At 41.5% G+C, this 72,089-nt stretch overlaps 1 long non-coding RNA gene across 1 annotated transcript; it reads right to left on the bottom strand.

Annotated features, from left to right (window-relative positions):
• Positions 1–17,918: 17,918 nt before the first annotated feature.
• Positions 17,919–62,686, bottom strand: LOC307061422. The gene is made up of 2 exons (XR_013811185.1): positions 62,208–62,686; positions 17,919–18,153 (listed from the first exon to the last, which is right to left on the bottom strand). It is a non-coding gene; the product is annotated as an uncharacterized lncRNA (long non-coding RNA).
• Positions 62,687–72,089: the final 9,403 nt, after the last annotated feature.

Below are 72,089 nucleotides of genomic sequence, written 5' to 3'. Positions count from 1 at the left end.
TCTTTTTTTTTTTTTTCTTTTTTGTGGTACGGGGGTCTCTCGCTGCTGTGGCCTCTCCAGTTGGGGAGCACAGCTCTGGACGCACAGGCTCAGCGGCCATGGCTCACGGGCCCAGCCGCTCCGCGGCATGTGGGATCTTCCCGGACCGGGGCACGAACCCGTGTCCCCCGCATCGGCAGGCGGACTCTCAACCACTGCGCCACCAGGGAAGCCCTATTACTCTTTTTTAGACTTCCTTTTTATTTATTTTCATGCTTATATCAGTCATAAAACAGAAAACACATCACTAATTTAAACAGGGAAAATTTAATATACAGAATTGTACACTGATATGTATTAGTTATCTATTGCTATGTGACAAATTATCCCAAAATTTAGCATCCTGAAACAATAGACATTTATTATGGTCTTAGTTGGTTCAGGCTGCTATAACAAAATATCACAGGCTGAGCAGCTCATAAACAGCAGAAATTTATTGCTCACAATTCTGGAGACTGGAAGTCCTAGATCAGGGTGCCAGCATGGATGGGTGAGGGCCCAATCCTCTGGGTCACAGATCCTCTTTGTGTCCTCAGAGAATGGGAAGGGCTAGGGATCTCTTTGGAGCCTCTTTTATAAGAGCACTAATCCCATTCATGAAGGCTTTGCCCTCATAACCTAATTTCCTAATACCATCACCTTGGACATTTGGATTTTAAGATATGAATCTGGGGGGGATACAACCATGCAGACCATAGTAATTATCTCACAGTTTCTGTGGGTCAGGAATCTGGGAGTGGCTCAGATGGGTGGTTCTGGTTCAGAATCTTTCATGAGGTTTGTTATTTTGGGTAAACTCATTTGAGGAAAAACAAACCCACAGAGTCTACAGAGGAGACAATGGTCAATGGTTGCTGCCTAGTTCCAGCTTCTCAAGCCCAAGTTCCACATAACTGACCTCCCTGCCATAATCAGCCCTGGAAGAAGTGAAGTTAATCCAGTCCTCACCCTCACCACTGTGTCCTCAGGGAGCAGCCCCATCCAAGTGCTATGCCTTCCCCAGGACCCTCACTATTCTAATGAGCAAATGTTTGGCCACAAAGGAAAGTAAGAATTCTGTGAAAGGGACGATATCAGCTGAAATAAATAGTATTTTTTCACTCCTGAAGTCACTACCATAAAGCAAGATAAGAACTGAAGAGCAATGTGGAGGATTCACTGCATGGGCGGTCAATTATCATGGCCTTCTAGCAAGACCCCTATTGATTTACTGTTTAGGTGGAAAAAAATATTAATTATTTAAATAGAAGGTCAAAATCAACAATATAGTTTTGCACTGCCTGTGAAGAATGCTAGGACTCTCAATGGATGTCTAAAGAAAACAGGAAAAATTCTCATATAGGATTTTCAGGCAAAAAGGATCTAATTTTTAAAGCCACAACCAATTTGCATCACATTCAGGTAGGACTCAAGACAAGGCCACATTGGTGAAATCACAAGCTAAACCCACTGAAGAGGGTGAATTATACTTGCAAAGTTATTTCTGTTGACAAAAGTAGTCTTTCTGAAAGATAAAAAATGCTCTCAAGGAAAGACTTCATGAAAGAAGAAAAAGCCATGCCAGAGAGAGTCATTCACAAGTTTCACTCTTTCGTCTGGCACCAATGTTACAGATGATTTAGAATAAAAATTTTTTGATATTATATGAAAGTTCACCCCTAATATGGAAGACAAAAAAACTATTTGTGAAGATTGGTTCAGTCACCATTTTGTGCCAGTCGTTGAACATTACTTTAGCAAAAACAAGCACCGTTAATCCTCAGTGGCGTTCTGGCCATCAAGCATCCTTGAAGATATGGATTCTAGATCAGAATGGTGTTTATATGCATCTATCCATTCATTCACTCATTCTTTCAGTGACAAAAAATTTGTTGAGAACCCCCTATATGCTACAAAAGGATTGGAGGATACATCAGTGAACAAGACATTGCCTCTGATCCCAATGCATGTGCAACAATCTATTGGAGGAAATAGACAAACAACAAGCTAATTACAATGCAGTATGATTATACTGGGCTAGGAAAGTGATCATCAATCCTATTAAGCCCAACATCCCTTTCTATAATATTTTGTAATGCTCCCTTTACTATACTGAAATAAAATTTGCAGATAGTATAACCAATCTGCACACATATTTTTTAAAACATTAATATATGCCTGAAATACAATTAATATAAAGAAGAAATAAGAGGGAAATACTTTATAATAAAATTAGATGTATTTAAATATGCAGATGTTTAGGCAAGACCACACTAGAAGATATTATGAATAAGGTGGGTGCCTGCATATTTCTACCCATGCTTAATGCTATGGACTGAATTGTGTTCACCCTAAAATTCATATGTTGAAACTCTAACAGCAAAGTGACTGCACAGTATTGCAGTAAGGAAGCAATTAAGATTAAAGGAGGTCGGTAGAGATTGGTTCAAGATGGCGGAATAGAAGGATGTGCTCTCACTCCCTCTTGCGAGAGCACCAGAATCACAAGTAACTGCTGAACAGTCAGCAACGGGAAGACACTGGAACTCACCAGAAAAGATACCCCACATCCAAAGACAAAGGAGAAGTCACAATGAAGATGGTAGGAGGGGCGCAATCACAATAAAATCAAATCCCATAACTGCTGGGTGGGTGACTCACAAACTGGAGAACACTTATACCACAGAAGTCCACCCACTGGAGTGAAGGTTCTGAGCCCCATGTCAGGCTTCCCAACCTGGGGGTCCAGCAACGGTAGGAGGAATTCCTAGAGAATCAGACTTTGAAGGCTAACGGCATTTGATGGCAGGACTTCAACAAGACTGGGGGGAAACAGAGACTCCACTCTTGGGGGGCACACACAAAGTAGTGTGCGCATCAGGAGCCAGGGGAAGGAGCAGTGACCCCATAGGAGACTGAACCAGACCTACCTGCTAGTGTTGGAGGGTCTCCTGCAGAGGCAGGGGGTGGCTGTGGCTCACCATGAGGACAAGGACACTGGCAGCAGAAGTTCTGGGAAGTACTCCTTGGTGTGAACCCTCCCAGAGTTTGCCATTAGCCCCACCAAAGAGCCCAGGTAGGCTCCAGTGTTGGGTTGCCTCAGGCCAAACAACCAACAGGGAGGGAACCCAGCCCCAGCCATTAGCAGACAAGCGGATTAAAGTTTTACTGAGCTCTGCCCACCACAGTAACAGCCAGCTCTACCCACCACCAGTCCCTCCCATCAGGAAACTTGCACAAGCCTCTTAGATAGCCTCATCCACCACAGGAAAGACAGCATAAGCAAGAAGAACTACAATCCTGCAGCCTGTAGAACAAAAACCACATTCACAGCAAGATAGACAAGTTGAAAAGGCAGAGGGCTATGTACCAGATGAAGGAACAAGATAAAACCCTAGAAAAACAACTAAATGAAGTGGAGATAGGCAACCTTCCAGAAAAAGAATTCAGAATAATGATAGTGAAGATGATCCAGGACCTCAGAAAAAGAATGGAGGCAAAGATCGAGAAGATGCAAGGAATGTTTAACAAAGATCTAGAAGAATTAAAGAAAAAACAAACAGAGATGAACAATACAATAACTGACATGAAAAATACACTAGAAGGAATCAATAGCAGAATAACTTAGGCAGAAGAACGGATAAGTGACCTGGAAGACAGAATGGTGGAATTCACAGCTAGGGAACAGAATAAAGAAAAAAGAATGAAAAGAAATGAAGACTGCCTAAGAGACCTCTGGGACAGCACTAAACTCAACAACATTCACGTTATAGGGGTCCCAGAAGGGGACCCAGAAGGGGAAGAGAGAGAGAAAGGACCTGAGAAAATATTTGAAGAGATTAGAGTTGAAAACTTCCCTAACATGGGAAAGGAAATAGCCACCCAAGTCCAGGAAGTGCACAGAGTCCCAGGCAGGATAAACCCAAGGAGAAACACACCGAGACACAGAGTAATCAAATTCTCAAAACTTAAAGGCAAAGAAAAATTATTAAAAGAAGCAAGGGAAAATGACAAATAACATACAAGGAAACTCCCATGAGGTTAACAGCTGATTTCTAAGCGGAAACTCTACAAGCCAGAAGGGAATGGCATGACATATTTAAAGTGACGAAAGTGAAGAACGTAAAACCAAGATTACTCTACCCAGCAAGGATCTCATTCAGATTCGACGGAGAAATCAAAAGCTTTACAGACAAGCAAAAGCTAAGAGAATTCAGCACCACCAAACCAGCTCTACAACAAATACTAAAGGAACTTCTCTAAGTGGGAAACACAAAAGAAAAGGACCTACAAAAACAAACCCAAATCAATTAAGAAAATGGTAATAGGAACATACATACCCATAATTACCTTAAACGTGAATGGATTAAATACTCCAACCAAAAGACACAGGCTTGCTGAATGGATACAAAAATAAGGCCCATATATATGCTGTCTACAAGAGACCCACTACAAACCTAGGGACACATACAGACTGAAAGTGAGGGGATGGAAAAAGATATTCCATGCAAATGGAAATCAAAAGAAAGTTGGAGTAGCAATACTCATATTAGATAAAATAGACTTTAAGATAAAGATTGTTACAAGAGACAAGAAAGGATACTACATAATGATCAATGAATCAATCCAAGAAGAAGATATTACAATTATACATATATATGCACCCAACATAGGAGCACCTCAATACATAAGGCAACTGATAACAGCTCTAAAAGAGGAAATCGACAGTAACACAATAATAGTGGGGAACTATAACACCTTACTTACACCAATGGACAGATCATCCAAACAGAAAATTAATAAGGAAACAAAGATTTAAATGACACAATAGACAAGACAGATTTAATTGATATTTATAGGACACTCCATCCAAAAACACCAGATTACAGTTTCTTCTCCAGTGCACATGGAACATTCTCCAGGATAGATCACATCTCGGGTCACAAATCAAGCCTCAGTAAATTTAAGAAAATTGAAATCATATCAATCATCTTTTCCGACCACAACGCTATGAGATTAGAAATGAATTACAGGGAAAAAAATGTAAAACACACAAAAACATGGAGGCTAAACAATACGTTATTAATAACCAAGAGATCACTGAAGAAATCAAAGAGGAAATCAAAAAATACCTAGAGAAAAATTACAATGAAAACACGATGATCCAAAACTTATGGGATGCAGCAAAGGCAGTTCTAAGAGGGAACGTTATAGCTATACAAGCCTTCCTCAAGAAACAAGAAAAATCTCAAATAAACAAGGTAAGGTTCCTTTAGGTGTAAGGTGTATCTAACCTTACACCTAAAGGAACTAGAGAAAGAAGAACAAACAAAACCCAAAGTTAGCAGAAAGAAAGAAATCATAAAGATCAGAAGAGAAAAAAATGAAATCGAAACAAAGAAAACAATAGCAAAGATCAATAAAACTAAAAGCTGGTTCTTTGAGAAGATAAACAAAATTGATAAACCATTAGCCAGACTCATCAAGAAAAAGAGGGAGAGGACTCAAATCAATAAAATTAGAAAGGAAAAAGGAGAAGTTACAACAGACACCGCAGAAATACAAAGCATCCTAAGAGACTACTACAAGCAACTCTACCCCAATAAAATGGACAACCTGGAAGAAATGGAGAAATTCTTAGAAAGGTATAACCTTCCAAGACTGAACCAGGAAGAAACAGAAAATGTGAACAGACCAATCACAAGTAATGAAATTGAAACTGTGATTAAAAATCTTCCAACAGACAAAAGTCCAGGACCGGAAGACTTCACAGGTGAATTCTATCAAACATTTAGAGAAGAGTTAACACCCATCCTTCTCAAACTCTTCCAAAAATTTGCGGAGGAAGGAACACTCCCAAACTCATTCTATGAGGCCACCATCACCCTGATACCACAACCAGACAAAGATAATACAAAAAAAGAAAATTACAGGCCAATATCACTGATGAATTTAGATGCAAAAATCCTCAACAAAATACTAGCAAACAGAATCCATCAACACATTAAAACGATCGATCATACACCATGATCAGTGGGATTTGTCCCAGGGATGCAAGGATTCTTCAATATATGCAAATCAATGAATGTGATACACCATATTAACAAACTGAAGAATAAAAAACATATGATCATCTCAATAGATGCAGAAAAAGCTTTTCACAAAATTCAACACCCATTTATGATAAAAACTCTCCAGAAAGTGGGCATAGAGAGAACCTACCTCAACATAATGAAGGCCATATATGATAAACCCACAGCAAACATCATTCTCAATGGTAAAAAACCGAAAACATTTCCTCTAAGATCAGGAACAAGACAAGGATGTCCACTCTCACCACTATTATACAACATAGTTTTGGAAGTCCTAGCCACGGCAATCAGAGAAGAAAAAGAAATAAAAGGAATACAAATTGGAAAAGAAGAAGTAAAACTGTCACTGTTTGTAAATGACATGACACTATGCATAAAGACTCCTAAAGATGCCACCAGAAAACTACTAGAGCTAATCAATGAATGTGGTAAAGTTGCAGGATACAAAATTAATGCACAGAAATCTCTTGCATTCCTATACACTAATGATAAATAATCTGAAAGAGAAATTAAGGAAACATTCTCATTTACCACTGTAAGAAAAAGAATAAAATACATAGGAAAAAACCTACCTAGGGAGACAAAAGACCTGTATGCAGAAAACTATAAGACACTGATGAACGAAATACCAACAGATGGAGAGATATACCATGTTCTTCGATTGGAAGAATCAATATTGTGAAAATGACTATACTACCCAAAGCAATCTACAGATTCAATGCAATCCCTATCAAATTACCAATGGCATTTTTTATGGAACTACAACAAAAAATTTTAATATTTGTATGGAGACACAAAAGACCCCGAATAGCCAAAGCAGTCTTGAGGGAAAGAAACGGAACTGGAGGAATCAGACTCCCTGACATCAGACTATACTACAAAGCTACAGTGATCAAGACAATATGGTACTGGCACAAAAACAGAAACATAGATCAATGGAACAAGATAGAAAGCCCAGAGATAAACCCACGCACCTATGGTCAACTAATCTATGACAAAGGAGGCAAGAATATACAATGGGGAAAAGACAGTCTCTTCAATAAGTGGTGCTGGGAGAACTGGACAGCTACATGTAAAAGAATGAAATTAGAACACTCCCTAACACCATACACAAAAATAAACTCAAAATGGATTAGAGACCTAAATGCAAGACCGGACACTATAAAACTCTTAGAGGAAAACATACGAAGAACACTCTTTGACATAAATCACAGCAAGATCTTTTTTGATCCACCTCCTATAAAAATGGAAATAAAAACAAAAATAAACAAATGGGACCTAATGAAACTTAAAAGCTTTTGCACAGCAAAGGAAACCATAAACAAGACGAAAAGACAACCCTCAGAATGGGAGCAAATATTTGCTAATGAATCAACAGGCAAAGGATTAATCTCCAAAATATATAAACAGTCATGCAGCTCAATATTAAAACAACAAACAATCTAATCAAAAAATGAGCAGAAGACCTAAATAGACATTTCTCCAAAAAAGACATACAGATGGCCAAGAAGCACATGAAAAGCTGCTCAACATCACTAATTATTAGAGAAATGCAAATCAAAACTACAATGAGGTATCACCTCACACCGGTCAGAATGGGCATCATCAGAAAATCTACAAACAATAAAAGAGGGTGTGGAGAAAAGGGAACCCTCTTGCACTGTTGGTGGGAATGTAAATTGATACAGCCAGTATGGAGAACACTATGGAGCTTCCTTAACAAACTAAAATTAGAATTATCATATGACCCAGCAACCCCACTACTGGGCATATACCCAAGAAAAACATAGTTCAAAAAGACACATGCACCCCAGTGTTCATTGCTGCGCTATTTACAATAGCCAGGTCATGGAATCAACCTAAATGCCCATCGGCAGACAAATGGATAAAGAAGATGTGGGACATATATACAATGCAATATTACTCAGCCATAAAAAGGAAGGAAATTGGGTCACTTGTAGAGACATGGATGTATCTAGAGACTGTCATCCAGAGTGATGTAAGTCAGAAAGACAAAAACAAATATCGTATATTAACGCATATATGTGAAACCTAGAAAAATGGTACAGATTAACCATTTGCAGGGCAGAAATAGAGACACAGATGCAGAGGACAAACGTATGGACACCAAGGGGGGAAAGCGGCGGGACGGTGAGGTGGTGGTGTGATAAATTGGGAGATTGGGATGGACATGTATACACTGATGTGTATAAACTGGATGACTAATAAGAACCTGGTATATAAAAAAATTTAAAAATTTTTAAAAACAGATGAATGCAAAAAAAAAAAAAACAAAAAAGAAGGCAGCCATCTGCCAGCCAGGAAGTCCTCACCAGAAACCAAATCTTGGACTTTTCAGCCTCCAGAGCTGTGGGAAATAAATAAACCCAGTCTATGGTATTTCGTTATGGTATTCTGAACTAATACACTTAGAATCACCGCGAAGGAGACAGCTACATGTGCAGACTGATCCGGTATGCTGTACTGGCCTCAAAAACCACAAACATCATTGCACTCAGTAATATGATTTTCTGAAATGGTTTCCTTTTCCCTGAGGAAAGTTCCAAACAAAAAACAGCATTATCGTCACTAGATTTACTTAGCAATTGCATTCTTAGAAAATACACAGTTTTATTTCAGTGATGCAAAAACTACATTGAGTTTATATGTAAAATGAGTTTTATTCTAGACAAGGTATGATAAACATTTTTAACTATGCAAATGTTCGGCAGGACATTCAAAAGCCCTACAAATGCAGGACAATTCTTCATTGTGTGAGATTGTCCCTTATGCCAACATACCAATCTCCCTCACAAAAAATTCCAGTAACACGTCATTGTGAAACAACAACAGAAAATCTCCATTAATTTCAGTCTGTACCCCAGGAGGCAATACTGTCCCCACTGAGAACCACCATTCCAGGGTTTAGAAAGAGGGGAATCCAACACAGCCATAGGGCTGTAGGAAAGACTAATGCAGAAAGCCACACCAGTTAATTGAGCCAGTAGAAATTGAAGGTGACTGCACAGGGCCAGTGGTGAGAAGGGTTGAAGATGAAAGAGGGCATAGCATATTCAGGACGCTGCAGACATAACAGTATGGCTGGGACATTAAGTCACATTAATATTTACTCTGTCAAACAGACTCACAGGGACTTCCCTGGTGGTGCAGGGGTTGGGACTCCGCGCTCCCAATGTAGGGGGCCTGGGTTCGATCCTTGGTCAAGGAAGTAGATCCCACATGCATGCCGCAACTAGAGTTCACACGCCACAACTAAGGAGCCCGTGTGCCACAACTAAGGAGCCCTCAAGCCACAACTAAGAAGCCCTCAAGCCACAACTAAAGGAGCCCACCCGCCACAACTAAAACCCGGCACAATCAAACAAATATAAATAAACAAATATTTAAAAAAAAAAGACTCACAGACATACAGAACAGACTTGTGGTTGCCAACAGGGAGGGGGAGTGTGGAAAGGATGGATTGGGAGTTTGGGGTTAGCAGATGCAGACTATTATATATAGAATGGATAGACAACAAGGTCCTACTGTATAGCATGGGGAACTATAAACCATAATGGAAAAGAATATAAAAAAGAATATATATATATATATATATATATATATATATATATATATATATATAAAACAGTCATTTTGGTGTAGAGCAGAAATTAACACAACATTCTAAATCAACTATACTTCAATAAAAAATATTTACTCTGCTGCTAAAAACATGAAGAAAAAGAATTAAGCCTAAAAAATCCTGTTGAAATGGTACTTAAAGAATAGGTTTCTGCCTGCCTTCCAAAAGTTTTTAGACACTACTATTAAGCAAGTACTGTACAATTCTCAACTTAAAATTTTCATCAGAGGACATCAACAAGAAACTGAGCTTTCAGGTTTAGAAACTGAGCTGCTCATTAAAGAGCAAAGAGTGGCAAATCAAAGGTAATATTAGCATCTTTCTTCCTATCTCAGTTGACATTAGATTAAACACCTCTCTCACCTCTGGGGTAAGGGTTCTCGGCCCTCCTCATCAAAGCTGCTTTCTGAGCATCAGACTGTAACAAGAGGTCACAAGCTGGCAACTTTGCTGCATCTGACCCACCGGCAGGTTTGTATTCCCCACAATGTTACCTACTATGTGGATTTTTAAAGTTTTAATTAGTTACCAGCGCACAAAAATCTGGATTTTCAGCTTCTCTGGGGTTAACAGAAGAACTGGCAATAGCAGGTCTGCATGGCCCCATGTCAACAGTAGCTAGAGCTGAGGAAGGGCTGGCCAGGGCATGTGTGCTCTAGTTTTCTATTCCCTCATTCCTTCTGATATCCAACACCTAGGTCTGCTTTCAGTTATCATTTGTCATTGGACTAGGTAGTGTTTTCCTTATGCCTGGCGTAGTGGGTTGAATGACAACTCCCAGAAAGAAATTTCCACGTCCTAATTCCCAGAACCTGTGAATTATCCTCTTTGGAAAAAGGGCCTTTACAGATGTCATTTAAGTTAAGGATCTCAAGATAAAGAGACATACTGGATTAAACAGGTGGGCCCTAAATCCAATGATAAGTGTCTTTTTAAGAGAGAGACACACAGGGGAGACAAGACAGAAGAGGAGAAAACAGACACACAGAGGAGAAGGCAATGTGAAGACAGAGGCAGAGATTGGAAAGATGTGGCCACAAACCCATGAAGCCAAGGAACACTGAGAGCCACCAAAAGCTGGAAGAGGCACGGAAGGATTCTCCTCTAGAGCCTTCAGAGGGACTGAAGCCCTGCTGACATCTTGATTTCAGACTTGTGGCCTCCAGATCTGTGACAGAGTGCATTTCTGTTGTTTTAAGCCACTCAATTTGTGGTATTTTGTTATGGCAGCCCTAAGATGTTTCAGAGGTAATGGAAAATTCAGAGCTAATGGCAAAGAATGTGGCTTGAAAACACATAATTAAAGTAAAAAATACAGCTAAAATCTCCAAAAGAATGACTTAGTAAGACAAAAGAAAAAAAAAGGAAGAGATGAGACCCAAGTGCTAACATAAGGAACACCCATTATTAAGAACAGTTAGGAAGAGAATGAGGATACAGCCAAGGATTTGGGAAGCAAAAGAACATGGTCATTTTTGTTGAGTGCTGACCCAGTACAAAATGAGGAGGAAAACATGGTGTAAATGAGTTCAAGTGTGTTAAAAGTGTTCAAGATACACAAACCACTCATTTCAGAAATATCTACCCAAAGAAAAAAATGCTAGAAATGTCTGGAAATGGAAATAGTTTCACTGGATGAGCAGTGTGTTTGCTTTCGCTTCTTGTTTCGGTTTTCGGTTTTCTTTTTCTTTTTTAAAATATAAGGAAGATATGATTGAAGGGAAAAGGGAAATTTTACTCTCTATTCTACATTTTATTCTCAGAGTTTGAGACAAATATTGGAAAATTTAGGACTAATCATTGAATTGTGATTATTAAAACAATGGATTTTATTAAATCTTTCAAATCATTGTGATATAGTTGATGCAATTGCTAATAGTAGTTAGCAGCAAAGTAAATATTACAAACTAAAATTGACTGTAAGTATCATTATTTACCAATCCAGCATTAGATATTATTTATCTATTACATTACAAAAGATATTCAGAGGAAGTTAATGAGCTGCATAATTATTTACTTATTATTTATAATTAGTGGGATACTCACACAGTATAAAGAAATATGATGTCCTATGTTCCTCAAGACAGAAAATACTATGGGAGGATTTGGAAAGGAACTGTCACCTCTACCTAGTACTGCAATTATACAAGTACATGAATTTCTGAATCATAATTTAGTAATTACACAGATTAAATTTAACTTAGATAGCAATACATAATGTATATTTGATATCAATAATAATAGCTAATATCTATTAAGTGTTCACTGCGTGTTAGGCCTTACACAAATTAATTCATTTAATTCCTCATGATAATCCTGATAGGTGGGTACAATTATCATTCCTATTTTACAGATGAGGAAATTAAAGCACAAAGAGATAGAGTATACTACCTAAATCACACAGCTAGAGACAGTGTTATGGTCTGCATTAAACCTATGCTCTGGCTCCAGAGTCTGCACCGGCAACCAAAAAAGATCTAAAATGCAAATCTTAAATGAAAATATAATAATTTTCATTTATTCAAATAGAACAGCTATGTATTGATCCAGGCACTGGAATTTTAATATTAGCTTGTATAATTAACTGACTAGGTCATCAGAATTAACATATGCATCAAATTTAGGATACACTAAATAAAATCACAGTTGCTTTCATGTGTTTATGATTCATTATTCTTTTTTCAAAATGTTGACAACTCACCTGACTTTTATCTGAAAAGCCAAGAAGAGTTTCAAAGGAATAGAACCTCCTTTATAACATGGTTTATTAAGACATGTTTACGTAGACTACATCTCTTAATGTCTGGCAATGACATACTGTCAGAAGTTACTATACATCCACTGCTGACAACAGACATATTAGTGTATAAGTCCATCCAAATACACACAAACACACACGAATACAGATCTATGCTCTTGCGCAGTTAGTATAATACATAAATGTATTTCTCATGGAAAAAAAATACAGTGTGCATGGAAATGCTTCTGCTGTATTTGATGGGATTTATTTTTTTAATACTTATTTATTTACCTTTGGCTGCATTGGGTCTTCACTGCTGGGCGCCGGCTTTCTCTAGTTGCGGTGATCAAGGGCTACACTTCGTTGTGGTGCGCAGGCTTCTTATTGTGGTGGCTTCGTGGGCTCTAGGACGCAGGCTCAGTAGTTGTGGCACACGGGCTTAGTTGCTCTGCGGCATGTGCGATCTTCCCAGATGAGGGCTCTAACCCGTGTTCCCTGCATTGGCAGGCGGATTCGCAACCACTGCACCACCAAGGAAGTCCCTGATGGGATTTAAATTCTGCCAAGTGACAGGCGTTCACAGTTCAAGAGACTCATGGTTTCAGCTAAGGGCAGAATTTGGCTCCATGTATTTTAAATAGCATCCTGAGGGAGTATTGTCCTTGTAAATGTACAGTGTGAGAGCAACTCTAAGTTCATAATTGGATCTGGCATGTAGTGATCCATTACCATCCTCTGAAAGCAGGCATCTGCTACTTAATTTTTAAGGGCCATGACAAAACTGATTACAAAATCGTGAACATTAATACAATAGCTTTTATCAAACATTCAAATAATTGCAATCACTAAAATTAAGGTGACAGTTAATAGCAATTAGCAGTGAAATAAATACTCAAACAGAAAACGTGAAGGAAACATCACAGTTTGTCAGAACAATTAGTTGCCAGGTCCTGTGGGTTCTGCCCTCGTTACCTCTGTCACACTCTTGCTCCCTCTCCATTCCCTCTGTCACCTCTCCACTCAGGGTCCAGGGCCTCTGGAAGAGTGCCTCATAACTTCTGCAACAATACACAGCCTACATCTTTCCTTCTTGCAATCCATTTATAGCACAATCCCCAGAAAACTTCCAGAACCACACTGCTCCAATTATATCAGTCTCCTACACAAAACTCTTACAGGACCCCATTGCTGGCAGAATGAATGCCACGTTCTCCTGTCTATCATTCATGCACTCTGTGGACTGGCCCTAATAGAAATCCCAACCTCGTTTTCCACATTTGCTCTTCCCTGATCGTTTCAGCAAAACAACTTTCCTCTTCTCCACATACGCTCTAAGCTTTCCATCTCTAGAGCTTTGCGTATAACACCTCACTACTTAGAATCTTTTCCTCTTCATCTCTAACGTTCCCCCTCAGTATAAACCCAACTCAGATTTAACCTCCTCCTTGCAGACTTCCTTGATCTCACTATATACTACTAACCTCTGCCTCTGAACACTCAGTTTTACATCTCCCTTCTCTGTGAAAGTTTGCTATTGTCTATCTTGTATTCTAGTTATAGTGGGCCCTCCCTATCAGCGGGTTCGGCATCCAGGGATTCAACCAGTTGCAGATGCACAGTTGGTTGAATCCGGGGACACAGAACATGCTGATATGGAGGGCCCACTGAACAAGAAAAACTGGGCAAATCTGAGTAAGATCAGTGGGTTGTATCAATGTCAGTACCCTGGCTGTGATATTATACTGTAGTTTTGCAAGAAGTTACACTGGGGGAAACTTGGGGAAAAGGTACAAAGGATCTCCCTCTACTATATATTTCAACTATACGTTCAATATGAATCAACAATTATCTCAAAATAAAACATTCAATTAAAAAACCAACACCCAGGGTAGATCCCAGAGAGTAAGGATGGGATTAGCGTTTTCAGTTTCTCCACATAGCAAAGGCTTGAACCTGCTCTCGCCATATCGCACCTCTGATGTAGTGGAACCTCAGAGAGAGATCATTCTGTGAGTTGCCTGAAAGGAATGGGCACCAGGAGATGTGGCCTTGGACACCTGGGCATGAATCACTTGTGACGCAGAGATTCACTCGGTCTGCCTGGTTTGAGGAGCTGTCTACTTCAGATTAAAAGCTGATGTGAGGGTAAACAGTATACAGGAATTCCCTACACCATCTTTGCAGCAGTAGTGGGTTGAACAGTATCCCCCCAAGAAATCATGTCCACCAAGAACCTCAGAATATGACCTTATTTGGAAAACAAGTCCCTCACCTTGTTCAGATTCTGTTCAAGTGGTAGAATGAAAGACTTTGTAAATGAGAAGAAAGGAACAATCCTGTACCATTTGAAAGGAGTACTGTGTGAATTGCACATTTTGCAATACTTTCTCTCTCTTTCCCTCCTTCCTTCTCTCCCTATCTCTGTCAGAAATTTTGTGATTGCCATAAATTAATAATAAATTTATTTAATCTTTAAAATATGCAGAAGGAAAAGAATACACTTCCAGAATTAGCCTTACCCTGGCCATAACCCAGGTTCTCTATTTTTCATTTGCAAATCATTTCTATTTAAAGAATGTTCCCAATAAAGAAATATGTCACTTACTCCCTTGTGCTGATCCTGATCTCCTTAAAAGCAGGGAGGGCATCACTCCTAATGACTAGATCCAAACTCTTAATCAAAAAGGTCTGTGAACCTCTGAAACTGTGTGAAGTTTTGAATGAATGTGCACTTTTCCTGTAAGAAGTTCTGTAACTTTCATCATGTTCTCAAAGATTTCAAACCAAGACACTCAAGCAGTTTGGAAGCACATACTACAAGCTTAATTTATGTTTGCTGAACAAACTACTTAATTTATTTATATATTCTGTCAATGTCCTCCAGCCAAAGAACCACTGGAAACACAGGTGTAGTTGAACAAGTTGGGTTTATTCCTTGGTGCAGAGAGGAAGAATATACACCATGAGGAATCATAAGTCGTCTCAGGAAGACAGTAGTAGAAAGAACCAGTTACAGGATTTGGAATTTGATTCAGTGACTTGGGGGAGAGTCTATGATTAAGTCTCTCCAACAGTCTTATCTATGGGAAAGAGAACAGCATAAGGATAAAGCGGTAATTAGTAAAGAAGTAGCAGTCACTCATTCTGGCTATGACAGGGGTGTTTCATGGACATGTTGAGGGTGCCGGAGTAACCTTGTTCATGTCTGTGCTGAGACAAAAGTATGAAGTCGCGTTGCTCTGTCTCGTTTTTTCATGGTCTCAGAGGAATCTGGTCTGAGGTTGTGTTCTGTGAGGTAATGTATGTCTCATAGGAGAATAATACAGCCCAGCTGTGAGTGCCAGACCAGCTTCTGAATGTCAGGGGCTGTTCTGTTTTCCTTTCTCAATTCCTAATAATGTAAAGACTTCTACAATGTCAAGTAACTCAGTAAGGTGCTGCTAAAGCTTAAGAATTTACTGGGCTAACACTACTGCTGGAATCTAAAATAGAGAATTATATCTATGATAAAATATACATCAGATTTTATATACACATAATGAATTTACATCCACACAATTAGGCAGTTTAATCAGTATTTCTTCTTATACATTTCACAAATAGTTTCCTTTGGAAGGTCCATCAAGAAGTGGTTTTATTAACCACTATGTAAAGTTTTACTATGTAAAGCTAGACCTTTTATGGGTGTGAAATTAAAAAAAAAAAATGTAAGGCCAAAATAGGCATCTAATTACACATATCTTTTAAAAGCCCTTTTTTCAAATTAATAAACAAGAGTATATTGGAAAGTCCATGAATTTATGTGTTTATATTTTCATTTTGTGATAATCTAAAGAAAAACAATGGTATTAAAAGTTTGGATGACTGTCTCATCACTAAGTACTACCAGGTGATATCTGTCCTCTTGTGTATCTCTAAAAGTAGAATCTTTTTTGTTCCAAGTGAAACCAGATGACACCACAGGGCACTGTGATACTGAACCAGTACTAGCTGAACCAGAAGAAAATGGTTGGGAGAATTGAGTTCATCACATAGCATATAGGCACACAATGATACAGGTACAAGAAACTCCAAAGAACCTGCATCTAGCTCAGGGAATAGCAGATTGTAGGCACTTCACAAAATCTGAAGAGGAGGGAGGAAGGAAGGAGACATTTACTAGAATGTGAACAGAGATGGTGTTGGGTGATAGGACTAATTAGAGACTGCTGTTTTAATTACTTTATCTTTCTTTTTAACAGAACTTAAATTTCCTTTAATAATCATATAAAATAAAATTATATAGTGAAAAATCTCCATATTATTGTTCAATATAATGCTACTGATGTGTTATTTTTATAAGACTTGAGGCGCCTGATACTTTATAAAATGCTGTGAGACTTCTAGTTTCCAGTCTGACATGGAAAGAGCTTGGAAATTGTAATTCCCATCCTCACATCTAAAAAAAATAAGAACTGAACAAAGCGAAAATCAACAACTCTGCTTAGATCCACCAGAGAACTGAGACCATAGGGCAAACCACTGCCCTGAAAACTGGAGAAACTGAAGAATACAGAGAATCACAGCTTACTGGAGCAGAAGCTGCTGCTAGAGCCTGGAAGGACCATTTAAAGGACAATTCACTAACTTCTGGATACTGAGTTTGGTCTAACTTAAGAGATTAAAAACTCCAGGGTGCCCAGCTTCAGGGGAAACCTCACATTTTTGGAGTTTTACCTTCAGGAGCCCCTCCACATTCTCAGGGTGAAGATCAGAGAAAAACCCCCCTTGTGCTTGTGGCAGCGGAAGGGAAAAATTAACCATTTTGAAATAAGCCCAGAGCATTTCTGTTTCCTCAGCAACTGCCTGTCCCCAAAGAAAACGAACATATGTCAATTCCTTTCCTAAATGCCAGCAATGAAAAATTAGAATTTGAAATCAAAAACACATCATTTACATTAGCACTCAAAACAAGAAATATATTAGTATAAACCTCACAAAATATGTACAAGATCTACATGAGGAAAAATACAAACTCTGATGAATGAAATCCAAGAATATCTAAATAAACGGAGAGATAGTTCATGTTCATGGATAGGAGGACAAAATGTTGTTAAGATCTCAGTCCTTCCCGTTTTGACCTATAGATTCAATGCAATCCCAATCAAAATCCTAGCTAGTTATCTTGTGCATACTCACAAACTGATTCTAAAGTTTATATGGAAAGACAAAAGACTCAAAATAACCAACAAAACAGTGAAGAAGAAGAACAAAGTTGGAGGACTGACACTACCTAACTTTAAAGACTTACTATAAAGCTGCAGTAATTAACACAATATGGTATTGGTGAAAAACAGACAAATTGATCAATAAAACAGAAAAGGAAGCACAAAAATAGACCCACATAAATACAGACAGCTGATCTTTGACAAAGAAGCAAAAGCAATTCAATGGATAAATGATAGTTGTATTAGTTTGCTAGGACTGCCATTACAACATATCACAGACTGGATAGCTTAAACAACAGAAATTTATTTTTCACAGTTCTGGAGGCTAGAAGTCCAAGATCATGGCGTCAGCAGGTCTGGTTTCTTTTGAGGCTTCTCTCCTTGGCTTGCAGATGGCAACTTTCTCACTGTGTCTTCATATTGGTCTGTATATGTGTCTGGTGTTTGTAGTCCCTTTTTATAAGGATAAAGGATATCAGTCATATTGGATAAGAGCCCACTCTAACAACTCATTTTAACTTAATTACTTCTTTGAAAGCCCTATCTCTAAATACAGTCACATTCTAAAGCACTGAGCTAAGGCATCAACATATGAATTTGGGGGGCTGGGGGGACACAATTCAGCCCATAACAATAGTCTTTTTGATAAATAATGCTGTAACAACTGGACATCTACATGCAAAAAGAAAAAAAATTAACCTAGACAGACCCGACACCTTTCGCAAAAATTAATTCAAAATGGATTATAGACCTAAATATAAAACATAAAACTATAAACCTCCTAAAAGACGACATCAGAAAAAATTTAGGTGACCTTAGATTTGGCAGTGAGTTTACAGATACAACACCGAAAGCAGAACCCGTGAAAGAAACAACTGATAAGCTGAACTTAATTAAAGTGTATGACTTCTGTTCTGTGAAAGACACTGTTAAGAGAATGAAAAGACAAGCCAAAGACCGAGAGAAAGTCTCTGTAAAACACATATCTGATAAAGTACTTATTTCTGAATATATAAAGAACTCTTAAACTCAACAATAAGAAAACACACAACCCAATTTAAGAGAAGGCAAAAGATCTGGACTGGGCTTCCATGGTGGTGCACTGGTTCAGAATCCGCCTGCCAATGCAGGGGGCAGGGGTTCGAGCCCTGGTCCAGGAAGATCCCACATGCTGCGGAACAACTAAGCCCGTGCACCACAACTACTGAGCCTGTGCTCCAGAGTCTGCGAGCCACAACTACTGAGCCCGCGCGCCACAACTACTGAAGCCCACACGCCTAGAGCCCATGCTCCGCAACAAGAGAAGCCACCTCAATGAGAAGCCCGCACACCACAATGAAGAGTAGCCCCTGCTCGCCGCAACTAGAGAAAGCCCACGTGCAGCAACAAAGACCCAACGCAGCCAAAAATAAAATATAAATAGGGTGGGAGGGAGGGAGACGCAAGAGGGAAGAGATATGGGGACATATGTATATGTATAATTGATTCACTTTGTTATAAAGCAGAAACTAACACACCATCGTAAAGCAATTATACTCCAATAAAGATGTTAATAAATAGTCTTAAAAAAATTTAAAGATAATAATAAAAATAAATAAATAAAGCTTTCAGCCTGCACACAAAAAATGAAAATAAAATATAAATAAATTTCTTTAAAAAAATTTTTCTTTAAAAAAAAAATTAGGGTTCAATCTGAAACAGAACCACAGCCCCTGCACCTTCTACCTCCTAAAGAATTATCCAGTCCAAACCCTACGGGTTTCTCAACCTCCAAAATTAACATTTTGCACCGGATAATTCTATGTGTGTGTGTTGGGGTTGGGGGGGCGCAAGGGCCACAGGGTGCTGACCTGCACGGAGTAGGATGTTTAGCCATGTACCTGAACTCTGTCAACTAGATGCCAGTAGCAACCCTCATGCCTGCCTCCCTACCCCTCCCACCTCCTCACTTCTGTCACGATAAGACATCTCCAAAGATCACCAAGTTTCCCATGGGGGTCAAAATTGCCCTCAGTTAGGAATTCACTGGCATCCAGCAGTTAGAACTCCACGCTACCACTGCAGCGGGGCACAGACTTGATCCCTGGTCGGGGAACTAAACTAAGATCCCGCAAGCTGTGCGTGACCAAAAAAAAAAATTACCCTCAATTGAGAACAACTTGTATGAAGGGATTTGATACAGGGATTGTGGAAGCTGTGGCACCGTAAGGTTGGGGTCTCCGACTCTGATGAAGGAGCTTGAAGTCCCCAGGGTAGTCAGGAAGGGAAGATGGACATAGAGTAGGGATGAACAAGAAGGGACTGGAACTCACCAGCCTGAGCTGGATTCCCACAAAGAGGGAATGACACCCAGGTTTCTTCTTGCTGCCTCTGGTGTTGGTGACAGGGGTATCCTACAGAAGCTGGGGCTCTTGGTTGCAGAACTAAACACACACCTTGCCCAAGAGTCAGAGAAACTGAAAGAAGACCTGGGGGAAGGTGGAGCAGTTGCAGTTTCAACAATGTGAACCAGCAGATAAACAGCAATGTCTGTGAGCTACTAAATGGTTACTGCTTCACTTCCACCCTACCAGTCTTGAGCAAGAATCTCTCCTGTGGCTTACCCTAACCGGAAATACCTAGGGAAATAGTTCAGCCTCATCAGTGTATTACAGAACCATTGCAAATACTCTCTATTTAATGTAGTAAAAGGAAAGTGTTCAAAACTGGTCAAGTAAGCTCATCATAGATTTTATTTTTTATTTTCAAATGAACTTCAAAGAAAAATATAGAAATACGCTGGTGAATCTGCAGGGACCTTCAACTAATTATACATTTTCCCCAATATTAACTCCATTCAGTTTAAAATCATATTCTGCCTCAGATGTTACCTGCTCTGTGGCCATATATAAATCAGTCTTCTAAAATCAATTGAAAATTTGACGTAACACCTGTAGAATATTTATAATTTATAGCTACAGAGGCCAGATGTTAATGATAAGGAGAACTAATAACAAAATATAATCTAAATGAACCTCTAATCTGCTCCCAACCTCCCCCTTCTCTGCGAAGTACCTAACTTTATCTCTTCAAGATGGTAATCTTAAATGGCCTGTATTTACATAATGCATTTGCTATAGATGTTTTCATTCCCAACTAATCAGTTTAGAATCCATCTGCTAGAGTCTGAAGGTGTCCTTGCTGGGGCTGGTTATATAGACCCTTCCCTATAAATGATCACGTTGATTAGGAAAGATGAAGTGTGTCCTCTCTCTAATATAGAAAACCTAGATAATTTAGAATGTTTTCTCACAATAGCCTATTTAGAACATTAAAAAATTAGACAAAAACCCTGCAAATAACAGCACAATCTCTCCTGCTTCCCCTTTGTTAGGTTTCCAAGAAAATGAGGTGGGGGGCCTTAACTGGGAAACAACTTAGAAGATATTATCATATTGGTTCAACAAAGTCTTTGTGAAGATATCCCTTTCTACATCAGGGTTGGACTGGGCACTGCCTGACTCCAACTGGCTGGACACCCATGGAGTAAATCATACCTCCTCTAAGATCCTAGGAGCCAAACATTTCTGCTCCTAGGCTATACCAGAGCCTTCAAAGGGTCTTGGCCACCAGAGGGTGTGTGTTCTGAGATCAGCAACATATTTTAAAGTGATACAGATACTCTATCAAGGAGATCATACCATTTATCTATCTCCCAGTGAGATTGCAAACTTCCATATAAAAGTATAAAAAGAATTTCAAATTTACATGTCTCATCTCCTTAACTGCAGGAAGTCATTTCTCCTCAAGAATTTTCAGGAAGAATCAGGGGTGTTTTCACTAGCCAGTGGGTCTGCCGTTACTTATAGCTAGCCACTACAAATAGCCAGGCCAAAACCCCACAGCTTCAAGCCTCAAAAATCTCTCAGAGGCATCACTCTGAGATGGAACTCTTCTCCCAACACATGTGCCCCAAACTGGGTAATCAGTCAGTTGTCAGGCTCCCAAGAGACGGCACTGATGCTTGTGCAACATGTAGGGACTATTCTTTCTGTATTATACTCAGAGAAAGTGTCCCACAATAAACTTGCTTGAGTCCTAAAGTCAGCAATTTGTTACAATTATTAACACACACACCTTCTCCTGGGATGCACAAACCAAGGTTTGACCTCTACATTGTTGCTGGAACCTCTTCAAGATGCAGTGCTGGGCCTCCCTGGTGGCGCAGTGGTTGAGAGTCCGCCTGCCGATGCAGGGGATACGGGTTCGTGCCCCGGTCTGGGAGGATCCCATATGCCGCGGAGCGGCTGGGCCCGTGAGCCATGGCTGCTGAGCCTGCGCATCCGGAGCCTGTGCTCCGCAACGGGAGAGGCCACAACAGTGAGAGGCCCGCGTACCACAAAAAAAAAAAAAAAAAAAAAAAAAAAAAAAAAAAAAAAAGATGCAGTGCTGTTCCTGAGCATGACCTAACCTGCCAGACATCCTCCTGTCTTCCAATGAATTCTTTCTCAGGGTTCTGGTCATGCTCTCAATAGTCTAAGACTTCCACTGAGGTCCTCACCCTCGATGTGCCCAAAATGTCTGTCTGAACCCTTATTGAATGGTGGGGTTTCCATCTTTTCCCCCAGAAAGAACTCAGCTTATGTAAATAGTTCAAAGCTGAGGAGGTGTGTCTCCTAATTCCACCCAGATAACACAACTTGCTACCCTTCTTTTTATTTCTAACACTTTTCTCCAACAGGCGTCAATAACAGAGATGCATAAACTGAATCTAGGTTATTGTTAAGGAATTATTTTAGACATAAATATGGAATCTCCTGGTGGTATGGTCATTTGAACAATAGTAATTCTACCAACCCACAAACACGGTATATCTTTCCATCTGTTTGTGTCATCTTCAATTTCTTTCATCGGTGTCTTAGAGGTTTCTGAATACAGGTCTTTTACCTGCTTAGGTAGGTTTATTCCTAGGTATTTTATGCTTTTTGATGTGATGGTAAATGGGATTGTTTCCTTAATTTCTCTTTCTGATAGTTTGTCAGTGTATAGAAATGGAACAGATTTCTACATATTAATTTTGTATCCTGCAACTTTAGAAAATTCATTGATGAGCTCTAGTAGTTTTCTGGTGGCTTCTTTAGGATTTTCTATGTATAGTATGATGTCATTTGCAAGCAGTGACAATTTTACTTCATCCTTTCCAATTTTGATTCCTTTTATTTATTTTACTTGCCTAATTGTTGTAGCTAGGATTTCCAATACTATGTTGAATAAAAGTGGCGAGAGTGGGTATCCTTGTCTTGTTCCTGATCTTAGAGGAAATGCTTTCAGCTTCCACCACTGAGTATAACACTAGCTGTGGGTTTGTCATATATGGCCTTTATTATGTTGAAATATGTTCCCTCTATGCCCACTTTCTGGAGAGTTTTTATCATAAATCGATGTTGAATTCTGTCAAAAGCTTTTTCTGCATCTATTGAGATGATCATATGGTTTTTATTCTTCAATTTGTTAATGTGGTGTATCACATTGATTGCTTTGTGAATAGTGAAAAATCCTTGCATCCCTGGGATAAATTCCACGTGATCATGTTGTAGGATCCTTTTAGTGTATTGTTGCATTCAGTTTGCTAGTATTTTGTTGAGGATTTTTGCACCTATGTTCATCAGTGATATTGGCATGTAACTTTTTCGGGGGGGCATGTAATTTTTTGTGTGTGATACCTTTGTCTGATTTTGGTTTCTGGGTGGGTGATGCTGGCCTCATAGAATGAATTCGAAATTGCTCCTTCTTCTGCAAAGTTTTGCAGGAGTTTCAAAAGGATAGGTGTTAACTCTAAATGTTCAGTAGAATTCACCTGTGAACCATCTAGTCTTGGACTTTGTTTATTGGGAGTGTTAAAATTACTGATTCAATGTCATTACTTGTAATTGGTCTGTTCATATTTTCTATTTCTTCCTGGTTCAGTCTTGGGAGATTGTACCTTTCTAAGGATTTGTCCATTTCTTCTAGGCTGTCTAGAAGACAACATACAGTTGTCGGTAGTGGTCTCATATAATCCTTTGTATTTCTGTGGTTTTGATTGTAGCTGCTTTTTGGTCTCTGATTTTATTGATTTGGGCTCTCTCCCTGTTTTTATTGAAGAGTCTGGCTAAAGGTTTATCAAATTTGTTTATCTTTCCAAAGAACCAGCTTTTAGTTTCATTGATAGTCTCTATTTTCTTTTCTAGTCTCTATTCATTTCTTTCTGCTCTGATCTTTATGATTTCTTTCCTTCTACTAAATTTGGGTTTTGTTTGTTCTTCTTTCTCTAGTTCTTTTAGGTGAAAGGTTACGTTGTATAATTGAGATTTTTCTTGTTTCCTGAGGTAAGCTTGTTATCACTGTAAACTTCCCTTTTAGAACTACTTTTACTACATCCCATAGGTTTTAGATTGTCCTTTTTTTAAATTTGTCTCTAGACATTTTTTTTATTTCCTCTTTGATTTCTTCAGTCATCCATTGGTTATTTAGTCACATATTGTTTAGCCTTCACGTGTTTGTGTTTTTTGCAGTTTTTTTCTTGTAGTTTATTTCTAGTCTCATGGCATTGTGGTCAGAAAAGATGTTTGCTATGATTTCGAGTTTCTTAAGTTTACCAACGCTTGTTTTGTTGGTCTGTGATCTGTCCTGGAGAATCTTCCATGTGCATTTGAGAGGGATGTGTATTTGGCTGCTTTTGGATAGTGCTCTATGTCAATTAAGTCCATTTGGTCTAGTCTGATGTATCATTTAAGGCTAGTGTTTCCTTTTTGATTTTTTGTCTGAAACATCTGTCCATTGATGTAAGTGACGTGTTAAAGTTCCCCACTACTTTTGTGTTACTATTGATTTCTCCTTTTAGGTACATTAATCTTAGTCTTATATATATTTACGGTCTCCTATGTTGGGTGCATAAATATTTACAATTGTTATATCTTCTTGGATTGATCCCTTGATCATTACATAGTGTAATTCTTTGTCTCTTGCCTTTATTTTAAAGTCTATTTTATTTGATATAAGTATTACTACTCAGGCTTTCTTTTGATTTCCATTTGCATGGAATACCTTTTCCATCCCCTCACTTTCATTCTGTGTGTGTCTTTAGATCTGAAGTGAGTCTCTTGTAGGCAACATATATATAGGTCTTTTTTTGCATCCATTCAGTCACTCTATATCTTTTGATTGGAACATTTGTTCCATTTACACGTAAGGTAATTACTGATATATATGTTCTTATTGCCATTTTGTTAATTGTTTGGGGGTTGTTTTAGTAGTTCTCTTTTTTTTCTTTTCCTTTGTTCTCTTCTCTTGTGATTTTTTTTTTTTTTTTTTTTTTTTGCAGTATGCGGGCCTCTCACTGTTGTGGCCTCTCCCGTTGCGGAGCACAGGCTCCGGACACGCAGGCTCAGCGGCCATGGCTCACGGGCCCAGCCGCTCTGTGGCATGTGGGATCTTCCCGGACCGGGGCACGAACCCGTGTCCCCTGCATCGGCAGGCAGACTCTCAACAACTGCGCCACCAGGGAAGCCCTTCTCTTGTGATTTGATGATTATCTTTAGTGTTAAGTTTGGATTCCTTTTTCTTTTTGTGTTTTTTTTTAAACATCTTTATTGGAGTATAATTGCTTTACAACAAAGTGAATCAGCTATACATATACATATATCCCCATATCTCCTCCCTCTTGCGTCTCCCTCCCACCCTCCCTATCCCACCCCTCTAGGTGGTCACAAAGCACTGAGCTGATCTCCCTGTGCTATGCAGCTGCTTCCCACTAGCTATCTATTTTACATTTGGTAGTGTATATAAGTCCATGCCACTCTCTCACTTCGTCCCAGCTTACACTTACCCTTCCCCATGTCCTCAAGTCCATTCTCCACATCTGTGTCGTTATTCCTGTCCTGCCCCTAGGCTCTTCATAACCATTTTTTTTTAGATTATGTATATATATGTGTTAGCATATGGTATTTGTTTTTCTCTTTCTGACTTACTTCACTGTGTATGACAGACTCTAGGTCCATCCACCTCACTACAAATAACTCAATTTCATTTCTTTTTATGGCTGAGTAATAGTCCATTGTATATATGTGCCACACCTTCTTTATCTATTCATCTGTCAGTGGACACTTAGGTTGCTTCCATGCCCTGGCTATTGTCAACAGAGCTGCAATGAACATTGTGGTACATGACTCTTTTTGAATTATGGTTTTCTCAGGTTATATGCCCAGTAGTGGGATCGCTAGGTCACATGGTAGTTCTATGTTTAGTTTTTAAGGAACCTCCATACTGTTCTCCATAGTGGCTGTATCAATTTACATTCCCACCAGCAGTCCATTTTCTCCACACCCTCCCCGGAATTTACTGTTTGTAGATTTTTTGATGATGGCCATTCTGACTGTTGTGAGGTGATACCTCATTGTGGTTTTGATTTGCATTTCTCTAAAGATTAGTGAGGTTGAGCATCCTTTCATGTGTTTGTTGGCAATCTGTACATCTTCTTTGCAGAAATGTCTGTTTAGATCTTCTGCCCATTTTTGGATTGGGTTGCTTGTTTTTCTGATATTGAGCTGCATGAGCTGCTTGTATATTTTGGAGATTAACCCTTTGTCACTTGGTTCATTTGCAAATATTTTCTCCCATTTTTCTGTGTATTTCTATTATAGAGTATTGGTTTGTTGTTGCCATGAGGTTTTTATAGATATAGAAATAGATATAGAAGATATGATATATATATGATTTATATATGATTGATATATGAAGATATGATATATGATTGTTTTAAGTTGCTGATCTCCAAATTTCTAATGCATTTTTATTTATTTATTTATTTATTTAGGCGGTACGCGGGCCTCTCACTGCTGTGGCCTCTCCCGTTGTGGAGCACAGGCTCCGGACGCGCAGGCTCAGCGGCCATGGCTCACGGGCTCAGCCGCTCCGCGGTGTGTGGGATCCTCCCGGACCGGGGCACGAACCCGCATCCCCTGCATCAGCAGGCGGACTCTCAACCGCTGCGCCACCAGGGAAGCCCTCTAATACATTTTTAAAACCCTGCATTTGTACTCTCCTCCCTTCATGATTACTGTTTTTTTTTTTTAATTTATTAATTTATTTATTTATCTTTGTCTGGGTTGGATCCTTATTGCTGCACACGGGCTTTCTCTAGTTGCAGCAAGTGGGGGCTACTCTTCGTTGTGGTGCGCGGGCTTCTCATTGTGGTGGTTTCTCTTATTGCAGAGCATGGGCTCTAAGTGCACGGGTTTCAATATTGTGGCATGCGGGCTCAGTAGTTGTGGCTCGTGGGCTCTAGAGCGCAGGCTCAGTAGTTGTGGTGCACAGGCCTTGTTGCTCCGTGGCATGTGGGATCTTCCCAGACCAGGGCTCGAACCCGTGTCCCCTGCATTGGCAGGCGGATTCTTAACCACTGTGCCACCAGGGAAGTCCCATGATTACTGTTTTTGATGTCGTATTTTACATCTGTTTCAGGTATCTATGAACGGCTTATTGTGGATATGATTTTACTTCTTTTGCCTTTTAACCTCCCTACTAGCTTTGTGTGTAGATGATTTACTGCCTTTACGGTAGGTTTGCCTTTACCAGTGAAATTTTGCATTTCATACTTTTTTTTAAGTGAAGTATAGTTGATTTACAATGTTGTGTTAGTTTTATTTCGCAATTTTCTTGTTTCTAGTTAGGGCCTTTTCTTTTTGCCTAGAGAAGTTCCTTTAACCTTTGTTGTAAAGCTGGTTTGGTGGTGCTGAATTCTTTTAGCTTTTGCTTGTCTGTAAAGCTTTTGATCTCTTTTTCAAATGTGAATGAGAGCCTTGCTGGGTAGAGTATCTTTGGTTGTAGTATTTTCTCTTTCATCACTTTAAATAGATCATGCCACTCCCTTCTGGCCTGCAGGGTTTCTGCTGAAAAATCAGCTGAAGCCTTATGGGAGTTTCCTTGTATGTTCTTTGTTGCTTTTCCTTTGCTGCTTTTAATTTTGTCATTTTAATTACAGTGTTCCACTTTGGGTTCACCCTGTATGGTACTCTCTGTGTTTCCTGGATTAGGCTGACTGGTTCCTTTCCCAGCTTAGGGAATGTTTCAACTTAGTTACAAGTTAGTTACATTTCCCACTGACCTTGGAGAAGTGGCCTTCTGTAGGAGACATCCTATGCATCCTAGCAGCTCACTCCCCTCTCATCACCCAAGCTATATGCTCTAGGGGCTCCTGTTATGAGGGCTGCATGCATCCTCTGTTGTGGCAGGCTGAGTATGTGGGTGATGTGGTAGGCTTGGTTGGCCCCTAGTCCAGTTGGTTGCAAGGCCCTGCCTTGTGCTGAAGCTGCTGGTTGCTAGTTTTGGGGGCTGGGTCATGAGGCAGGTGACTGCAGAACCCCCGGGGGCCTTGGGGATAGTGCTGGCTTACTGGTGAGCAGAGTCAGGTCCAAAAGACTCCAGGGCTGTTGCCCACCCACTAGTGGGTGAAGCCAGGTCTTGGGGTTAGTATCAGACTACTGGCAGGCAGAGCTGGGTCCTGGAGTCTGGCTGTAGGGCTCAGGGATCCCAGAGCTGGTTTCAGATTGCTGGGGGCGGGGGGTGGCTCCTGACACAGTTGGGTACAGGGTCCGGGGTGTCCCAAAGGTTGTGTTGGCCTGCTACTGGGCAGGGCCAGGTCTGCTGTAGGCAGGCTAGGTCCACAGGCTGCAGGATCGTAGGTTTCTTGCATCTTGTGTCTGCCCCCTGGTGGGTGAGGCTGCTCTAGATGCTAGTGCAGCCTCCCTGGAGGACAGGACCAGTGCCTGCTCACTGGTGGGTGGAGCAGCATCATGGCCCTCTGATGGGCAGGGCCATGTCCAGAGGTGTGTCTAGAGGCAGCTATAAGCTCAGGAAGTCTTTAAGCAGGCTGTTTGCTGATGGGTGGAGCTGTCTACAGTTAGTTGTTTGGCCTAAGGCATCCCAGCACTGGAGCCTACAGGTCTTGGTGCTAATGAGCTGGAGGGAGGATCCCACAGTCACGTCCACCCAAACCAGTAGCATGTCGTAAAAGGAGTTCCCAAGTATGACTGACACCAGTGTCCCCAGGGCGAGCCACAGCCACCCCCACCCTCCACCTCTCCAGGAGGCTCTCCAAGACCAAAAGGTAGGTCTGGCCCAGGCTCCTATCAAATTACTGCTTTTGCCCTGGGTCCCAGTATGTGTGAGATTTCCCATGCTCCATTTAAGTGGGAACTCTCTACTTCCCCCAGTCCTTTGGGACTCCCAAAATTAAGCCCCGCTGGCCTTCAAAGACACATGCCCTGGGGGCTTGTCTTCCCACTTCAGGACCCCCAGGCTGGGGAGCCTGAGGAGGGGCTAAGAGCTTTCACTCCTGTGAGAGAACCTCTGCAATATAACTATTTTCCATTGTGTGGATCGCCCACCCAGGAATATGGGGCTTGATTACATCACAAGTCTGCCCCTCCTACTTGTCATACTGTGATTCCTTCCTTATGTCTTTAGTTGTAGAAGATCTTCTCTGGTAGGTTCCAGTCTTTGTCATTGATGGTTGTTCTGCAAATAGTTGGGATTTTGGTGTGCTCATGAGAGGAGGTGAGCGCAAGTCTTTCTACTGTGTCATCTTAGCCAAACTCCCTCAATACATTCCTTTTTTTTTTTTTTTTTTTTGCAATACGCAGGCCTCTCACTGTTGTGGCCTCTCCTGTTGCGGAGCACAGGCTCCGGACACGCAGGCTCAGCGGTCATGGCTCACAGGCCCAGCCGCTCCGTGGCATGTGGGATCCTCCCAGACCAGAGCACGGACCCGCGTCCCCTGCATCGGCAGGCGGACTCTCAACCACTGCGCCACCAGGGAAGCCCCCTCAATACATTCTTTAAAATACAGTAAACCTGTTGCCCAAAAAACAAAAACACAACAAAGAGTAGATGTTTAATGATGTTGATTTCTTGTGTGATGACTGGAAACCTCATTTCAATAATTTAATAATCAATAAAATGATAATTACATTTCAAAATAATGAAGATCTTGGAAAGACTCATTACAAAAATGAAATTTTTTACCATAGCAAGTATGCCTATTTTTATAGTCTATGTGTGAACATCATTTTATGATATTAACATATCAAGAATCTCTGTATTTGCATAAACAGAATCACCAATCCCAGTTCTGCCCGATAATAAACAGTTTACTGAATTTAAGATTCCAATTTGTAGGACTAAATTTTATTTCAGTGATAATTGCTCGCAAATCAATGACTGCAACATCACTGCTTTAAAGAGTGGGGCATGAGTGCCCTCTTGTGATAGAATAAGCGTTTAAATGAATTTGTAAATATCTTTCCGTTGCATATGAAGTAATTTGAACTGAGTCATTTCACAAACACAAAATGCCCTCTATTGCTAGGCCAATTTGTACCAGTGCTTTTAAGTGTGGAAATAACAAATACCTGAAGAACTTGATTAATGTTAATAGACAATATGAATAAGTCACATAAAAATGCTATTCCTTCAAGTATTCTGGTAGCTCCAATATAAGTCAAATATGACAGAGGCTCTTTCAACTGATCATCACTTAACTGTCTCCCAAATACTCTCCATTCCTGCTTAGTAGCTAGACATGCTCCCAGAACATGAGGAAGTCTCAGCACCATACAGGTAGGCTCCTGTATGCTTCAACTCTCTAGCTCCCAATGGGTGGAGTGTCTACTTTCCAAGCATCAGCTGTTTGATCCTAAACCTACTTATATCAATTGTATTTCTAATCAAATTATGTAAATAAATTAAATAATATGGAAAATGATTTATTAAAAGAAAAGAACGTGTTTTTAGGTACAACAAAACTAAGTTGGATGCTTTGAAATGACGTCAGAAAATGTAATCAGGGAAAAACTTTCTGAGATTGTACATGGGTAAGAAAACTAAAAACATCGAGAAGTCATAAAAATCTATAAGAATTATAAATCCAGTAGCATCAAAACATCAGCAGGCTACTTAAAAAATAATTTTTAATAAAAGCCTTAGCCTAAAATCAAAAGGCTGGTAAAAATACTCCTTTTCATATTTTTATACTAAAATATTTTAGGTACATATGGTCTTTTTGAATGATTCTCTACTTTAATTGACTCTTCTGATTCAATGAGTCTGAAGAGTACTTTTTCCCCCATCTGCTCACACTTTATACATATTTAGTTAAACACTTGTATGGAATGTGGATCTGGCCAGATTCTAAAATGAATTTGGGCCTGTGTGACCTGAAATACAGGAAATCTGTCTCTGGTAAAAATTAAACCATAATTTGGGACTTCTCTGGTGCTGCATTGGTTAAGAATCCAACTGCCAATGCAGGGGACACAGGTTCGAGCCCTGATCCAGGAAGATCCCACATGCCGCAAAGCAAATAAGCCTGTGCACGCCAACTACTGAGCCTGCACTCTAAAGCCCGTGAGCCATCTTTTTTGACCCACCTCCTAGAGAAATGGCAATAAAAGTGAAAATAAACAAATGGGACCTAATGATACTTAAAAGCTTTTGCACAGCAAAGGAAACCATAAACAAGATGAAAAGACAACCTCAGAATGGGAGGAAATACTTGCCAATGAAGCAACTGACAAAGGATTAATCTCCAAACTTTACAAGCAGCTCAGGCAGCTCAATATCAAAAAAACAAACAACCCAATCCAAAAATGGGCAGAAGACCTAAATACACATTTCTCCAAAGAAAATGTACAGGTTGCCAACAAACACATGAAAGGATGCTCAACATCACTAATCTTTAGAGAAATGCAAATCAAAACCACAATGAGGTATCACCTCACAACGGTCAGAACGGCCATCATCAAAAAATCTACAAACAATAAATGCTGGAGAAGGTGTGGAGAAAAGGGAACCCTCTTGCACCATTGGTGGGAATGTAAATTGATACAGCCACTATGGAGAACAGCACAGAGGTTCCTTAAAAAACTAAAAATAGAACTACCATATGACGCAGCAATCCCACTACTGGGCATATACCCTGAGAAAACCATAATTCAAAAAGAGTCAGGTAGCACAATGTTCACTGCAACTCTATTTACAATAGCCAGGACATGGAAGCAACCTAAGTGTCCATTGACAGATGAATGGATAAAGAAGGTGTGGCACATATACACAATGGACTATTACTCAGCCATAAAAAGAAACGAAATTGAGTTATTTGTAGTGAGGTGGATGGACCTAGAGTCTGTCATACACAGTGAAGTAAGTCAGAAAGAGAAAAATACCATATGCTAACACATACATATATGTAATCTAAAAAAAAAAAAAAAAGGTTATGAAGAACTTAGGGGCAGGACAGGAATAAAGACGCAGACGTAGAGAATGGACTTGAGGACACGGGGAGGGGGAAGGGTAAGCTGAGACGAAGTGAGAGAGTGGCATGGACTTATATATACTACCAAATGTAAAATAGATAGCTAGTGGGAAGCAGCCACATAGCACAGGGAGATCAGCTCAGTGCTTTGTGACCACCTAGAGGGGTGGGATAGGGAGGGTGGGAGGGAGACGCAAGAGGGAGGAGATATGGGGATATATGTATATGTATAGCTGATTCACTTTGTTATAGAGCAGAAACTAACACACCATTATAAAGCAATTATACTCCAATAAAGATGTTAAAAATTTTTTTTTTAATTTTTAAAAAGACTTGAAAAAAAAATAAAGCCCGTGGGCCACAACTACTGAGTCTGTGTGTCACAACTACTGAAGCCCGTGCACCTAGAGCCTGTGCTCCACAACAAGAGAAGCCACCGCAATGAGAAGCCTGCGCACCACAATGAAGAGTAGCCCCAGCTCACCGCAACTAGAGAAAGCCTGCAGGTAGCAACAAAGACCAACGCAGCCAAAAATTAATTAATTAATTAATTAACTAAAAAAAAATCAAAACATAACATTTGGCAGTGACATCTGGGAATATTTGTGCAAACTTTTGACCCCTAAAATTACACTGCTTTTACGTTGCTAACATCAATGTTTTGTATAAAAAGTTTATGTACATGACAATTGTCTGGAATCTTCACCAAAGTAGGGCATTCCACACTCATTTTAAATAAAGCTAAATGACATTATCTAAGTTGGAGCATAGTTTTTCATGGTGACATGACCAACTACAGCAACAGATCAGAGGGCTTCCACCTAATTTTTTAAATCATTTTTAATTACCCAGGAAATTGTGAATATAACTAGCTCAAATCAATGTCAATGGCCAATGTTTTTCTGAATTACATTTACTTTAAAAATTTTAAGCACCTACTATGCATTCCTTCTGTTTTTTCCTTGAACTTATACAGCAATCTGAGAAACTGTCATACTGATTGGCAGATTTTGATATATAATTGTCTTGTTTTGGATTCCATGATAGAATGTAATTGTGAACGTACCAGAATACATGTATTCACACATTATGTACTCAATAATTACTTAGCATTTACTATGTGCCAGGTGCTGTTCTTAGCCAAATGGAGAATAAAACATAAAAATTCCTGGCCTTGTAGAGCTTACTTTGGTAGGGAAGAATATAAAACCAATAAACACAAAACTTAGTGTGTTAGGAGGCGATATGTGCTTTAGAAAAAAACAGAGGAGAGAGAGACAGGTGGGGAGTGTTGGGCCAGGGCTGCAATTCTAAATAGGCTGGCCTAGAAATGCAAATAGAAACCACAATGGGAAATCACCTCACACCTGTCAGAATGGCTATCATCAAAAAGAACACAAATAACACTGCTATATTTAAAACAGGTAACCAACAAGGACCTACTGAAGAGCACAGGGAACTCTGCTCAATATTCTGTAATAACCTAAATGGGAAAAGAATTTGAAAAAGAATAGATGTATGTATATGTATGACTGAATCACTTTACTGTACACCTGAAACTAACACAACATTGTAAATCAACTATAGTCCCAGACAATGATGTAAATTCCCAGTTCAAGGGCAGGAAAAGATGATACAAGATGTCTCAGCTCAAACAGTGAGGCAGGAAAAAAGGAACAAAATCCTCCTTCCTCTGCCTTTGGTTGTATTCCGACCCTCAATGGATTGGATAATGCTCACCCACTTTAAGGAGGACAATCGACTTTACTGAGTCTACCAATTCAAAGACTAATTTCAGCTGGAAAAAGAAATTCGGACATATGTCACAACATGGATGAAACTTGAGGACATTATACTCAGTTAAATAAGCCAGTCACAAAAGGACAAATAGTGTATAATTCCACTTATATGAGGTAGCTAGAGTAGTCAAATTCACAGAGAAAGAAAGTAGATTGCTAGTTGCCAGGGCCCAGGGGGAGTGGGAACAGGCAGTTATTGTTTAATGAGTATGAAGTTTCAATTCTGCAAGGTGAAAAAGAGCTCTGGAGATGGATGGTGATGATGGTTACTCAACAGTATGAATGTATTTCATGCCACTTGACCATACCCTTAAAAATGGTTAAGATGGTAAATTTTACATTATGGATATTTTACCACAATAAAAAAGGTTTTAATGAAGGAAAAAAAAACAAAACTATAGTCCAATATGAAATAAAATTTAATAAAATAAATTTTTTTTAAAAAGAGAGTAAATCCTGAGTTCTCATCACAAAATAAAAAGATTTTTTTCCTAGTTCTTTAATTTTGTATCTATATGAGATGACGGATGTTCACTAAACTTGTGATAATCATTTCATAATATATGTGAGTCAAATCTTTATGCTGTACACCTTACACTTATACAGTGCTGTATGTCAATTATGTCTCAATAAAACTGGAAGAAAAAAAGAATACATAACAAATGTTGGTGAGGATGTGGAGAAAAGGGAACGCTGTACACTGCTGTTGGAAATGTAAGTTGGTACCGCTACTATGGTAAACAGTATGGAGATTCCTCAAAAAACAAACAATAGAACTACCATATGATCCAGCAGTTCCACTCCTGGGTGTATATTTGAAGAGAACAAGAACACTAATTGGGGGCTTCCCTGGTGGCGCAGTGATTGAGAGCCCGCCTGCCGATGCAGGGGACACGGGTTTGTGCCCCGGTCCGGGACGATCCCACATGCCACGGAGCAGCTGGGCCCGTGAGCCATGGCCGCTGAGCCTGAACGTCCGGAGCCTGTACTCCACAACGGGAGAGGCCACAGCAGTGAGAGGCCGGCGTTCTGCCAAAAAAAAAAAAAAAAAAAAGAACACTAATTTGAAAAGATGCATGAACCCCAATGTTCATAGCAGTACTATTTATAATAGCAAAGATATGGAAGCAACCTAAGTGTTCATTAACAGAAAAATGGATAAAGAAGGTGTGAGATATACATATATTTGTATACACACACACACACACACACACACACACACACACACACACCGGAATACTACTCAGCCATAAAAAAAGAACTAAATTTTGTCATTTGCAACAAAATGAGTTGATCTGGAGAGTATTATGCTTAGTGAAATAAATCAGACAGAGAAAGAAACACTATGTTTCACTTATATGTGGAAACTAAAAAATACAACAAACTAGTGAATATAACAGAAAAGAATCCGACTCACAGCTGTAGAGAACAAACTTGTGGTTACCAGTGGGGAGAGGGGATGGGGGAGGGGCAAGGTAGGGGGAGGGGCTTAAGAGACACAAGCTACTATGTATAAAATAAATAAGCTACAAGGATATATTGTACAGCACAGGGAATATTCCCAATACTGTAAAATAAGTATAAATGTAGCATAATCTTTAAAAATTGTGAATCACCATGTTTATACCTGAAACATATATTATAAATCAATTATACCTCAATTTTTTTAAAGTTTTTAATAAGACATAGTTGAAATTTTGATAGTATATAATAAGAGTCTAATAAATCCTATTTCTTTTCAGAAATAAATTATTTATTAATCATAACCATTGCTTTACTTTTAGCAAATTATACTTTCTAGTTTTAAATATTGAAAATCTTAGATTGCCAGTTAGGAATAATTTACCATGATCAATTTTTTTTCTCTCCCTATTTTGGAATTTAATTTTAACGTTTTAATATTCAATAAATAAATAAATAAGTAGGCTGGCCTGGGTAAACCACACTGGGAAGGTGACACTTAGGTCAGGACCAGTAGGAGGTAAGGGAATGAGCCAGGAAGAAACTGGAGGAACAGCAAACCATGCCAGGAGGGGCACAGCCTTGACAAGGCCTAGTCATAAAGCAGTTTCACTTATAAGCAGAGTAACAATATAATTTATGTCCAAAGCAGGACATATGTATTAGGCAGCCTGCAACATGAGTTCCAGCAGCAATAAAACTACAGGTATCTGAAATGTAGTAATGCTCTCTTCTATATTTCTTTTTATTAAAAAAAAAAAACCTATCTACTACCCTAAAATTAGGAAAACAATGTGTTTTTTCATGAAGTATGACAGCATGATGGTGAAAAGTGCCCTGGATTCCATACATGAAACTCCAGCTGCAATTTCTGCTCAGCCCAAAGCACTCTACTAGTGGTAACAACAAGCTACCTCATGAACATGAAAATGGAGAAATACAGGAGTCCAAGCTAAGATATTTGTCCATTTTCCTCTAAGACAAGTTTTTAAAGAAATGAGAACATACAGTTTTGTCAAGTTCAGATTCATTTAGTGAAAAAACGAATAATCCTTGAACCTCATTCCCTGAGTTCTGCCTGGGAAGTTTTCTGTCCAGGATACTAATCCTTTGCATAGGTACATGTTTACCAAGGCGCAGATGTTAAAGTCACAACTTTAGAAAAATGGAGAAAACACATGACAAACTCTTTAAAAATATAGTAAGTTCTTGTCAAGAGAGCAGGAACCAGCCAGACCTTTGAGAAACACTGCTGTAGGTGTGGGAAGGCAGCTCAACCACTGTTTTGTTACATAACATCAGATAAACTGCCTTTTCTGCATCTATTTTCCCTTTTTTTTTTTTTTGCGGTACGTGGGCCTCTCACTGCTGTGGCCTCTCCCGTTGCGGAGCGCACAGGCCATGGCTCACGGGCCCAGCCGCTCCGCGTCATGTGGGATCCTCCCGGACCGGGGCATGAACCCATGTCCCCTGCATCGGCAGGTGGACTCTCAACCACTGCGTCACCAGGGAAGCCCTATTTTCCCATTTTTAAAATATGGAAATAATAATATATGCTTTACCCACTGCACAATATTAATGTTAGAAAACGTATGTTAAAACGCTTTGACTAATATAAAGTACTATACATTGTCAACATCATTAATCATTTATTGATTATCTACTATAATTAAAGCAATATGATATATGTTTATTGGGGACTGAGAGCCAGCATACCAAAAAAAAAAAAAAAAGAAAGCAAAACCTGGATAACATCTGCCCTACGCATGGAATACAATTAGAATTGTATGAATAATATATGTGCTTTATAGAAATGCATGCAAATACTCACGCTCTCTTAAAGCCAAGCACTTAGTAAAGATTACAACTGGAATAAATTATTAGACAGTGTTGAGGTTTTGGAGATTATCTAATGATGATGCAAAAGTTTGCCAGGAATAGTCACGGAAAGGAATTAAGAGTTTTGTGACAGAAGGTGAGTGAGTACATAATGGGAGAAACAAAGAACAATGGGGAAAAAATAAGAAAAATTACTTTACAGTTTCAGTAGAGATAGAACCAAAACAAGAATTGAAATAATGAGGATTTTGTCATTTGAAGGGGAGAAATTTGGTCTTGGCCACATTTACTTTAGCTTGACAGAGTGGCTGCAGGACTATAATCAGGGTCCCAGGTCGTCTTAGATCATTGAATTGGAAGAGCAAGATCAGATCTAGGTTGTAAAAGTGTTCATCTAATAAAAATTTCTCCTGGTGTACCTGGGTAAAATGGAGTGAGATTAAAATAACTGTTTTAGCTGTAACTTCCTAACAATGAATAATAAGGTCAGTAGGTAAAGTGTTACAGAGACTTCTCTTTCCTTCCATCCATTTTATAAACACCAAGCCTCTGCTCTTCTCTTGGGGCTGGAAGAATCTGGTTAGACATAGCTCCCCACTGTCCCTTCTGACCACCTTCCTTCAGGACTCCATCCCATCGGCCATGCTCTTTCCTTCCAGATGTCTGTTTTAGCTTTTGGCCCATAATTTCTTTTGGACTGCACATATTATCCCTTGCTTTTCAAAATCAGCTGCCAGCTGTAAAAGAAAAATTGTTCCAAACCTGGTCTGGGGCAGAACTTTTTACTTGATGTAACATCCAGCCTCTTTCTGGGAAGAAATGAGCATTCCTGATAAAATGCTTAAGCAATTTTCAGATAAACTTTAATAGAATTAAGATTTCTTCTAGGAAAGTCAAGTTGGGTAACAGCTGATATGAATCCAACCAGGAAGTTATTGGTGATGAACACAGTTTCTATAGAGACATAAAGCAGAAACCACATTACACTGGGTTGAGGAATAAAGGAGAAGTAAAGAACTGTAGACTGTCAATGTAGGTGACTGTTTCAAGGAGCTTGGCTGGGAAAAGCAAGGGAAAATGAGGTGGCAGCTTGCTTTAAAGGACAATGGACATGATTATGTTTATGTGTGGAAGGAAAGGAGGAAAAGAAAACTAGGAAAGGAAACGAGATGTTGGCTTTTTGTTCCTGAATAAAAACTTCTGCCTCTTGTTACAAATAAGATAATGTGCTCTGATTTGGTTTCACTTATTTAGAATAGGTAAGCACTAGGAATCTAGAGCTGGAATAAAGCTTAGTTTTAGTACCTGGCATTAGAGAGGCGGTGCAATACAGGGTAGGGTCTCCTCAATCCGTCTGCCCACTAAATTCACACGAGGATCTTCATAAAAGTAAAGATGCCCGGGATCTGTGCCAGACCCACTGAACCAGAATATCTACGAAGGAAGGCCTGGAAATCTGCAGTTTTAACAAGTGTCTTATGAGCAAGCAAGGCTGAAAGAAAAATGCTGTAAAGCACACACTTGGAAATCAGAAAATACCTGGGTTCAAATCCTTCTTCATCACTCTTTGGGCTTGTATGAATTATTCTACCTCCCTCAGTGGTTGTGCCATGGACAAAATGAATTAATACACGTAAAGTGCCTGGTACACACAAATGTTCAACCTACATTTGGTACCTTTATTCTTAAAAATAAGACTTGTTTCACTCCCCAAACCCAGCTGACTGCCAGTGAAAAGTCTAATAACCTCTAGTGAACCAGATTTTGTTCAAATAAAGCTAGTCTGTAGAGCACATAATCATTCTCTTTTCCTATCAAATGGTCCTAATGGGAGGGAATCTTTGAATCAGCCTGCAAGGCTTTTGCCCTTGCAGCAAGATTGTAATAAAACATCGACATTACTCCTAAATTTTTTAATAAGATCACAACAATTTGAGTCTGCTGAATTTATCACAACAATTTGAGTCTGCTGAATTTTTCCAACCCCTGGACTGTGTTTACTTCCTGGCACTAATGTTTTTACTTTAGCACCATTCCATATATTCTGATACTGCCATACAATGGTCTCCCACAGCTAACCCAGCTGGAAAGACAGAACTGTACAGGCTTTTATTAGAGGACAGTCGTGAATTTGAGGAGGGCTACATTGTCCTCTCAGGGATAGGAATTCAAGACTAGGAACTTGGACTCACAAGGATGTTATAGCAAAGCAATAGTCATAAAATAGCCAGTAGTCCAGATGCTGGAAACTGGTATAAACCAGAGAGAGAGAACTGTAGATAGGATCTTTCTAAAAAGCTAGAATATCATATCAAACAGACATCAGGGATTGAGTAAAGCCCTAAACAGAGAACAAAGTGTAGGATACAAAAGTTAGAATAAAAGATTAGAGCTGACCAAGTAGAGTTCATTGGATCAATGGACATCTTTGGCATGAGGCCACCTTGTTGAATTTAAAGGAGACTCACCCCAGGGAGTAATGCTGGGCCTGATAAAGAAGCTTGAAGCTGGAGAGTGTTTTTGAATATCAGTAATTGACCTGGATTTGGGCTTTGATTTTCCTGCTTCTCCTTTTGTTTATTTCTGTAGTTGAAATATCTGCATTCTTTTATTTTCACTTAATAAGGAGGGATTAATTTGGTCACTTTACCAGACTCAGCTTCACTTTGAACAGGCTTTGATCTAATGGGCTCAGCTTTGGATTAAAGTTGTTACAGCGGTGGGATGAGGCATATTGCAGCAGCCATCAGGGACCAAAATGGCAGCTTGGCAGAGGAGCAAAACTAAAAAAGCAGAAGGACAGTAAATGTGAAGCATCTTGGGAAAGGAGATGGAAACAAAGGCCTAGAAAGACCAGGTTACTCCAGTGTAGCCACCCTAGAAAGCAGAGAGGGAAGCTAGTGAGTTAGGTGAGGGAGATGGTGGGTCCGTGAGATGCGGTAGAAGGAAGATCCAAACAAACAGGTACCCAAAGAGGTCTCCAATAACCCAAGTACTGGAACCACTGAAAAAAAATACTTTGAACGAGGACTCCTTCCCTCTGCCCACAATGCTTTTCTCTGAGATATCCACAGGACTTACTCTCTTATTCAGACTTGATCAAAACGTGTCCTTTGGGCTTCCCTTGGTGGCGCAGTGGTTGGGAGTCTGGGAAGATCCTACGTGTCGCGGAGCAACTGGGCCCATGAGCCACAACTACTGAGCCTGCGCGTCTGGAGCCTGTGCTCCGCAACAAGACAGGTCGCGACGGTGAGAGACCCGCGCACCGCGATGAAGAGTGGCTCATGCTTGCCACAACTAGAGAAAGCCCTCGCACAGAAACAAGGACCCAACACAGCCAAAAATAAATAAATAAATTTATTTTAGAAAAAAGAAAAAGAATCTCTAGGGAAAAAAAAAAAAAGTGTCCTTTACAGCAAAGTCTTCTCTGTTCATCCTATCTAAAATGCCAACACCTTCACACACACACACACACACACACACACACACACACCCCCATCTCCTTCTCCCGCTGTCTTGTTTTTTCTGTTTTTTTTGGCATTACTACGGATATACGTTTACTTCTTAAAGTTTCAATTCACTAGGAAGATATAACAATTCTGTATCTGCATGCACTTAATAACATGGCCTCAAATATATAAAGCAAAATTTACAGAACTATAAGTAGAAATGGATAACTCAAAAATTATTTCATTAACTGATAGAACAAGCAGACGAAAATTCATTAAGAGCAAGATTTTAACAATGCATTACAAATTTGATCTAATGATTTTATCTAGATGACTACACCCAGCATCTGCAGAACATATTCTTCTCCAGTGCCCATGGAACACTCACCAAGGTAAAACATACATTGGGCCACAAGCAAATCTCAACAAACTTCAAAGGATAGCAATCATATAAAGTATGTTTTCTGACCATAATGCAATATCAAAAATATATCTAAGAAGTCCCTGTATCCAGAAATAGAGACACAGATATAGAGAACAAACGTATGGACACCAAGGGGGGAAAGTGGTGGGGAGCGGGGGGGTGGGATGAACTGGGAGATTGGGATTGACATGTATACACTAATATGTATAAAGTAGATAACTAATAAGAACCTGCTTATAAAAAAATAAATAAAATTTAAAAATTCAAAAAAAAAAAAGAATTCCCTGTATGTATAGAAACTAAAAACACACTTCTAAATAACCTGTGGGATCTGTTGTAATTATTTGTTCTTTCTGTTCTTTCTCGTTTATCACACCAGAGGTCTGTCTATACTCTTCAAAAAATCAAGCTTGACTTTTGTTTGTTTTTATGGAAGTATAGTTGACTTACAATATTAAATATCCATATAAAATATTAGCTATATTCCCTGTGCTGTACATTACATCCTTGTATCTTATTTTATACCTAGTACTTCATATCTCTTAATCCCTTCACCAATCTTTCCCCTCTTTCTGACCCTCTCCCCACTGATAACCACTAGCTTGTTCTCTGTATCTGTGACTCTGTTTCTGTTTTATTATAGTGACTTCTAAGTTCCACATATAAGTGATAACATACAGCATTTGTCTTTCTGTCTGACTTATTTAACTAAGCATAATACCTTCCAGAACCATCCATGTTGCTGCAAATGGCAAAATTTCATTATTTGTATGACTGAGTAATAAATAGACCATTGTGGTATATACACCACATCTTCCTGATCCGTTCATCTGTAGATGGTTACTTAGGTTGCTTCCGTATCTTGGCTATCTTAAATAATGTCACTATGAACATTGGGGTGTATGTATCTTTTGGAATTACCATTTTTGTCTTTCCTGGAAAAATAAGAAGTGGAATTGTTGGGTTAATTAATTAATTAACTGCTGACAGTTTTTTGGGGTTTTTTTTGGCCACGCCACATGAACTTCCCCAGCCAGGAATTGGACCCAGGCCACAGCAGTGAGAGCCTGGAATCCTAACCACTGGGTCACAGGGAACTCCCTGGTAGTTCTATTTTTAATTTTTTGAGGAAACTCCATACTGTTTTCCACAGTGACTGCACCAATTTACATCCCCACCAACAGTGTACTAGGGTACCCTTTGCTCCATATCCATGCCAACATTTGTTATTTGTAGACTTTTTGATGATAGCTATTCTGATAGGTGTGAGGTGATATCTCATTGTGGTTTTGATTTGCATTTCTCTGATGATTAGTGATGTTGAGCATCTTTTTATGTGCCTATCAGTATGTATTCTTGGGAAAAATACCTAGTCAGGCCCTCTGCCCAATTTTTAATTGAGTTTTTTTTTAATATATTGAGTTGTATGAGTTGTCTATATATTTTGTATATTAAGCCCTTATCAGACTTATCATTTGCAAATATCTTCTCCCATTCAGTAGGTTGCCTTTTCATTTTGTTGATGGTTTCCTTCACTGTGCATAAGCCTTTAAGTTTGATTAGGTCATATTTGTTTATTTTTGCTCGTTTCTCTTGCCTGAAAAACAGATCCAAAAAAATATTGCTAAGACCTATGTCAAAGAGTGTATAGCCTGTGTTTCTTCTAGATATTTTATGGTTTCAGGGCTTACATTTAGGTCTTTCATCTATTTTGAGTTTATTTTTGTATATAGTATGAGAAAATATTATAATTTTATTCCTTTACATGTAGCTGTTCAGTTTTCCCAACACCAGTTATTGAAGAGACTGTATTTTTCCCCATTGTATATTCTTGTTTCCTAATTGACTATATGTGCATGGGTTTATTTCTGGGCTCTCTATTCTGTTCATTTATCTATGTGTTTTTGTGCCAGTACCATAATGTTTTGTTTGTTTTTTTAAATATTTACATATATACATGCATCAGGTCTTAGTTGCATTTTAGTTGTGACATGAGGGATCTTGTTCCCTGACCAGGGATCAAACTCAGGCCCCCTGCATTGGGACTTTGGATTCTTAGCCACTGGACCACCAGGGAAGGCCCCACCATAATGTTTTGATTACTGTAACTTTGTAGTATAGTCTGAAGTCAGTTCTTTTTGCCAAGATTGATCTGGCTATTAGGGGTCTTTTGTGATTCCATATAAATTTAGGGTTATTTTTTTCTAGTCTTGTGAAAAATGTCATGGGTATTTTGATAAGGATTGCATTCAATCTGTAGATTGCTTTGGGTAGCAAGAACAGTTTAACAATATTAATTCTTCCTATCCATGAGCATAGAATCTCTTTCCATTTATTTGTACTGTCTTCAATTTCCTTCATCAATGTCATAGTTTTCAGAGTATATGTCTTTTACCTCCTTGTTAAACTTATTCCTAGGTATTTTATTCTTTTTGATATGATTGGAAATGAGATTGTTTTCTTGATTTCTCTTTTTGATAGTTCATTAGTAGTGTACAGAAATGCAACAGATTTCTGAATATTAATCTTGTATCCTGCAAATTTACTGAATTCACTTGTTAGTTCTAATAGCTTTTTCGTGGCTTCTTTAGGTTTTTCTATATATATAGTATCATGCCATCTGCAAACAGTGAGAGTTATATTTCTTCCCTTCTGATCTGGATGACTTTTACTTCTCCTTCTTGACTGATTGCTGTGGTGAAGACTTTCAATACCATGTTAAGTAGAAATGGCAAGAGTTGGCTTCCTTGTCATATTCCTGATCTTAGAGGAAAAACTTTCAGTTTTTCACCACTGAGTATGATGTTAGCCATGGGTTTGTCGTATACACCTTTATTATGTTGAGGTATGTTCCCTCTATACCCACTTGTTGTAAGAGTTTCTATCATGAATGGATGTTGAATTTTTTCAAATACTTTGCTTCCAGCCCTCCTGTAAGCCCTACTGATTTTCAAATCCACTAAGGGAGCTCGTCTTCGCAGTGCTGGACCCCAGAGCTCCAGTGCCTAACATGGGGCTTGAACCCCTTGCTCCTTAGAGAGGATCCCTGAGCCTGTGATAATCCCCTCCTCTTCTGGGTCACGCACTAGAGGTGTGGGTTCTGACTAGATCGCTTCTTCTCTCGTCCTACCAGACTCCATGTGGTTCTTCCTTTACAGCCGTGGTTGTAGAAGAGCCATTCTGCTGGTCTTCATGTCGTTCTCAGAGAGAGTTGCTCTATATGTAGTTGTAGTTTTGATGTGTTTGGGTGGGGGAGGTGAGCTCAGGGCCTTCCTACTCCGCTATCTTGACCCCGGTCCCTGTCTTGTTTTTCTTCTTCGTTATTATCAGTGTCTCACACGTCATATATTTTACCTATTTATTGCATTTAGTCTTACCCACTAAAATGTGAACTCCACGACAGAGATCTTTGTCAGTTTGTTCTTTGTTGTATCCCCTACACCTAGAACAGCACTGTGCACATATTATTAGTTAACACTCAACAAATACTTCTTACAATAAATATTGAAGAGTTTGTTAGAAAATCATGAAGATAACTTGTTAAAAATAATTGGAAGTACCAGAACACAATTTATGCATCCTGCTGTGGGGAGGTGGGAGGGAAAGAGAGTACTGAAAAAATAATTTAATAAAGAGTATCATGAACCTTAGAATAGAAAAGGGATCTTGGAAAAAATCTAGTTAGAAACTATCCTTGTTATGGACTGATTTTTTGTGCCCCACCCCCAAAAATTCATATTTCACCTCCAATGTGATGGTATTAGGAGGTGGGGCCTTTGGGAGCTACTTAGGTTTACAGGTTATTAAGGTAGAGTGCACATGATGGGATCAGTGCCCCTATTCGAAAGGAAAGGACAACAGAGTTTCCTCTCTCTGTAATGTGAGGACACACAGAGAAGGCAGCCACCTACAAGCCAGGAAGAGAGCCCTCACCAGGAAGTGAATCCACCAGTCCCTTGATCTTGGACTTCCCAGCCTCTAGAACTGTGAGAATTAAATGCCTTTTTTTAAGATGCCCAGGCTGTGGTATTTTGTTCTAGCAGCCCAAGCTGACTAACACAATCCTAATGAACTTTCATAGAATATTGGTTACATAAATTATGGTATAGCAATATGACTAAATACTATGCAACTGTTAAATAAAGAATGAGGAAGCTATTTGATGTTATAGAAAGATCTCAAGATACACCATATTAATAGAAAAAATCAACATGAAAACAGTATAGATGAGTACTGCTTTTTTTTTTTTTTTTTTTTTTTTATTTATTATTTTTTTTTTTTGTGGTACGCGGGCCTCTCACTGTTGTGGCCTCTCCCATTGCGGAGCACAGGCTCCGGACGCGCAGGCTCAGCAGCCATGGCTCACGGGCCCAGCCGCTCCGCGGCATATGGGATCCTCCCAGACCGGGGCACGAACCCGTATCCCCTGCATCGGCAGGCGGACTCTCAACCACTGCGCCACCAGGGAGGCCCAGTACTGCTTTTTGTATAAAAAGGAGCAAAACCAAGAATATGTCTTTGTATATGCTTATATAAACATAAAGAAATGTTTGAGGATACATAAAAGGGAAGAAAGTAGGGTAGGAACTAGACAGATGGTGGACAAGCATGAAGAAACACTTTGCGGGCTTCCCTGATGGCGCAGTGGATGAGAGTCCGCCTGCCGATGCAGGGGACACGGGTTCGTGCCCCGGTCCGGGGAGTCCCATTGTTTCTGCCATCATGACAGAGCCCTAATATGCCCACTTCTTACTGTTTCTACCATTATTACTCCAGTCCCAGCCACTGTCACCTCTAACCTGAACCTCTGCAATAGCCTTGGAGGTGTTACTCAAAGTAAGACCCACAGACAAGAACTGCTTCTTTCTAGCCCACAACAACATAAGAACCTTGCACTAAAATGAAATACAACTACTTCACTAAGCATAATATTTAGTTCAGCTAACAATTTTTTACATAGCAAGACTTTCTTGATAAAAGAAGGGATGCATTGATTTGTACTCTGGAGGAAGCTTGTATTTCTTTGCAGAGCAGCCCTTCACTGTTGCTGTTGTCACTGCTTCCACTCTTGCCCACTTAAACATATACCCATTCTTTGTATAGTAACCCGAAATTATTTTGAAAACATTAATCACATCATGTTGCCCCCAGCTTAAAACCCTCCAGAGCCTTCCCATGGCAACTAGAATAAAATCTAAGCCCCTTACCAGATTCTAAATGGACTTAACCTGACCTGGCCCATCTCTCCTTCATTACACTCCAGTCAAGTTCTTTCCCATCTCTGGGCCTTTGGGCCTTCTCTCTGGAATTATCTGCTCCTATACCTTCTTGTAGCTGATAGAGTGTCAGTATTTAGGTCTTAGCTCAGATGAATGGTGATGTGGTGAAGGTTATAAGTGACCTTATCCCCCCGAGCTTTTTATTTATTTTTCCTTTTAGGAAATTTAGAATGAAATATATGACTCTCTTCCTGAAGTTGGACAAAATCTTATGCTATAGATTATTGTGTGTTATGAGCTGAACTGTGTCTCCCAAAAAATTGTACAGTGAAGGCTTAACCCCTAGTACCTCCAAATGTTAATGTACTTGAGATAGGATCTCTTAAGAGAGAAATTAAAATGAGGCTAACAGGGTGGGCCCTAATCCAATATGCTTGGGCTTCGTCCTTATAAGAAGAGGAGATTAAGACACAGACACACAGAGGAGGAAGAACATGTCAAGACAACCAGCTACAAGCAAGGAGAGGCCTCAGAAGAAACCAAGCCTGCCAGCACTTGATCTCCGATTTCTAGCCTCCAAAATGGTGAGAAAATAAATTTCTGTTGTCTAAACCACCTAGTCTGTGGTACTTTGTTATGGCAACCATTGCAAACTAATATCTTGTGTATTAACTAACATCTCCCCTGACTTGCTTTGAATACTGCATCCTAATTTTTTTTTCTTTCCCTCTGATATTTTATTTTTCTTTTCTCTGTGTGTTTATGCAGCCACCTCAAATCCTTTTTGGAATCTGTCGATCCCCTGAGGTATGTCTGATAAAAAAGTGGGATTAAGATTAATTTGCCAGTTCTTAATAAATCCTCCTGGTTGACTGGACTCAACACATCTCCTTATTGCCTGACTGGATCCTGCATTCCTTTTATATTTTCTTTGTGTGGCATCAATTCTATAGCTATTTAATTGACAGGCTAGGAGAGACACATATGAACAGATATGAACAGGTAATTGCCATCCAACAACAAAGGGCAATCTTAGAGATATGTACCTGGCACTGTGGTAGCAGGAACCAAGGCATGTTCTACTCCATTTGAGTAGGAGACCACTAAACTGAATCTTGAAGGATGAGCAGGTATTCCAAGCAGAAGCAGTAGCATGTATTGTACAGAGGCATGAAGCACAGATTGTATGAGATACATGAACTAGTTTAACCACAGTATAAAGTATACCTGGGGAAATGTGGAGAAGTGAGCCCGGCCAGATGAGCAAATACCCACAAGGCAGGGTTATATACTTCATACCAAGGAGTTTGAATTTTTCTGATAAGTAATTGGGAGTCACTGATGAGTTTTAAGAAGCAGAGTATCATGATTAGAGTTTCAGTTTAGAGATTGCCTCTGGCAGCATCCCAGAGGGTGAATTCAAAGCAGAGAGATGAGTAAAAAGGACTACAGACAAAAAATTGAAGGGCAGTTGGGCAACATCTGTCAGCACTAAAAATCTATGTACTTTTTGACTCAGCAATTCCACTTGGAGGAATTTATCCTATGGGTCCATTTGCACACGTATAGAAGGTTATATACAAGGTTATTCATAGCACCTAAATGTTCAGTAGTCACACATGAAATGAAATAAAGCTATTGTAAAAATTTTATGTATTGATATAGAATGATTTCCAAAAGTTGTTAAACTACAAAATATTAATTTGCAGAACAACATGCAGTATATTTCACCTCTTAAGTAAAAAAGACAAAAAAGAGTATTTTATGCATTTAATATGCATGCAGTACATGAAAAAAACAACAGATGCATAAAATATCTCAGGAAGGAAACACTAGAAAGTGATAGCATTTAGTTGCTTCCAGAGAGGTGTACTGGGTGGATGAGATGAGTGGGAACAGATATTTCACTAGAGCTTTTGAGTCTGGCATCATGTGAGTGCACTACCGATTCCTAAATAAATAAATTCAGTGTTAATTTAAGGGAGGGAGGTAATCCTGGTCGATAGAGAGGGTCCCTGAATTAAAACAGTAGCAATCACGGGTGGAGAAAAAAAGGGGTAGATAAGAAAAAGTTAAGGAAGCAGAAACAAAAGAATTTCATGACTCTATACAGGTGACACGTAAGAGAAGAGAGCTTATAATAGCCCCTGATTTCTGACCTGGGAAACTAAGTGACTATACTGGTGCCACTTACCAAGTTAATGAATGCAAAGAGAGTAACAAGTTTAAAGCAAAGAAAATGCGTACAACTGGGGACATGTTATGTTTCAAGTGTTGTGGAGCCACATATTTATTGGCTACTAGGTAATTTATTCATTCAGTGAAGTGTGCTAAGTAACAAGAGCATATAAATGTGGGAAAATGACCTGTCAGAGAGGTATTGGTCAAGAGATACAAATAGAAGATTTTGGGACTTCCCTGGCAGCGCAGTGGTTAAGAATCTGCCTGCCCATGCAGGGGATATGGGTTCGATCCCGGGTCTGGGAAGATCCCACATGCCGTGGAGCAACTAAGCCTGTGCACCACAACTACTGAGCCTGCGCTCTGCAGCCTGTAAGCCACAACTACTGAGACCACATGCCGCAACTACTGAAGCCCGCGCGCCTAGAGCCCATGCTCCGCAACAAGAGAAGCCACCGCAATGAGAAGCCTGCGCACCAAAACAAAGAGTAGCCCCCGCTTGCCGCAACCAGAGAAAGCCCGTGGGCAGCAACGAAGACCCAACACAGCCAAAAAATAAAAATAAATAAAATTAATTAATTAATTAATTAAAAATAAAAAAAGAATGATCCAAACATCTTATTTAATACTGCCTATAATTTGCTTGTGAGAAGCTGAAGTAAAAGGGGTAGTTAAGGTCAGGCTGGTATACAGAAATCAAAAGCTTAATTCACTTTGGCAAAGTTGACAAAATAAGCATATTCTTTATCACATATATGAGTACATGTGTACTTTTTTTTAATTAATTAATTAATTAATTTTTATTTTTGGCTGTGTTGGGTCTTCATTGCTGTGCGCGGGCTTTTTTCTCGTTGCGGCGAGTTGGTGGCTCCTCTTCGTTGCAGTGCACGGGATTCTCATTGCGGTGGCTTCTCTTGTTGCGGAGCACGGGCTCTAGGCGCGTGGGCTTCAGTAGTTGTGGCACGCGGCCTCAGTAGTTGTGGCTCGTGGTTTCTAGAGCGCAGGCTCAGTAGTTGTGCATGGGCTTCGTTGCTCCGTGGCATGTGGGAAGTTTCCCAGACCAGGGATCGAACCCGTGTCCCTGCATTGGCAGGTGGATTCTTAACCACTGCACCACAAGGGAAGTCCCTATGTGTGTACTTTTAAATGCACTTAATCCTAGTTCATTAAAACAGGATTGTAGAGGTAAATATTATTGACAGTCCCAACTGGAAACATATGGATAATTAGAGAATACTTCAATAAATAGACTATTTACAAGGTGGATAACGTGTAGGAAAACCAAAAGGATAAAATAATATCCTGAGCCTTGTTGAGCTTTACTACTCTTGTGTGTGAAGGGGCAACGGAAGAAAGAGAAGAGTGGAGAGGGCCAGCGTAACAGAAGCTTTCCCTTCAGTGGAGGCCAACAGCAACCCCCTCCTCCCTGTGACCTCCTGCTGGGGTTCCCTGTTGGGCCAAACCAATGGGAAGCCAGAGGACAAGGGAATTCATTTTTGCAGTCCATTGAGGGCAGCCTCCCAGAGCACGAAGCACGATGGAGAAGGTTAAAGAGTGGATCTAGGGTGGGAAATACAGGATATTTCACACAGTAGATTTTTTTAATGAGATAAACTGAGGTTGATCTATCACTTCAGTCCATGGATGAGCTTCAAGTGGTCTAACTATTAGTAGAAACAGGTGGTTGTAAATCATTATAGTAATAGCCTTGATGAATCACACCTCTCAGTACTATTCACACCTCTCAGGACCCACACTCTTGGGTATCCCCTCCATACTAACTCTAGGCTTGGCCATATGACTTCATATGAACAATGGAGTGTCAGCATACATGATATAAGCAAAGGCTTAATAGGTAACCTTTTGGAATACTGCCCTGTTACTTCCATGCCGTGAAGAAGCCTGGGATGAAACACCATGTGGAAAGAGAAACCCAGCTGTCCTAGTTGTGCCAGCTGAGCCCACGCCCAGCAGATTGGTTAACTGAATGCCTCAGCATGAATAAGCCCAGTCAAAACACTGTCCAGTCGACCTACAGAATCTTGAAAAATGAGAATTGTTTTTATTTTAAGGCACTAAGTTTGGGTGGTTTATCACGCAGCAATAGGTAACTGAACACAACTTGATTTTCACTGAGGAATGGCTACACTCCAGGGCCACAGGGATCCATTATGGTCACATGATATCCTTACCACCCAATTCTCTCTGCCTCTCAGCTCAGCTCCACTCTCTTGCCCTCTGTGTATTGACTTGATTCTCAGAGGGGTTCTCCTCTCGTGGTCAAAAGGTGTTTGCAGCACCCCCAGATTTCACATCCTCTATGCTCAATATGCAAAAGGAAAGAGAAAGCTTCTTTTTCCCAAAGTTGAACAAGAGTCAAGTCGACTCTCATTGACTCCAACTAGGTCATTTCCACCTGCAGGCCAGTCACTGAGGCTAGGTGGCAGGATTTACTGGGTGGTTAAGCCAGTCAGGCCCTACTCTAGAGCTGAGAGTGCTGTAACTGCATCCAAGTATTAATAATATGAGCTGAGAGTAAGTGAAAGACAGATCCACGAAAAAGTAAAAGAACTTGGAAGAAGGGGGATCATTGTGGATGTCAGGTGGCCAAAAGCTGATACATTTCTAGTACAAATCTTAAGTGCATATCTCCATCCTTCACCTTTCTCCCAAATTCTAGGCTTGAATATTCAATTGCATACTTGGAGTCTTGTATTGGACGTGTCCAAACATCTCAAACTTTGTCCCAAACTGAACCACCCGTGGAACTCGGAGGCGGAGGGGCGCTCCCCTCGCTCTCTGTCGTAGCTCCCAAATCTTATTCCTCTTTCCTCCTACAAAAGCCCCATAATCGGGCTTCCCTGCTGGCGCAGTGGTTGAGAACCCGCCTGCCAATGCAGGGGACATGGGTTCGTGCCCCGGTCCGGGAAGATCCCACATGCCGCGGAGCAACTAAGCCCGTGCGCCACAACTACTGAAAAGCACGCGCCTGGAGCCCATGCTCCACAACAAGAGAAGCCACTGCAATAAGAAGCCCGCGCACCACAAGGAAGAGTAGCCCCCACTCACCCCAACTAGAGAAAAGCCTGCGCGCAGCAATGAAGACCCAACGCAGCCAAAAATAATAAATAAATTAAACTAAAGAAGCCCCATAATCTTTGAAGTAGGGCAGCATATTTTTACACTAGTTCTTTCTCGTTACTGTCATCTTTCAAGCCCTTGGGTCACACCCCCTCATTCACTGATGACTCTAGCACGTTTTGTAGTCTTTATTCCCACTACTCCTCAATTATAGTGTCACCATCCACGGTGATGACCCACCTGACACCTTAGACTCTCAGCTCCCCAACCTCCTTCCCCACAGTGATCATTTCATCCTTCCACCTCAACCAGCCACCCCCACAGTAACACTGTTGACCCTGTCTTTACCAACAATTACAGTACCTCCAAGAGCTCAAATTCCAGAATGCTACTTTCTAATCCTCCCATTTCCTATCTTTTCTAGTCTTCCCACTGCAGCTCTTCTTCGGCTATAATGAAACCTCCAGTCCATGGACACCATCACTTTCTCACTACAGATGATCCTCTTACCCAGTTTATATTTCGTTATTAATTGGTCAAATCATTTCCTTGCAAACACCCTTAACTCTCTCAGTCAGGCCTTTCTCCCTTCATTATCTTGCCTGACAAAGCTTTAGCCCTAGTTATCCCAATTAATCCCACCTGCTCCATGCCGGCATCCAAATGTCTGAATATTTCTAGAAATAGGAAGTTCACAGCTTTACTCGCAATAAATGTACGGCCATAAATTGCATGTGCACTCCACACTGCGAACCAATCCCGTTTCACTTCCCTGGTCTGCCTGCTTTGCTACTCTGCATACTGATAATTTCACACATCCTTTCTCTTTAAACCTCTTATACTTCCCAATTTTCCATTCTCAGTTGATGACCTTGCCTCGTAGTTATGTGAGAAAATACAAACAATGACTTCCATTATCCGTACCTGTACTTCCTGCTGTCAAGCAAGTGGACATCTGTTGCTCACCACCAGGGGCAGCAGTCCCAGGATGTCAACCTGCATGGTTTGCAGGTGTCAGGGTCACCGAGAAAGACACAGTTCACACGGCCACTGGATGGAACAACACTTCACTCACAGAGAGAAGAGACGGAGCAAGATCAGCCTCAGTAATGAGTGTCGGTCCCCCATGGCCAGCACATCTTATCCCACAGCCAGTACTGGGAGATGGTCTACACACACCTCTCCTGTACTGCAGGTAAAGGACCTCCTCCTCTCCCCACCAGGTTCAGATAGAGCTGGGGTTAGCCAGGTGCCATATCATGCACACACTTTAAGCAGAACAAAGAATTACATATCAAACCCAGAACAGGGGAAGATATTCCCAAACGATTCCATGTGTCCCATGATATGCAGCCATGCAAGGGTCAACAGGCTATACATAACTGTCTCCCAATAGTCCAGCCCCCAACCCTTGCTCAGCCACTGAAATAGCAGATAAAACACATCAAATATGGTAGGAACACCCTCCGCTCCCAAATGTGGAGATGGAACGAGGTCCAGTGGGGCCCCTGAACAATTCATATGGATGCAGTCTACTCGCAGAGGCTCCATGTCATTTTGGGACAGCAGTTCATCAGGGTCACAAGGAGAACCAGACCCAGGAGGGTGATCAGACCTCCCTCAAGGATGCTCCCTAATCAAGAACCCCAAGGGCCTGGAGTAAGCTAACTAAAGAGTTTTCTGAAAAGAGTCTAGGGGGACTGCAGGTATACAGCTGATAATCATCCTGCCTGAGCATGGATCCTCTCCAGCTCAGTTTTTAACCTTTCCTTAATTATTGATATATACACAAGTGTTGGCAATAACACAAATGCCATGATGTTCTGCCAGCAGATCAAGGCTATTTGATTGTCCATTACCACCACCAGCTTAGCTAGTGAGTTCAGGGAGTCTTGTCTGTTTTGGAGTGCGTGGAGAGTGTCTGAGTCATTTTGCACCAGCCGAGCTATCACAATGGGAATATGGGATTAGAGCCTTAACCTCTAATTTAGAGGGACCTCTCTCTGTCCAGTAGCACTGGTAAAAGTCTTCTGTAGGGATCTCATCAATGTTTGTTTTTTCTATCCAGGTTTAACAACTGAAGCCATATTGCTGTGGGTCAACCCTGTTCTCTCCTTCAGTCCTCCTCTGTCTTCCCTTGAGTTCCCCTTTTGGCCTCTGGGCATGGCTTCCCATTGCTGGTTTTCTATCTGTTTAGCCCAAATTGTTGGAAACCACTGAAATCATTCTATTGTTTTTATCCCAAACGGAACATTTTCAGTGGAGCTTTTCTATTTCTTGTCCCATAGTCATTTTAGGGGACAACTGTAGGGTTAATGGGGTCTTCCACTGGAGAGATGAAGGACTCCACTGCATCATCCACATCCCCAGGGTCAGGGTCATATAGGCAGCATCTATGGCTTTTACCTGAAATGCAGTTATGGCTTTATGAGTGGTTTTCCAGGGGCTCCTAGTCTTAGGGAAGTCCCTACTGTTGGGAATGCCGTGCTCATACTCTTCGCAATCCAGATCAAGAGCAACATGGGCTTATCTTTTTCTCTGCCCCGTTGACTGCCCTGTCCCATGTGGGCAAAAACACATTGCAGCCAGGGGTCAGTGATTAGCTTCTCTGGACTGCATCACTCAGTCTGAGATATTTAAGTCTGCAAGGCCCCCTAACCAACCACATGCACCATCCAAGTCACATGAGACTCCCCCTGGCCTCTGCCCATATCTTTCAGTTTTCGTATTTCATTCTGAGAGAAGGACCTCATTTCATCAGTTACATTTTCAGCAACACCATGAGTGCTTTTGTGTTGAGTGAAAACAAGCTTTACTTGGGGTTTTTAAACAACCCAAATCAGGAAGAGCTTCCTACACAAGGGCCTTTGACTCCCCTTGGGTGTCATCTGCAACCCCTTGCATGTGGAAGTTAGGGGCTGGTGTAGGAGTGTGAAGGTGGCCAGAAGCTAGGCTAATTTTCCAAAAATTTTTAGGGCTCACCTCTTGTATTCTGCCCTCGTCCATCACACCAGTTTATTCTTGTTGACAAGGAGACTGTCAGCATCTCATTTATCCCCAGGCAGCTAGAGGGACGTCATCCCCCCAGGGAGCTAGCACCACCCTGGGATGGCTGCGCTGATGAACCCTGTGCCATGGTATACTTTGTTGGTGACCTTGCTCACTGCACCAAACTGTCAAGCAAGTGACACCTGGTGCCTACCACCAGAAGCAGCAGTACCAAGCTGTGTTCTCACTGCAGAGTTTGCAGGCATCAGAGTTGCCAAGAAAGACACAATTCACTCAGGCACTGGGTGGAACAACACTTCACTCACGCAGAGAACAGACAGAGCAAGATCAGCCTCAGTAGTGAGTATGGCTCCCCCATGGCCAGTGCATCTGGCCCCACAGCCGATGCAGGAAGATGGTCTACACGTACCCCTCCTGTGCTGGTGAAGGACCCCCTTCTCTCCCCACCAGGAATAGATTATAGCAGAAGGGCTGGCCGGGTGTCATACAATGCACATGCTTAAAGCAGAACAAAGAAAGTACAAATCATGCCCAGCACAGGCTGTGAGGACTTCTGATTTCCATGTAAGAAAACGTTCCAGGCCCAAGGCATGCTCTTATGCAGTTATGCAAGGGTCAACAGGCTACGCATGACCGCCTTTCCCTACACCTGCCTTATCTCTTGTTCTAACAGTCAAAGAATACGAAGACCTCCATTTGTATTCTGGAAAGGATCTCCTCTTGCCTTCTCAAGGATTTTGCTCCTATAACTTTTGCCTCTTTTTCCAGCATCATAAATCTCCACCCTCTACTAAATCAATCCCGTGAACATATAAAGATGCTCTAGTATCTCTCAGTTAAAAAGCAGTCCCTCACTCTTACAACCCTCTCCAGCTACAGACCCATTTTTGCCTTCTCACCTTACTTACTCCCCAGTCCTCTTCAACTGTGCTTCCGTCATCCCTATTCCACTTGACACTGTGTTCACTGGTGATCCTCATGTGGCCAAACCCCACAGTCATTTCTGTTACCTTACCTGACCTTTCAACATTCATGCTAATCGACCTAACTCTCCCTGAAACTCCCCACTTTCTTTCGGAGATATCGCACTCTCCACCTTTCCCTCCAAGGCGTTTCCTTTGTTGGCACTTCCTTCTCTGCTGGAACTCGAAAGTTTGCAGTGCTCCAAGGCTCTGTCCTGGGCTCTCTCCTCTTTATTTATACTCTTTCCCTGATGCTCTCACTCAGTATCATGCTTTAAATACCTTACTCATGCGAATGACGTTCAAGCCCTAACCTCTCCTCTAAACTTCAGGCTCATGTGTCAAACTGCCCCCTTGACCTTTCCAGATACATGTGATTTTTTCCCCCCGATGTAGCTCTTTAACTTTACTATTTCACGTGCTTAAGTTAAACTCTACTATTTCATGAAGTATTCACAAGATTTTCTTCAATTTACAGTTGTCTGTCCTGCAACGAAACCTAGAGTTTACTGACCCGTTCAGTTTTAGACACTGGAAAAATGAACATTAAGAGATAAGATTCTTTAATTCTCATATTTTTAATTTTTTTGAGGTATAATTGACATATAACATTGTATTAATTTCAGCTGTACAACATAAAAATTCGATATTTGTATATATTGCAAAATGATCACCACAGTGAGTCTAGCTAACATGGGTCACCATACATAGTTACACAATTGTTTTCCTTGTGATGAGACTTTTCCAATTTACTCTCTTAGTAACTTTCCAATATGCAGTACGGTATTATTAACTAGAGTCACCCTGCTGTATGTGGCATCCCCATTACTTATGTATAACTGGAAATTTGTATCTTTAGACCCCCTTCACCCTTTTCGCCCACCCTCTATCCCCCACCTCTGGCAACCACCAATCTGGTCTCAGTGTCTTTTTGACCTTGGATTTTTTTCTTCTCTTTTCTTTTTCTTTTTTTCTTTTTAGATTCCACATATAAGTGAGATCATACAGTATTAGTCCTTTTCTGTCTGACTTATTTCACTTAGCATAATGCCCTCAAGGTCCATTCAGGCTGTCACAAATTGTAAGATTTCATTCTTTTTGATGGCTGAATAATATTCCATCGTGTATATATATATATATATATATATATATACATATATATATATATATATACACCACATTTTCTGTATCTACTCATCCACTGATGGACACTTAGGTTGCTTCCATATCTTAGTTATTGTAAATAATGTTGATATGAACATGGGGATGCACGTATCTTTTGAGTTACTGTTTTCATTTTCTTCAGATAAACATCCAGAAGTGGAATTGTTGGATCATATGGTAGTTCTATTTTTAATTTTTTGAGGAACCTCCACACTGTTTTCCATAGTGGCTGTACCAATTTACCTTCCCACCAACAGAACACAAAGGTTCCCTTTTCTCCACATCTTACACTAGCATTTTTAATCTCTTGCCTTTTTGAGAACAGCCATTCTAACAGGTGTGAGGTGATTTCTCACTGTGGTTTTGATTTGCATTTCCCTGATGATTAGTGATGTTGAGCATCTTTTCATGTATTGGGTTGGCCAAAAAGTCCCTTGAGTTTTTAAGTAACAATAAAAGACACATTTTTCGGGCTTCCCTGGTGGCGCAGTGGTTGAGAGTCCGCCTGCCGATGCAGGGGATATGGGTTCGTGCCCCGGTCCGGGAAGATCCCACGTGCCGTGGAGCAGCTGGGCCCGTGAGCCATGGCCACTGAGCCTGCGCATCCGGAGCCTGTGCTCCGCAACGGGAGAGGCCACAACAGTGAGAGGCCCGTGTACCAAAAAAAAAAAAAAAAAAGAAGACACATTTCTCATTTTCACCAAGAACTTTATTGAACAACGTATTCACCGTTTTGTTCCACTACCTTCTGCCATTTTTCAGGCAACTTCATAATTCCATCTTCCCAAAACTTTTTATCTTTTCAAGCAAAGAACTGTTCCAGGTGCCTTTTACAGTCTTCCAGGTCATTGAAATTTTTTCCATTAAGAGAATTTTGTAAACACTGAAATAAACGGAAATCCGAACGTGCAAGTCTGGTGAATATGGCGGATGAAACAGAACTTCCCAAACTGTAACAGTTTTTGCCTGGTCGTCAAAGAAACATGCAGTCTTGTGTTATCCTGATGGAAGATTATGCGTTTTCTGCTGACTAATTCCAGATGCTTTTCGTCAAGTGCTGCTTTCAGTTGGTCTAATTGGGAACACTCCTTGTTGGAATTAGTCGTTTGGTTTTCCGGAAGGAGCTCATAATAGAGGACTCCCTTCCAATCCCACCATACACACAGCAACACCTTCCTTGGATGAAGACCAGCCTTTGGTGTGGTTGGTGGTGGTTCATTTCGCTTACTCCACAATCTCTTCCGTTCCATATTGTTGTACAGTACCTACTTTTCATCATCCATCACAATTTGCTTTAAAAACGGAATGTTTTCATTACGTGTAGTAGACAATCACATGCGGAAATATGGTCAAGAAGGTTTTTTTTGCTTAACTTACATGGAACCCAAACATCAAAGTGATTAACATAACCAAGCTGGTGCAAATGATTTTCAACACTTGATTTGGATATTTTGAGTAGGTCGGCTATCTCCCGAGTGCTGTAACGTTGATTGCTCTCAATTAATGTCTCAATTTGACTGCTATCAACTTCAACTGGTCTACCAGACCATGGAGCATCGTCCAGCAAATCTCCAGCAGAAAGCTTCACAAATCACTTTTGACACATTCGATCAGCCACAGCACCTTCTCCATACACTGCACAAATCTTTTTTTGCATTTCAGTTGCGTTTCTACCTTTCTTGAAACAATAGAGCGTAATATGCCAAAAATGTAGCTTTTCTTCCATCTTCAATATTAAAATGGCTACACAAAAATTCACTAATTTTGATAAGCTTTTTTAAATGCATGCTGGTATGACAGCTGTCACAACACAATCTAATAAAATTGTTTCAAATGAAGTTAAAGATAACTAAGTGCTGCTAGAGCCATCTTACAGAAAAAACTGAACAAACTTTTTGGTCAACTCAATACGTGTTGGCCATCTGTATGTCTTCTTTGGAAAAATCTGTGTATTCAGATCCTCTGTCCATTTTTCAATTGGATTTTTTGGGGTTTTTGCTACTGAGTTGTGTGAGTTCTTTATATTTTTTGGATATTATCCCTTATCAGATAATTCTTATTTCTGAAAGCTGACTTTTCTTCCCACTTTGGAAGAAGTTAATTATGTTTACATTACCTAACTTAGCATACATATGCTTCCCATGATTTAACCAAAAGCTGTCAATGTGAACTCTTTTCTCATACATTCATTATCTAACCAGCTCTTTATGTGTATTGACTATGTGTTCAAATGCTATCTACTGCAGGATATCTGCACACACTACAGCACTGATTTTAGGCAACTGCTGCTGGCCCTTTTTTCTTTTCTCCCCACACTCATTTGTGCACATGACTTCACTCATCATCTTCATTAGTTTGCCAAATGGTCCTTCTCTAGCCCCGACTCTTCTCTTGGGCTTCAGTTCTACATTGCTGATGGTCCACTGGACAAATGTGTAACCAAATGTTCCCCTCAAAATCGAACACAACCAAAACTGAATCTTCTTTTTCCTGCTCCCAAATCAGTCATTCCTGACTTGCCTCTTCCTGTCAGTGGAGCTGCCATTCTCTTGCCTGCCTAGGCTCCACTCCACTTCCTCTTCCCCCACAGATCATCACATCCTACCATCTCCTCCTTTAACACAGCCACAGCATGTTCTGGGGACAGGATTATGAATCTGGGGTCAGAAGGACTTGGGAAGTTAGTTAACCGAGATCTCTATGCCTCATTTTCCTCAGCTTTAAAGTGTACACCAGGATTGTTTTGAAGATTACATGATCCAATGCATACAAGAACCTAGTAGCACATAAGTTCTCACCATGCGTTGTCCTCTCCCCTGCCTTCCATCTCCATGGCCAAAATTAGAGTGGCGTCCCTCACAAAATGTCATCTAAATGATTGCACTAAATTTCTAAACACTGCTTTTTCTCTCCAAACTCTTCCTAAAAGACTATTTGGTTCACACTATAATCTTACCTAAAAGTCTTTCATGAACGTCTAATTTTTAAAGCAGAAGTGTCTACACTACTATATATGAAATAGATAATTAATAAGGACCTACTGTATAGCACAGGGAACTCTTCTCAAAACTCTGTAATGACCTATATGAAAATAGAATCTAAAAAAGAGTATATATGTATATGCATATATGTATATGTATAACTGAGTCACATTGCTGTACACCTGAAAGTAACACAACATTGTAAATTAACTATATTCCAGCAAAAATTAAAACAAAACAAAAAAAATAAAGCAGAGGTGTCTAAAATTGGGTGGTTACTTCTTACTAAAGTATAAACTCTTTCAGGAAGGGCAAGGACTTTTGTGTATTCACATTAACCTTCCCTGAAGCACAATGCATGCACCAGGGGCTCAGTAAACATTTCTTCCCAAAAAATGATTAAAATCATGATCTTATCTGAAAGTTTGCAACAGAATATGAGGAGTTGTTTTCAGTATGCTAAATTCTTCAAGGATACTTTTAATTTCAGTTCTGACCTGTATATGGTCTTTCTTAACTCCCTTAAAAATATTTGGTAGCATTTCGTTTGTCTGCTTTAGGTGTGGGAGCAATAACTGTTGGCTTCATCCCTCAGTATGTTTTCCTGTTCCTTGAAGAGATAAAAGTCTTGAATGAATTAAGTACTGACTTTACAGTCATCAGCCACATTCACTGGAGGGCAGTGTTGTCACTAATCAGGCTCTAAATTCATTTCATTTTGCACTGCATTTGTTAGAGTTATCCGTTTATGAGTTAAAAGGAATATGGGAGTCTTTTTTTTTTTTAAGACTGGAATATATATCAGATGTGCAGTACTGCACTTACCCTAATACAGCAGTTCTCAAACTTATATATGTATATGAATCACCTTAGACCTGAGCTGTCCAATACAACAGCCACTAGCCATGTGGCAATGAAGCACTTGAAATGTGGACAGTCAAACTGAGATGTGCTGTGAGTGTAAAGTATACAACGGATTTTAAGGACTGAGTACATAACTTATGCTAAACATATATTGAAATGAAAATATTTTGGCTCTATTGGGTTAAATAAAATGTACTGGAATTAATTTCATCTGATGCTATTTACTATTTTAAATTTAAAATGGCTACTAGCATATTCAAAATTACCTATATGACTCACATTTGTGGTTTATGTTATATTTCTGTTAGCACTGTCCCAGATGCTTGTTTAAAATGCTTCCTGGGTCCCACTTTTGGATATTCTGCTTTAGTAGCTCCAGGTTAGGAACCAGAAATCTGATACTTTTCCTCTCTCCAAGTAATTCAATTGATAAGTCAGGGTAGAGAATCATTGTTTTATACTGCTTTTGACCAGATGATTTTAAGGGTCTTCAGCACAGCAAACAGTGATTCAAAGGGAACAAAGGGAGTAACAGTTTTCGGTTTCAATTGTGTGACAACGGCCATCCCATAACAGCCATACATGTTTCTCAATTAGCAAAACAAAACACACTTCAAAATATAATCACAACACAACCATTTGATGGGAGTGGAAGGAAGCTGGGAACAATTAAGTAATATCTATCACAAATCTAAGTGCACGGAACCGTTGCCTCACTTCTAGAAATCGACCTTGCAGATCTTCTCACAAGCTCACTATGATATACCTATAATTCACTTCGGCACTATTTGAAATAGTGAAAAGCTGGAAAGTTATGAAATTATGACACATCCAACTGAATACTATGCAGGCTATAAACAAGAAGGTCATCTATATGTACTGATACAGAAAGGTGTCTATGATATTTACCAGGGGGCAAAGCAAGTTGCAGAAAAGGACACAGATCCTATTTGCATGTGAAAAAATACGTACATATATGTGCATAGAAAGTTTCAAAAACTGTTAATACTGGTTACTGTTAACAGCAAGGAGAAGATTCCCAGCGATATGAAAAGGAACTTTTACTTTGCTTTTTATATCCTTTTGTACTGTTTTAGTTTTTTTAATATGAGGAATATGCAAATTTACATTGTACATTGCAAAATGGCTATTTTCAAATATACATAACGCCCAGCCAAGTAAACACTTCATCGCTTAGGTTCCTGTTATAGAAATTTACTTTTCACTATTATCTTTTAGTCTGGAGTTTGGTCTTCATTTTAATTTTCTAAAAAGCCACCGCATATATTCATTCATTCGTTTATTCAACCAGTAGTTACTGAGCACCTGCTTTATGCCAGGCACTGTTCTAAGGCAGAAAAATAAAGAGCGGTGCACCGGCGGAGGACAATAAACAAACGCACACGTACATAATGACTAGTTGTTAAGTGCTATGAAGACCTGAATTTTCAAATGCCGGAATGTTCTAATGTCACCTGCTCCCGTGTGTGCATAGACGTACGTATATTTACCCGTACTTACTAATTAATGCAATCGTTGCTACTGAATTGAAGTATCGTTTGGATAAAGCATTCTGGGAAATTTCTCAAATTAATATTTCTCCTGCATGCATTAACAATGAATTTAGTACAAAAAAAATTTAAATAGCAAAGCCTTTTTTTTTTTTTTTTTGGTTGTGTGAATTTAGGAAAATTACTTAGCTACTTCAGGCCTCAGTGTTCTCCTCTACCAAGCGGAGGATTTACCTTTCGGGTCTCCCGTCTCGGGGTGAATTCTCTGGACGGATCAGCGTTAACAGCAGCGCCCTGCGCCCGGCTGCTTGTGGGTGGGGCGGGTCCCGCGGAGCGCAGCTGAGCCGCGTGCCGCGCGGCGGGCCGGCTCTCCCGAGACGCGCGGCATTCTCGCTGTGGACCGGAGGAGAAACACGGTGCTTTCACAGACTTTTTTCACCCGAGCATTTCTGCCCGCCAATTTCTCTTTCCGGGCGTGTAGCGGTCGCCCGGCGTCAACTCCCGCAGGCGCCAGCCAACCAGCCAACCCGACTTCTCGAGCGGGTCACCGGGTGAGGCCGCCCTACACTCAAGTCCACTGCTACACTCAAGTCCACTGCCGGCCCCCAGCCGCCCCAGCCGTCGCGGGCAGACTTGGCTCAGGGTAGGTGGTAGCCTCGCCTGCAAAGGCGGCTGTTCGTTTAAATTCTGGCGCCACTCCCGCGCCACGTAGAGCCAGACTCGGAAGCTAAGGACCGCGGCGAGCCAGCGGGAGCGCTCGGGGCTGGGCGTGCGCGCCGCGGAGGGACGGCGCGCGCACCACGCCCCGGAAGGAGTTCCCGAAAAAAAAAGAGCCGCCTGGCGCGCTCTCCTTCCTCCCGTCAGGAACCGGCCACGCCCCCTTACTCTACAGCGCCCAATAGATGCGAGAGGGAGGGGCGGCCTCGTTCCGGCTCGGGAGAGACTATACAGGGAACGGCTGGCGACACCGCTCGGTGTTTTACGTCAGAGCTGGGAGCTTCGGTGTGGTGCTAGGTAAGCGGGCGTTGCGGGCGGTTGTCCGAGCGAACCCGGGCGGCGCAGCTTAGGTTGGGGGATGCAGTACGGTGAAACGATTTCAGAAATTGGAACTTAGAGTGCGGTGATGAAAACTTGGACGTGGGGAACGCGCCGCCGGGCCGCCACGTGTCCCGAGTCGTGGTGGCGGCCGGCTTCGAGCTTAGGCGTGCGGAGGCGGCCGCTGGTGGCTGCGGCGCTGCGCGCGGTCTGGTTGTTAACGCCCGGGCAACCGCTGACTGAGCCTGGGAGGCGGCCAGCAGAAGACAACATTCCTGGGATTTGGGGGCGGGGGGTTACCCTAACGTTAAGAGCGAGAGGCCTGTGATAGGGTGTCTTTCTCCCATGGCCAGATCAACGGTTATTTCAAAATGGGTAGCCCCTGACTCGGCGTGAGACTTGAGTTGTATTGTGCCCAGGTGGCGCTGTGTGCAAATAGGATTATTGAAGGGGAGGAGTTTAGTGCTGAAAACCTTGAAGTATGACATTCTGTGAGAACGCTTAATTTTAAACAGATGCCCCGCAAGAGCAATGGCTTTCGGTGGAACGGAGCTGTTCCGTGGAGAGGCAGAGGTAAGGGTTGTTGAGGGCTTAGTTTTTAAACCGAAGGAGTAAACCTGTTGATTTACAGAAACGATGATGGAGCATCATTTGAACTTAAGCTTCTTTTTTTAGATGCAAAGGAAAGTTCCAAAACGTATGGGAGAAGGTTTGCTGGAAAATGACTTGGTTAAAACCTGACAATCTTACCAGGTGTGTATTGGACTCGTATTAATACTTTGAGTCTGCATGTGTTTAGTCCACATGTAGAGTAAATGAGAAATGTTTTTGTCCTCGAAGGAGCATCCTGCAGGTCGATGAATACTAATGAAGCTATGACCGTCACCGATTGATGATGAACAGCTTCATTTGAAAGTAAGTTATGTGGCTTACAACATCTACTATAGCATTCCGTAGTACTTGCCTTTTAATGTTGCTCTGGTTTGTGGTAAGTGTCAGTGTGATAGAGCTTAATGGAGTTTGGTCTGATCAATGAGGAAAGCTATCCCGAAGCGGATTACCTGAAGAAAAGTATGTACGGATTCGGCAGGAGATTCTCTGAAGCCAGGTGCCTGGGTTTTTAGCAGCAGCTAAGCACGGAAGCTTAGGAGGAGGGGGCCGCTCACCACAATCCCTTGTCAGGGGAATCTTCCGCTTGCAGGGCCTACTGCTGGCAGATGCCAGGGAAGAGGAGCTTCTTGCTGGGATCTGCGAAGATGTTTCACGCTGCAGCTCCTTCCCAGACATCGGTGAGCCTGTTGATTGGGGCTGATGGTCTTCACCCAGCACTTCCTTTTTTGGCCTCACCAGCAGCGGGCAGCGGCATGAGGCTGGGACACAGAGCACCATGGCATGCGACTCAGGCTTCCAAGGAGGCAGGACATCTCCAGGATCTCCATCTGAGCAGGTGACGTGGCTTTCCGAGGAGGGGCTCACTGGAGATACCTGTGCGTTCTCACTCCAGTTGCCTTCTGGGTGCTCGGGAAGGAGGTCCAGAGGCTCAGGGTTGCACTTGAGAGAAGTGAGGACTCCACTGGCCTCCTGGGGCCTAGATGTCAACGGTATATCCCCACGGCTACGGTGGCCCCTCTTCCGATCGTCCTCTCCTTCGGTCTCTGTGTGATCCTCCATCTTCGCCATGCCTCTTCGGGGCTCTTCTTGGACCTTCACCTCCCTCTCCTTTGGGGAAGGAAGTGGGAGGTGACTGGATGGTACCTGCTTCCTAACCTTGACTACCGGCTCAGGTGGTGAACGCAGGAGGGTAAATTGGAGCCTGCGCGGAGGAATCCTGATAGCTCTCGAGTGGCCGAACGTCATGGAAATAAAAGCAGCCAGCACGGGCTTCACTGGCGAGTCCCTCCAATTCGCCAAGAGAAGCACCCGCAGGGCCTTGTACCTGGCCTGCCTTGTACTGCGCCTTCTTGGTGCGATGTAAAGGGCAGGCGAGAAAGGCCCTCGATGCCGGTGGGACAGCCTGCGACCAGGGCAGATGGCAGGCGCTGGAGCAGCGGGGTGCTCCCGGTCAGATGGGGCAGCCTCCCGGGAGGGCAAAAGCAGCGGATGACGGCCCAGTGGGGCCCCACGGCGGGGCCAGCATTGTCAGAGCCAGGTACGTAAGTTGCATAGTACATTTCCCATGTAGAACCGGTTGTGGCACCACAGAGAGAAAAGGTTTGGAACTATTAGAGGCAAGCCGGATATCAACCCTGTTTCTGGGAGGCAATTCTGACTGCAAGGGCAGGAGATTCTCTGAAGCCAGGTGCCTGGGTTTTTAGCAGCAGCTAAGCACGGAAGCTTAGGAGGAGGGGGCCGCTCACCACAATCCCTTGTCAGGGGACTCTTCCGCTTGCAGGGCCTACTGCTGGCAGATGCCAGGGAAGAGGAGCTTCTTGCTGGGATCTGCGAAGATGTTTCACGCTGCAGCTCCTTCCCAGACATCGGTGAGCCGGTTGATTGGGGCCGGTGGTCTTCACCCAGCACTTCGTTTTTTGGCCTCTCCAGCAGCGGGCAGCGGCATGCGGCTGGGACACAGAGCACCATGGCATGCGACTCAGGCTTCCAAGGAGGCAGGACATCTCCAGGATCTCCATCTGAGCAGGTGACGTGGCTTTCCGAGAAGGGGCTCACTGGAGACACCTGGGCGTTCTCACTCCAGTTGTCTTCTGGGTGCTCGGGAAGGAGGTCCAGAGGCTCAGGGTTGCACTTGAGGGAAGTGAGGACTCCCCTGGCCTCCTGGGGCCTAGATGTCAACGGTATATCCCCACTGCTACGGTGGCCCCTCTTCCGATCGTCCTCACCTTCGGTCTCTGTGTGATCCTCCATCTTCGCCATGCCTCTTCGGGGCTCTTCTTGGACCTTCACCTCCCTCTCCTTTGGGGAAGGAAGTGGGAGGTGACTGGATGGTACCTGCTTCCTAACCTTGACTACCGGCTCAGGTGGTGAACGCAGGAGGGTAAATTGGAGCCTGCGTGGAGGAATCCTGATGGCTCTCGAGTGGCCGAACGTCATGGAAATAAAAGCAGCCAGCACGGGCTTCTCTGGCGAGTCCCTGCAGTTCACCCAGATAAGCACCCGCAGGACCTTGTACCTGGCCTGCCTTGTACTGCGCCTTCTTGGTGCGATGTAAAGGGCAGGCGATAAAGGCCCTCGATGCCGGTGGGACAGCCTGCGACCAGGGCAGATGGCAGGCGCTGGAGCAGCGGGGTGCTCCCGGTCAGATGGGGCAGCCTCTCGGGAGGGCAAAAGCAGCGGATGACGGCCCAGTGGGGCCCCACGGCGGGGCCGGCAGCGGCGGAGCCAGGTACGAAATTGGCATAGTACATTTCCCATGTAGAACCGGTTGTGCGCCAAGCGATCCGAGAGTAGAGTGTGAAACCGGGAGAGCTTCTCCCTGGCTTCACCTCCTCTCCAGGTCTAGCACGCACTGGACACTGGATGGCTCAGGCTGGCGCTTGTGACATGTCCGTTGTACACGTCACAGAGAAAGGGCGGGGCGGGCGGCGCGTGGGGGCGGGCGGGCGGGCGGGGGGCGCGTGCAAGCCCAGCCCGCCGGAGAAACCCCAGCCCAAGGGCGAAGGGCGGGGCCCCAGAGCCTGACCCCTTCTGGACGTTCTAGTGGCCGGACTTCTCGCTGTGGGGGGCAGGTGTTTGGCACCGGATGGGCCACCGTGCGGAGACTGTTGGGGACCGTGGAAGCCTTCTCCTCCAGAGCTCACCCTGCCTGGGCACCGGCTCTGCAGGCCCCTCAGCCCTGGGTACGTATGGGCCAGCCCTTCCCCGCAACGGGGCCCAGAGACCAGAGCCTGCTCAGAGCTGAGGGCAGGAGGCACCCAGGGCTTGCCAGGCTGTGGACCAGCCTCCTCCAGGGACCTCCCCAGCTTCTCTGCGAGGCCTGGAGACAGGATCGCCTTCTCCAGGGCTGCTCAGCTGCCAGCATCACCGTGAGCCAGGCGGCGAAGGTTTCTGAGCAGGGGATGCAGAGCCCTGATCCGACTGGATCCTGCAGCCCACGATGTCCCTTCCTGGCAGATAGGTTCTTTCTTCACTTCTTTTTCGAAATCTGGTCAAACAACATTGAAACCTTCCACTGTTCTTCAGGGTATACAGATGCTAGTGGCTTAGCGGGGATTCGAAACAAGCCTGTGTGATCCCAGAGCTCGTGCTCTGGACTGTGGTGCCTCCTTATCACATATGCTTCATCTTTTACTTTTTGTTGTTGTTTTCTTGTAGTCCTTATGGTACTTAGCCCTAAGTGCCGTACATGTAACGAACACATACACTGCGCTGTAGGAGGTCTTCTTTTGTTCAACTCATGAATTGGTCATCCACCACACTGGGTTCTAGCCTCAGAAGATACAGGTCAGGGAGCACCAGTTGTCGGCATAGCAGCATCCCACATTTCTAATTGAGGCTTGCAACCCAGATTTTCCCTTTGGTCTAGTTTGAAGGATCCAGATATGTCAAGATTATATTCTAGAGAAACCATGGGCTATCCTGAAAGAAATTCACCAGTAAATTATTCCAGTTTCTCTGGCCTTCCTGGAGTATATCCAGTCAGGCATCTCATTCGTGTCTGGAAAGCAAATATATCATTTATTGCAACTTCATTGTGGAGCGATGTATTGGTTTAAGGTACGATCAACACAATTTGGTCATTGTGAGTATGCCAGCTGGCTCCACTCTTTACTACACATATGTAACTCTAGAGATTCTTATGCCCGAGAGAGGAGACGTACTCTTGGGTGTCTAGGGCAAGGGAAACGTGTGTTGTTATTCAGGAGCTGGAAGCTACAGCATGACCGGAAAGAACTGAGAAATCCTGGTCTACACATCGCTTTCCCTTGTTTGAAACTTGTTTCTTTGGCTTGCTTCATTGGAGTGTTTTCTCTCTCCTGGGGCTGACATATTGTGTGTTACGTATCACGCGTGTGACATGTAGAAGTTTCAGAACGCAGAGTCATATAGATCAGTCAAAATTTATTGATACATTTTAGTTTAATATCTATTTAAAATAACACTGGGCATAATTCATATATTCCAAAATTAGCTTGACCCTCTCTGCTCATGAGATTCTTTTTATGGTGTGTGACAGCAAATTTGGACTTCCATCCCCAATCAACTTTGAGGTTGAAGGACACAAAAGGCTTTTCTCAGACCTAAATTCTGTCTGAAAAGAAAGGGTAAATGTTGTAAGCCCTTTCTAACCTCTCCAGGAGCAGAAATGATTTACAGCTGTGGCATTTAACCATCATTCCTTGATCTCATTTGAGAAGAGTTCAGTAAGAAAGCGTCTTGATTTTTGTTTGTTTGTTCCCTGTTTTCTTGTCTTGCTTACCAACAATCCATTGTAATTCATGAGTTAGTATGGCAACAGGCTGAGTGTTCCCTGGAGCTCATGAAATGAACATTTTTCCTAAAAAAAAAAAAAAAATTTCCCACAAAACTGAAGTTACTTATTAATCACTAAAATGTTGGCCATGTTGATGACAATGTTTCTAAAACATATTACACCGCTCTGTCGATTGAAATCAGGAGTTTGAACACATTCCCTGTTTTACCACAGGCTGTACTGACCCCTCCTGCTCTCTGCTTGTAATACAATCTGCAGATCCTTAGGTCTGCTCTGCTGGTGGCTGGCATTCAGAGGCCACAGCCGCAGGGGCTACGCCGCTTCACTCTGGTAGAGATGGGTGGGCTCTGAAGCGCGCAGCAACTGTGACTACTCTTTGATGGCTTTTGCTTTTCAACAGAGACCATAACACTCCTGGCTTCAGCCCAGTTGTTGGAAGAGCTTATTCACTCATCCATTTTCTCATTTTTTAGACAAGAGACCTGAGGCCAAAAAGGCTGAGTTCCTCACCACTAGACCTGCTTTACAGGAAATGCTAATTACACTAGCAATGATACACTAGCATGCATACTTCTACATATAAACTGAAGAGAAATATTTTTAAGTAATGATAAAGCCACAGCACTTTGTTTTCTGTCACAGCAAGCTCCCTCCTTCCTCTTAGGGAGGAACCCCTGAGGGATCTTATAGACCTGAGGGCATATCCTCTTCATCATTTAATGACTATTCCTAGCCCTTCAGATACCCCATCTCTTAATTATGTTACGTGCCCAAAGAAAGAGTGTCTTTTATGTCATCGACGACATTCATTGATTCATTCATGCATTCAACTATTTGACAGACATTTAAATGTTTACCATATGCTAGATGGATTGAGTGGCAGATAGAATGACTATTTTTGCACCATTGGAAACAACAGACAACCCACAATGAAGTCAAAAGAATTTTACAGATTACAAAAACGGAGGAAAAGTTTCGTTAGCACACTAGTTGATAAGAGTCATAACTAGCACTCAGATTTCCTGCTTTTCTCTGGTAGAAAGACATCTGGATATAAATTAGAAAGCTGACCCAAACCCCAGCTCAGTCATTTGCTAACAGTTTGATCTAGAGGAAGTTCCTCACTTGTAAAATGGGAATATTATCTTTTTTCCTAGGATTACTATAAGAATGAGACAAGATGAAATACATAAAATATCCCAACACAGTGTGTGGCCCATGCAACATTATTTAGTCATGTATTCCCTGCGTGGTTCAGCAGAGTCTTCGTAACTGTCAATATGTTTCCCAAAAGGTCCACATGTATCCTGCCACTGATTTCTTAAGGAATTATCGCTGTGTTCTCTGTCTTCCTGTAATTTCACCTCCAGAATGGCCAAGCTTCCAGCCTATGGCTGAATGATTCTTTCACCCTTCTCCTGGTATCAGGGTTGCTGCTGGCCTATACCGTGTCTTCATGGGCATACCCTCCTTCTCCCCACCCATGCCTATGCAATCCCACATCGAGCCACCAGGCTCTCAGCCAGGAGTCCTCGTGCAGGGCCCAACCACCTAACGTGGCCCTTCCTAGTATGGTCTGAAGCCCCATGAAACTCTTCTTATTTATTTATTCACTGTGTCAACGTTTAGGAACTAGCATCATCAACTAGCCTGGCCTGGTTGTTGGGACATAAAGATGGATGGTATAGTGTCCCTGCTTGCAAGGAGCTCACATTCTAACGGTATGTGTTATGTGATGATGTGGTTACCTATCCAACACTCATGTGAAGTCATTACGTAGGTTATATCAGAGCACAGAGGAGGGAGGGCCTAATTAGCTGAGGGAGAGGAAGGTTATCTATAAAGGCTTCTCACGGACTCACAGATAGAGAGGACAAACTAGTGGTTACCCGTGGGGAGGGGATTAGAGGGTACAAACTATTAGGTATAAACTGAACTACAAGGATATATTGTGCAACATGAGGAATATAGCCAGTATTTTATAATAACTATAAATGGAGTATAACCTTTCAAAGTTGTGAATCACTATATTGTCCTATAATTTATGTAATAGTATACATCAACTGTACATCAGTAAAAAATAAAAGTAAGCTTTCTCAAGGGCAGTCATATTTACACTGGGACACAAGGAAAGAGTTGGAGCTCTTCAAGTAGGAAAGAGGGAAAAAGCTTGGAGATTTCCAATCAGGCAACAGCTCCACTGGTTCAGTGTGGCCAGAGCCTAGGCTCCTGACAAAGAGCAACGGAAGAGGATGCTACAGAAAGTAGGCAGGGACCAGGTAGGGAACACTGACGTTCCTATCCTGTAAGTGATGAGGGGGCTGTGAGTCTTGGCAAGAGGTGTAGCCTGATCCTATTTGGGTTTGATAAAGATTACTCCACAGACAGGAAATCGAAGGGAGGTGGGGCATGACTTGAGGCACAGAGAGTGGTGAAAGCACTGATGAGACTATTACGATGGTCTTAGTGATGAATGATGAGAGTCTGAATCAAGGCAGTGACAGTGGGGATGAAGAGGAAGGAAGAGATGTGTGACGAGCTATTTAGGAGGTGGAATGCCTCTTGGCCACTCACCAGATATGGGAGTAGAGGTTTCTGAAACCATCTGGTCAGGATGATTGAATGGATGATGGGAAGCTTGGAGGATCTCTTAAACACTGTTTATGCTTTAGCATAGAGGGAAAGAAACATGAATGCATTTCTGAATGCCTTGGTCTTGAGGGTCTGTGTAGAGCATCCAGGGAGAGGCCTGTGCACGATGCTACAGTCATGAAGTCATCAGGAGCACGGAGCCTCTGCTTAGGGTGTAGATGAGGAGAAAAAAGTCTGACATCAGAACCCCATGAAAGGCCAACCATTACGGTGGGCCCGAGGAAGAAGATGCTAAAGGCAGATTGCAAACGAGTGAGCTGAGAGGTAAGGAAAGATGACTAGCCCCAAAAATGTCTTGGTGAAGTTACTTTAAAGGTTTGGGTAATATACAGCATCATATGAATATTCAGTGACAATAAGAAAGCTGAGCCATTGACCCTACATTTAAATTAATAATCCTTGTCACTTCCTTCCTACAGAACATGACCTGTCAAAGATGTTCATAATTAGCTTGCATGTGGAGAAAAGTTTTGCACTCATTTGCTCTCATCATTGTTGATGATCTCTGATGAGGGGTGCTAGCCCACAACAAGTCATTTTACCATCTAGAGTGGGCTACAATAATTCTTCTGCCCATAGATGCTGCTCTGAATACGAATGACAAGAAAACTAACCATAGAGCCAGAGGGCTGGAAGGGACCGTTAAGATCATTCCAGGTCAATGTCCTCAATTTACGGATGAGGCCCAGAGATAATATGAACTGCCAAAGCTGGCCCAGCAAGACATGGTACGAAGACCAGAAGTCAGCCTTTCTGAGGCTGAGCCCAGTGTTCATTCCAGCACACTACCCTGCAAGCTAAAGAACAGACTGCATCCACCAAATTCACCTATATATCATGTCTAGAACTTCTCTTTTCTAAGTACAAACTAGAGCCTAGCAGCATGAGAGGTTGTTAGTACTGCAGAACCTCAGGCTCTTCTCCAGAACTTCTGAATCAAGGTCTACATTTAACAAAATCCCCTAATCAATATGTATATGTTAAATTTTGAGAAGCATTGCTCTAGAACTCAGATTGTATTTCCCACAGAAATAATGACT

Source organism: Hyperoodon ampullatus (assembly GCF_949752795.1).
Source record: "Hyperoodon ampullatus genome assembly, chromosome: 12".
Taxonomy (NCBI): Eukaryota; Metazoa; Chordata; class Mammalia; order Artiodactyla; family Ziphiidae; genus Hyperoodon; species Hyperoodon ampullatus.
Note: the sequence above shows the minus strand (reverse complement) of the source record. Positions and strands in the feature narration are given on the sequence as shown.